General features: G+C 36.6%; 2 protein-coding genes across 2 annotated transcripts; both read right to left on the bottom strand.

Moving 5' to 3' along the window:
• Positions 1-32,079: 32,079 nt before the first annotated feature.
• On the bottom strand, positions 32,080-40,293 carry LOC120354615. Its single transcript, XM_039441976.1, has 2 exons — positions 39,263-40,293; positions 32,080-32,434 (listed from the first exon to the last, which is right to left on the bottom strand). The coding sequence occupies exons 1-2, from the start codon at positions 40,132-40,134 to the stop codon at positions 32,080-32,082; spliced, it is 1,227 nt and encodes a 408-aa protein (XP_039297910.1). The 5' UTR covers positions 40,135-40,293.
• A 12,294-nt stretch (positions 40,294-52,587) lies between these two features.
• Positions 52,588-53,205, bottom strand: LOC120354614 (loricrin-like). Its single transcript, XM_039441975.1, has one exon. The coding sequence runs from the start codon at positions 53,203-53,205 to the stop codon at positions 52,588-52,590; it is 618 nt and encodes a 205-aa protein (XP_039297909.1).
• Between the last annotated feature and the right edge of the window lie 18,884 nt (positions 53,206-72,089).

Below are 72,089 nucleotides of genomic sequence, written 5' to 3'. Positions count from 1 at the left end.
CACATAGTTAGATTTTCTCATAGTTAGTCATCCCATCGAGGTTGTTCAAGCAGGACAAATATCAGTCCCAGCTATTTCTGGACATGACCTGATTTACTGTGTGCTCTCTCATTAGCCACCAAAACCAGCACAGAAATTCATTACTTTAAGAGACTGTTCAAGCCACTTTAAGGGGAGGAAGGATATAATTCTGGCAGCCGGCCGCTGAGCGCCCAGTTAAACATGGGGTGAAAAACTTATGAATCGATTACAAGCCTCATAGTAGTGCTTTCGAGGAATGGCTACATTCAAAACACGCAGTTTTATAGAGGCTTTCATTTGATGTTAAAATCAACTATGATAAGTGGTCAAGTTTTTATTTGTAAAAGATGACTGTTAAATTCCCATAAGAAAATCGTCAATTTGTTTTTTAATGGATAATGAAATTGAAAATTGCTTAATGAAGTTCAACATTTTCTTTGTGATTCCAATGTTTGAAACACGAAGATTTTATTTTTGGAAATTGTTAAAAAATAAATTTATAAATGCCTGCAAAAACTGTATTTAGCCGGCCTGCATGGTAGTTCCGGCGTTCTCCGAGGGAGGGTAGCACTAGAGAGCAGAGAGAGGGTATGAGAGGAGGGATATCACCTTCCTTTTCTACTCAGAAGGGCTGGTAGCAGGATAACAAGTTTGTATTTCTATACCTTTCACCCAAAATAGACTGATTAGTAGAAACGACCTACTGAGAGAGAGAGAGAGAGAGAGAGAGAGAGGAAGAGAGAGAGAGAGAGAGATAGAGAGAGAGAGAGAGAGAGAAAGTGAGTGAGAGCGGGAGTGAGTTTGTGTGAGTGTGTGAGCGAGGGAGTAGAAAAACACTATTGTTCATTCACAAAACTTTGTAAGCTAGTTGAGGAATTTTGTCTTTCAAGTGACTTCGACTGTCTTCTGTCGCCTTGTCAACTAGGAATAGGAAATCATTAGTGTTTCGAATACGAGCAACAAGAAAGGAAGTGGCTACTCATCTAGGGGTCACTATTGAAAAATGTGGTCTCTTCATTGACAATGAGCATTGTTTTCTTGGAGCGAGTCCTGACGATCTTATAAATAGGCTAGTGATGCTACAGTGGAAATAAAGTGTCCATCATCTGCGAGAGAACTGACACCAGACGATGCTATTAGAAATGAGAAAGTAACATTTTGGAGGGTTGAAAAGAATGGGGAAATAGGGGTCATAAATGAAAACCATGATTTTTATTACCAATTCCAAGGGCAGCTGAGAGTTACAGGTCGGCAATTATGCTATTTTGTGCTGTGGACACCAAAAGCCATAAAAGTTGCAAATATTGCTAGAGATGCAATTTTTTGGGAAACAAAAATGTTTCCCAAATTGGAAAAATTCTTTATGAACTGCCTTCTGACAGAAATTGTAGATCCAAGGAATAGTACCCATAAGGAACCCGCCCCACATTGAAAAGGAAATTGAAAAAGCAAATCAGAATGAACTCGAAAAAATTAAAACAAAACTGAGTGAACCAGTCCGTATGGGGTTTTGTGAATATATGATAGTCTTTAAATATACATAGTCAATAAATAATATATAATAGTCAATAAATAAATGTATATTATTCAAGAAATATATATTATTTAATAATTACATGATAGCCAATAAATAAATAAGACATGCATTTTATCCATCTATTGTTGAATTAAAAGAAAACATTTTCTTCATTTCCTTTGTAAATTTTATTGAAAATAGAACTTGAAATTGTAATGATTTTTTTTTATGAGTAAACATTATTTCCCATGATCATCTTTATTATAGGTTGATGTTATAATAATTATGTGAAATCAATATTTGTGAAGTTTTTAATATAGAACAGAAATTATCTATTTTCCTTCTGGAATTCTCTTTTCATTAGATGTATTACCTTTCACTGATAATAGAAACCTTAGATAATGTATAATTTGGAAATGAATTGTTTTATTGATTTCAATAAGCATTTCAATTCACTTCAATAAGAAATCAATGTTATCACATACAGTGGTGTAATACAATAGTTCACTAGTATTATAATTCTTTGTTATTATATCAGGCTATAAATACCTTTTTCCATTGCATATATTTCCACCAATAAATTAATTGATGGAAATACCTTGTAATACATGGAAATACCATGTATTACATGGAAATGTAACTCATGGGAAAATGTATTAAATCTTTCTACATACGAGTTTTCATAAGTTTGAATATAAAAAAATTACAATTCGATGATATTCCATGATAAGATTGTCACGATGTATATCGTAACTAGTGAGGGGAATTGAGTTTAGGGCTTGTTCTAAAGATGCTTGGTTATCTCTTGATGAAATCGCGGAGTTCAACGAGCAGCCCAGCCGCTGGGCTACCGCTCAGCAGTGCTGCGCATCCTTACTCCCCTCCCTCTCGGCCACTGACGGAGGCTCGTGAAGGGCTAGTAGGAGCACAGTCTAGTGTGGGTGTCCAGTGCGAGCGGTTGGCAGAGAGAGTGAAGGAAGCAGCGCGCAGCTAGCAACTTAGTACAGCTCGAATCCTGAGTGTACTCCGACTCCTTCGACTACTAGGAGTGGTGTCTGAGGTTAACGGGGGTTGATCAAAGACACTGGAAGCTCCGAGATTCAGCACTCACTTGGGCGAGTGCTGTTTGACCATTTCGATGACTTTTGGCAGCAACCTACCTGTCTCAACCAGTGTCGACAAGTCAGGTTTCGGCTAAAACCTGACTGGACCCTGGTACATCATCGCGAGGACCAGGAAAGGTGAGAGGACCTCGAATAAAGCACAGGGAGGCCTTTCTCGACCCCGAAACACGAACCTGACCCCAGGAAATAGCCGGTGCCCAAGGATAGGGACCCGGAGACCAGCATCGATGGCGAGTGTAAGGGACTCTCCTACCTCGCTATTTCCAATAGAAAAAGCAGGAGGACCTCGACGAAGGCTTAGGAAAGCCTTTCTCGACCCCGACGCACGATCCTGACCCCAGGAAACACCTGGTGCCCGAGGTTAAGGACCCGGTGACCAGAGGTGAAGCCCGGTGCGTGGGCTCCTATAGCTTTCTATTTCGTCTTCTAATAGCAAGAGGACCTCGAGTAAGGCTTGGGAAGGCCTTTCTCGACCCCGAGACGTGATCCTGACCGCAGGAAATACCCGGTGCCCGAGGTTAGGGACCCGGTGACCAGAGGTGAAGCCCGGTGCGCGGGCTCCTATAGCTTGCTAGTTCGTCTTCTAATAGCAAGAGGACCTCGAGTAAGGCTTGGGAAGGCCTTTCTCGACCCCGAGACGTGATCCTGACTGCAGGAAATACCCTGTGCCCGAGGTTAGGGACCCGGTGACCGACTACAGCAGCCAGTTCCAAGGCTCTCAAACCCTGCTATTTCAGATCCTAATAGCAGGAGGACATCTAGTGACAATCGGGAACGTTACTCCCGTAACAGAGACCCCCCTTATGGCAGACACCAGATCGTTCCTGTTCCTCTCACTCCACGCCCAACCCTGTTAGGCAGTGCGAAAGCACGGCCCCTCTTACCTAAAAGAGGGAAGCAATTCTCCAAGGTGCTCAAGACTCTGTTTCAACCCCCGACTCGAATGTGGGTGGTTGACGGACGCCCCACCAAGTCTCCCGTCCCCTGCTGCGGCCCACCCCAGTCGCCAACTGAGTCTAGCCGGCCCAGAGCGACACTGGGAATTCTGGTAGAAGAAGGAGTGGGCAAAAATCTACTCAGAAGGTATAGTTATATACTATTCAGAACCTTACCAATTTTCAACCTTTGTTTTTCTTGTTGGTCTCAATGTTTCCAAATCAATGTAGGAATTTGCCACACTGCGTAAAATAAATATAATTTCAAACTTTGTTCATTATTCAATCAATCAAATAGTTATTTATTTATCATTGCATTTATACAATATAAAAAGTGTGAAAATAAATATAAAATAATTTGCAATAATCTGTTCAGAAAGTCTTATATTCAATAAATACATTAATTGTATTGTATTCAAATATAAGGTATAAATTTGAACTGAAATGATTAGAATTATTAGTGTATTGAGGTTTCAGCTGGATATGTGTATAAACATTTCACACTATATAATACTGCTTATAGTCGAAATATGATTTCCAGTGAAAATCATTTACAAGCTTCAAGAATGAAGACTAAATTTTTGCCGCTGTGAGAATTCAAGGAGCTCCAGGCTACTAGAGATTTTCCCACAAACACACTGAAGACTAAATTTTGGCCGCTGTGAGAATTCAAGGAGCTCCAGGCCACTAAAGATTTTTTCACAAACACACTGAGGACTAGACAAACAGTCATTCATCAGACAATAGACAGGCATTTCAACAATCAATTGGTTACGGTCAACTGCAGACTTGTGTGGAGGGTTGATGGCTTTGTACTTTCACTCCCAAACGCTCTCTCTCATAGCGCTCTCACTTCTCACTCAGAAAACTGTACTGTTTTTAGCCCTACACTGGTTCATGCGATAGACTGAAAATTTTACTTCCTTCCGGGCCTTAACTGTATGGTAGTTTTAGTTTTCCTTTATCCCCTGCATAGTGCTGATGAAGAGATTTTGTCCTGTTATCGTTTTCATTCCCACGACTTGAGCCATCTCCTCCGCTCTAGGCGTTTGCAGCCCGGAGCTGAGCTTAGTAGCAAAACAGATCCCATTGTCGACAGATCATTGATTTTCGTTTGGATAGTTGATCCGTAATCAGCAACTCCTATTCGTTTGATTTGTTATTTTTTGAATATGTCATCGTGATAATTATTATTGTAAATATAATATATATTCGTTTCATGTAATTGATTCATAACTTGTGCTTGTGTTTGTGATTGTGAAAATATATTGATTGATTGAGTACTTTATTTATGTAGATTACAATATATACTGGCTTATACACTTATATACAATAGCTTACAATACAGCAAAATTATGTATGATACGAAAACTGTATATGATATGAAAAAGCAATTTGTGATATGATAACTATGGATAATTATATTGTTATGCATCTACATAAATTGGCTGAGCTTTGGACATATCAATATCCATTCTTCGGAAAGAATATTAAAAATATCCTTCCAACTAACTCTCTACCAACACATTAATTTCATTGATTCATTTATGAATGGAAATATTGTAAAAGTTTTAATTAATATGAATATTTAATATAAAAAAAAACAAAAAAATAATAAAGTGAAATAATTATATAGGTAGATAAGATCAAATCATTGATTGAAACAATGGAGTAGGCAGGAAGTAGATCAGGGTAATCAAGTTTCAGTAATATATAGCAGTAATAGCAGTATGCAGTAGATAATCGAAATAACATTTGTTTCTATGATAATTATATATATATATAATTCATCCTATAAAAGGTGTATAGGTTCATATTTGTGGGATGAGTGAGGGATGATTGTCATGTGATCGTTCTAGGGCCGGACAGTTTCAGTCATTTGTTCCAAAAGATGTTTTTTTAAAGTCAGGATGAAGCTCGCTCGGTTCTCGATGGACCTGATAGAAACAGGAGGTGCATTCCATGCACGACAGGTACTGACTGGAAAGGATTTTGTGAAAATAGTGGTTCGATGGTTGGGTATCCTTAACATACTTTCCTCGGTTCTAGTATGTGAAGCATCTGACCTCCTACCTTCAGAAACAAATTTGAAATCATCTTTGAAATAGTTTGAATTTCTGTATTCCAAGATCTCTCTAACAAGCTTGACTATTCAAAAACGTCTTCGATCGGGAAGCTTCAATGTTGAACTGGCAATGTGGGCAGGGGTGATATGTTCATGACGTTGAAGAGAGTTGGATGAAACGTAGACAATAATTTTGGCAACGCTGTAGTTTATCATTCATAGTGACTAGCATATCGTTGAGAAGAGGATTACGATACATTAAATGTGGGAAGATAAGAGATTGAACCAATAAAAATTTAATTTTTCTAGGGACGATGTCGTGCATTTTCTTCAATGCGTGCATAGCTGAAAATACCTTTTACATGTTTTGTTCACGTGTTCTGACCAGTCAAGAGTATTATTCATAATAATTCCTAAATTTTTCACTGAGCTACAGTAAGGAATTTCATTACCATCTACACTAATTTTGTGAATCGATTCAAGGTCAGTATTGCTTATAAGACGAGAATATCCAATTATAATGGGGTGTGTTTTGATGGGATTAAGCTTAAGGCCATTTTCCTTTGTCCATTCAACTATTGAATTGATATCCTGATTCATTATTCCAACTATTCCATTAATTCTTGTTATGGGACAGCTTAAATAAATTAGAAGGTCATCTGCATAAGTATGGAAGCTGGAGAACTTGATAATGGAGGAAAGGTCATCAGCATACAAAGTGAATAGGAGATGGCCTAAAATTGAACCTTGTGGTACTCCATGCATAACATTTTCCCAATTTGACTTGTTGTCACCAACAGAAACACATTGTTTCCTACCTGAGAGATAGGATTTGAACCAAACTAGGGAGTTTTGACTAAAACCAAGAATAGCTTACTTTTTTAAAAGAACTTTATGATCAACAGTATCAGATGCTTCAGAAAAATTAAATAGGGTGAAGATGGTGCATTTTCTTTGGTCCATAGCTGACCTATATCATCAGTGATACGAGGGAGAGCTGTCTCAGTTGGATGAAATTTCCTAAAGCCTGATTGAAAGCTATGAAGCTTTCTATTGTTGTCTAGAAATTTCACAACTTGAGCATGAATATGTCTTTCTAGCATTTTTGACAATGCAGGTAAAATACTGATTGGTCTGAAATCCTCAACATTATTGGGTGATGCAACTTTATTTAGAGAGCAAACCAGAGCAAACTCCCAGTTTTCAGGGAAATTGCCTTCTGCAAGTGACTTGTTGAAAATGTATGTAATGGTTGGTAAAACAGCAAGTAGCATCTTCTTGATAAATTTGATAGGAATTTTGTCTACACCCATAGCATCACTATGAATACGTTGAATTGCTTTGAAAGTGTCTTCTTCTGAGATTGGATGAACATGACATTGATCAATAAGTGGTTTATCTGAGTTTGCAACCTGCTCTTCAAGATCATTTATATGATTACCAATGACAACTTTGTCACGTTTGTTGGAATGTGAAACGAAATGGTCATTTATATTGTCCAATGGTAAATCAGTTTTGGGATTTGATTTCTGTTTGCCAAGCCCGAATTCTCTTATTCCCTGCCAAAGTGATTGAGAGTCTTGTCTATTGTTTGTCATGAACGAATTCAAGTACTCAATCTTTGCGTTCGGTAATTTCTGTTTGAATCTATTTCTAAGGCTCCTATACTCTATCAAACTGTCCAAGTCGAATGTCTTTTTAAATTTTTTGTATGTGCTTTGTCTCTACGTCCCATCATCTTGAGTATGTCTTCAGTCATCCACGGTACTCATCATTTTCTATAATCCTCCTTGTCACATAAGGTACATGTTTGTCATACAAAGTCAAAGTCCAATTCTCGAAAGTCTTGACCATGTCATCAACTGAGGGTAACGCTTCAATTTGATGCCATGAAGTCTGAGCCGCATCATTTAGGAAGGCTGCTTCATCAAAGTTTTTGAAGTCTCTATAAGTGATAATTTTCTGTTCTGGCTTAGGTATCTTATTGTAAAGTACACAGTAGATCAAATTGTGTCCAGGAATAGCTGGGACTAGGATTTGATCAGTTTGAACAACCTCATTGGGATCACTAACAATGAGAAAGTCAATGAGTGTGTCTGATTCATAAGTATGATGAGTTGGATCGAGAGGTAAAATAGTCATGTTTGGGCATTGGAAAATTGTAGTCAGTTGAAAGTTGTCAAAGTTACGATTTGTCATGTTTAAGTCGGTGTTCATATCTCCCATAACTAGTATACGGTTATAACAAGGCATGAGAGAAAGCAAGGCATTTTCGAAATCTGTAAAATGACCTATTTTTGGTGGGCGATAACAGATACCAACGAGTAATTTATCAGAACCAGATAAGGATGATTCAAGTAGCATGAACTCTGGTCTGGAACAATACTCCTGTTTAGATGTGATTAAAACTTTTTTTTGATACCATCTTTTACATAAACTGCTACACACCCACAAGCTTTATCTAATCTATCATTTCGGAAGAGATTATATCCAGGTAATGCAACAAGATTTGATGGAATAGTAGGCTTTAAAAATGATTCGGAAATTGCAATTATATTGGAGTCCTGAAAATGGTAGATTTCTCTGAGTCCATCAATGTGACAGCTGAGGGATTGGACGTTAAGGTGAGCAGCCTTGAAAAGTTTTTTGAAAGAGTAGAGCTCATTTGATAGAAACAAATCTGCGTCATCATTACTATTATTGAAATAAGCATACCTACTTGAGGGCGAGCGAGCTGACGTGTCAGTGAGAGGCATCATGGAAGCAGCAGACCAGCCTTGAACCGACCTCAGAACGACACATGATGGGGAAAATGGATATGAAACTGATGAAACTCAACCTAAATGAAAAAGTCTCTTGATTCAAGTTCATTCTGTATGCCTTGACAGTTTGGCACCCTTCACTATTTTCAAGAACACTAGTTCAAAATTCACAACACAATAAGATGAAGATGTTGTGATCTGTGGAGTTCCGGTGATGAATAATCCGAATGGTGAATGAGATGAGGATTGCGGAAGAACTGGTAGTGGAAGATCTAGTCCAAGTGGAGATAGAGCGAGTTGGTATCCAGTAGTGGAAGAATCGAGTCCAAGTGGAGATAGAGCGAGAAGGAAATCCAGTAGTGGAAGATCGAGTCCAAGTGGAGACAGAGAGAGAATGAATCCAGTGGTGGATAATCAAGTCCATGTTCAAGGTGGAGATGGAGCGAAATGGAAGATCCAGTAAAAACTGCAAAAGAGAAGAAAAAGCCAGTTGAAAAACGAAAAATTTTTGAAGAAAGTTATCAATTGAGAAAAAATACATAATACAACTGATAATGAATAATATTCCCATAAAATGGAAGAGGAATAGTATGATTTACTGTGAGAAAGAATTGAATGTCAAGTATGGATATTAGTAGGAAGTAATCAGATAGAAAGAGAAAAGGTAGAAAGAGAAATAGAGATAGAAAGAGAAATGAACATTTGGACATGCTGGATAGCTGGTGGAAAAATCACAAGAAAATAATGATAATAATAAATAAGAAGAGAAGATAAAGAAGGAATGTGCACAATTGAGAAGAACTTTTGAAACTGAACTATAGAATGAGATATAGAACATTGTATTGTGATCTTGAATTAATCAAGGAAAGAAGAAGAAGAAGAGAAAAAGAAAGAGAAGAAGAAGAAGAAGAAGAAGACGGAGAAGTATAGAAAAGAATAATAATCATCATCGCAACAATCACAACAGTTATAATAAATGTAATAATTACAACAATATTCTAGTAATCATAATAGCTATAAGATTAAGAAGAGTAATGAGAAAGAAAAATAAGAAGTAGATGAGACGATTGAGAAAGTGCTAGATTATTAAGATGAGTTTTAAATAGGATTGGATGGTGAGGTATGAAAAATATGTAATAGTATTAGAAGTATAATTAACTATTGGGAGTTGCAATAAGGATAAAAGTAGTAAATTGAGTACTGTAATATTTCTGTGATGAATGTCTGTGATTGAGAGTGAAAGCCAATGCCCTAAATCGTTAAAAATACTTCAAGTGAAATATATATCCAGTTTGTAAAAATGTTCGAGGACTAAGGACCACAAGAGCGGATCACATACCATTGCAGAATATTATCGATTTGTTTTCACCCATATGTCTCCATATTTCTTATTCCAATTTACCACCTGAAACCCTGTTTGTAACAAATCGGTATATCATTATGTCATAGTTTGAACTGTGGGTAAGTGATTTTTCCTATTTGTTTTCCTGGGTTTAAATACTGGTGCGCTGAATTGGATATATGAATGTGTTTATTCTTATCATACAGTCCAACCCAAAAAACCAGAGGTAAAGGCAGGCCTATGGATTCGTGAAATTTGTAACAGAGACTTTAAACATTTCAATCAACCCTCTCCTTTGACTGATGTAGCTCAGACTCCATGGCATCACATTGAAGCCTCAACTTCAGTTGATGAAATGGTAGAGACTTTTGAGAATTGTACAAACAAATTGAAATAAAAAAACATAACTGGTGTAGCAAACACCCACGCAAGTAGATATAAACTAAGAGAACTGGGAAGCTTTTTTGCTCGAAATCCCCTCCCCCCTCTCCCCCATCATCCATCCCGCCACCCTTCCCCCCGCCCACAGGGTGGGGGGTGTTCTAAAAATAGATTCCCCCCCCTCTCTCTCTCTCTCTCTCTCGCCCTCTCTCTCTCTCTCTCCCCCTCTCCTTCTCCTTCTCCCTCTCCCTCTCCTTCTCCTTCTCCATCTCCCTCTCTCTCTTATCTTATCTTATCTAATCTAATCTTATCCTATCTAATCTAATCTTCCCCTCCCCCAGTGTGGACGAGGGGGATGAAGAAGGAGAGAGTAATCTCTCTCTCTCTCTCTCAGTGAGGGAAAAAATAATTTCCCTGTGAGGGGAGTGAGGGAAAAATTCTCTACTGACAGATTGAAGTGAATCCATTCTCAAATTCTCTACTGTCAAATTAAAGTGAATCCATATTCCTACATCTAATAACTTATACTGTCAAATTAAAGTGAATGCATATTTCTACATCTAATGCTTAATAATAATAATGGTTTGCTTTCCACCTGACAGTTAAGAAAACTCAATCAATTTATATTGAACCAATCAAAAGGAAAACAGTCGAAACCCCAATTGGCTTGCGGGTCTGCTTCAATTGAGAATTCATTGAAACTTGTACAATCAAAATTCTCACTCATTTTTGATCTTATTAGCTTGAGCGATTAGAGGCAAGTGACAAGTGTGTGTCTTTGTGTCCTTAATGAAAGTACATCGCATGCTATGCCCCCCACTTTCCTTATCAACATGTTGATGGTATTAACTTAATGGATACGATAAGAACGCGTGCTACGCCCCCCACTTTCCTTATCATGATGATGACAAACACTTAATGGGTAGCGCAAGCCAGCGCTCACCTCAAGGTTTTAGAGAGAGAAATTGTGATACGCCCCTCGTTTCTCTGTCTCTCACAAGCAGCAGTCGGAGATTGCGCAACTCACCCGTCTAGCCAGATCGCACATCTGCCCTCTCCTTCTTTTACTCACTCCATCTCTTACTGGCACCCTTCCTTCCAAATTACTTTTTTGCTATTCTCTATTACGAAAGGCGAGTGAAGCAAGAATACAGACAACAACTAACTAAGTTCCATTTTGATCGACCGTTCCTATACTGTCAGATTAAAGTGAAACCATATGCTTCTCTCTGTGCAGCGATCTTTGCGTTACGAAAGGCTAGAGAAGGAGAATTCAAACAACACCTTTCTAGACTCTCCTTTGATCGAGCGTACTCTACTGCCAGATTAAAGTGAAACCATGATCTGCACTCTGATCTTTGCAGCTACTCGTTACACCGCTTACCACTCTTTTTGAGATTTTATGTTTTTGGCATCAATACGACCCCTTTGTACTGTGCTAAACCCATTTTTTCTGTAATTATTTCGGCTACCTGATTTTCTGTAAGGTTGTGTTCTTTAGCCTCTATCCAGTTCATATGAAAAGAAACCCGGGCATATGAAGACACGATATCATGTGCTATCCTGTGTATGAATAAATTAAGATAATCTATGAATAGAGCCGAACACTGCAGTCTCATGACGGTGCCCTCTTCCGAATTTTTAATTGCCTCAGCTATTTCATCACGAACGCTTTTCACAACAACTTCCATCTCGTTTTTCTTAATGAAATCTCCAATATCATTTTTAGTTGCATACTTTTCTGCAATTTGATTAATCAGAATGGCAATGGCATCTTTTATAATGAATTGTTCAATACCGTCCATAATATTAGCTTTTATTGCACTCACCATTTCAGATAATTGTTTTTCAAACTCTTCCTTTGTTAATGAAGAACTAGTCAATTTCTGCAAAGTAGATTCTAAATATTGCTTATCAATTAGCGATGGCTGTGTTTCATTTACTTTAGTAAAAATTTCTGTACTAAGCTGTTTTAATTTAGTATTGAGATAGTTTCTGTCCAGCACCTCCAAATTCTTAATTTTATCTGATATGGCTTTTAATTTCTCATCTAAATAAGCTTTATCAACTCTATCGTTGTTAATACTCACCAACTGGGATGAAAAGCTGTCTGTTAAAGTTTTCACTTCTCCTAGAGCAGATTCTAAAGTTAGAGTTCTCTCTCCAATAGCTTTATCAATATTAGCACTAAAATTTTGTAATGTACTTAGAATATGTTCTTTTTCAATTATGCTCACTCCAATATTCTTTGTATTTTCCGAAACGAGTTTGGTTATTTGCGAATCTAAATAAAATTTCACAGCTTCGCTGATTCCTTGTTGATTTATCGATTCGATTATCTTCTGCGTTATCGAGTCAATATCACACGTAAGATTAGCAACAGCAGCCCCAGCACTAGGTATATCAATTCGACCGAATCGATGCAGAGTTATCATAACACGAAACAATTAGTTTTGCTTCATTTAGCTCTTCAATCATAGACGCGATCTCAACATCATGTCCAGTGTTGCCAGAAGCTTTTGAGGAATAGAGTAAATTTAATCTTTGCACTAATTCGTCAAAATTATCAAAGTATTGATAAATTCTATCATGAGAATTATTTTTTGCAAATTTCAATAAACCCCATCCCTTCTTTTTACTAATTTTTTTACTGGGAAATAACTTCTGAATCATTTGCGATTTAATTCCCTGATTTCGTTTAACATAGCCTCTTCGATCTAAATGTATGCCAGTAAGTGTTAAGATTTTTTTATACTTATCCAGATCTCTCTGATTATAAAGATTCGAATTCAGTCTTGAACTGAATAATAACTCAAGTAGACCATGTGTTAAACGAAATCTTTCATTATTAATATCTATATAACCATTGTCGAATATTACTTACTGATTTCCAATATAATACATGTCATCTTTAGAATTGTATGAAATTCCATAACTAATTGAATTATTCAATTTTTCCGCATGAAACGTTTTTAGATATTGTGACAGCACATCATCGTTTTTATTAGAACCAAGTAAACTGTTTTCAAATTTAGTCGAGCTTAAAAGATTGTCTGTTGAACTCTCATAGCTTTTATCATAACTCGACTTTTCATCACCAATCTCCATACTCTCCTCTTTTGGCTCTTCCTTTTTTACACCAGAGTGAAAACTAGATTTGTTTTCTCCCAGTTCAATTATGGGCTCTATCAACGGCGAGAGCGTTTTCCCATTGTATTCCTCCGATCGTTTTTCAAAATTAACTAAGCTTTTATGCTTGTCGCTGATTACTTTTCTCAATTTCTTAATCTTTTCGATTAAACTCTCCTTCTTGTTATTTACTTTGTTCCTTCCTCTCCTCCTCCTCCTATGTGTTTTGACAACATGACTGTACAAAGAATTAATCTCTACTGAACGGAAAGAATCGTGTCCAGTGAATCCCAATATTTTCCTTCCTTTATATCACATTCTTTCAAAATTGTAACAAAATTATGCGGTTTACGATTCCAAACTGTATGACAAAGTTTACTGAAATCTTTATAAGAAATATCTCCTCCAACATGATCTCTGTGAATTAATTTGAGACTCAATGAATCCATCTTAAAAATTATAATCATATTTGCATTGTCTCTAGTGAAATGTTTCTGTGTAGCTCCATAACTCTGAATTAAATATGCTGTGTCAATATTTCGATGACGTCCCATAGTAAAATATTCTCTTATCTGTGGCACATTGCTCAGTTGTAAGTCATCAACAATTACTAAACTATATTCGGGTATACGGTTCGGATGTGGAATTTGACTCACATCCTCTTTCATGTGAAATCCGATATTTTTCAAACCTGCAAATACCTTCTTGAGAAAAACATATTTTGGTTGATATAAGCTCTTGCTAAATAAGTAAATGTGCTTAAATCTTAAGCCATTTTCAGCAAATACTAAATTAAATAAGAGATTTGTTTTTCCTCCAGCACTGGGAGAAATAATTAACATTCTTGCATTATGAGGAAGTAAGTCTCCATTTTTACAAAATGCAGGCTTTTCTTTATCTGTAATCAATTTATCAAAGTTAACAATTGGTATTTGACTCATGATTACAAACGTACAGAACGTGATCTGATAAGCTACTGAAAATTTTTACAAAAGTTAGATCAGTGCCGCTATGAATGAGAGCAATGTCCGAGCACACATGCATTAGCATAGAGGGGCGTATCAAGAGATTGGAATGTAGACACCACTCTCCACCTCCTGTCATCATCATCAGACAGAGGATGGATGTATCTACCTTCTCTGTTCCTCAACCTCTTTTCTGCTTATCAGCTATTGAGTGTGCAAAGATTCTTATATTACGAAATGAAACTATGGATTGAAATGAGAACCAATGTTTGATAATAATACTTCTATTATATTTTCAACGAATGGACATCATGATATTTACAATAGATTATTTACAATAAATGTACATGATATTTACAATAGATTACAAAAGATTATTTTTCATCTAATAATTGATCTTTACTAATATAACTAGGTGTTGAAAATCCAATCCATTTCACTAACAATCCTTTTTTATCACGTTTTAATATTTGTTCAATCAAATACACTTGTCTCTCCGATTCGTTTAATTGTGTTTTTTTAATTTCTTCTGCATAAAACCAACCACTAATTACTTCACCGTTTAGATCTCTCAGTGAGTAGGTTATAGGTTTAGAAGGAAATATAGAGTGAATCACAAAATACTCTGCGCTCCAGTTTATGTTATAATATTTATCAAAAAATAATCGTTTCTTCGAGATTCGCACGATATCACCTAGCTTAAATTTTGGTTTTGAATTTTTCAATTTATATCGTCTATTGAATGCAGAATTCAATGACATTAAAACATAAGTACGATTTTTCTTACCAACATCCTTAGGTTTCATTCTGATGGATGAATGCATTGTTGCATTATATTCACGAACCAAACTGTCTAGCTCTGATATCCAGTTTTTGGTTCCACGCTCAGTTAAATATCTATAAATTTTTGCTTTAAGTGTTCTATTCAGCCTTTCAACTATAGATGCTTTCTTATCGGTAAAAACATGATAATGTTTAATACTGTATCTATCTAATAATGCTTTAACTTTTGAATTAAAGAATTCTGTTCCCTGATCTGTTTGGAACAGCTTAACTCCCTTATTTTTAGAAATAATTGGTTCGAGAGCATTAAATACAGATTGACTTGTCTTGTCTTTCAATGGTACACAATATGCAAATTTTGAAAAACAATTAATAACAACTAAAATATATTTATAACCCTTATTAAAACGCGATAAACTTGTCATCTCAATGGGATCGGCTTGAAGCAGGTCTTTTTCACTTTTCAGTTCATATTTGCGAGTGGCATAGTTCACACGCGGCACGCTATGAAGCTCCAAAGCTAGCTTAGATCTAATAATATTCATGATATTTACAACAGACAAATCAAAATTAGTGGTGTTGGATGATTGTCACGGAACATACTGAGCAATCAGTTAGAGTGTTGTGGGCACTCTATAATGTCCAAAAGGGAGAGTGTCAACACCATTCTCAGCAATATATCTCTTATTGTCATAAGGACTCAAACAGATTTTTGCACATTCAACCTGATACATGGTGTGATTATAGGACCTCATCATATTAAATTTTTCAATGTGTTCACAACGTTCAATCAGCGATTTCTTATATAAATTAAAATTAAGTTTTCTACATTTCACTCCGGTCTGTACACCTTTTGCTACACATTTATTCACAGGTTCTTCATTCTCATTACATACTAAATATGAGTAAACTTTGGATCGAAGCCCTACAAATCTATGGACAGGTTTTGAGGCAGTCTCATCCTTGAACTTTCCTACAACTTTATTTCTCTCCATGGAAAAGCATGGGTGGTAAGGAGAGTAATTACTAGTGTCGAAAAGGCTCAAATTTTCTTTAATCAACTGATACAAGTCTTCGACTTTCATGTTTAGAAGAAAACTGTCGGTATCAGTCATACAGAGTTCTATACGGTCCCACGGTATAATTTTTTGTAATTTGCAATAGAAAAAATCGTACATATGGAATTTACTCAACTCCAGTATGGAAAAGCCGGAATAGACAGGCTTGTTCATTTTTAGTTCCAACTTGCAAGAGAAAACCGCGATCACGTTTGGACTAATTATTTGCCAGCGTTTACATAGTGGATTTGAAATGTACTTATCTAACCGTTTTTCATCCGTGATAATTTTAACATTGATTTGCTTATGACTAGATTGAATTGTTTTCCCAAAGATTAGATTGCAACAGGCCTTAAAGAAGGATATTTCAAATTTATTTTTTGCGTTCTGTCTATTCCGGATATTGAAGTCGATGTAGCTTTTCAGCCAGGGAGATTGGAAAAAGCTAATGATGCGATGCACTTTCAATAATTGCAAGCCGAGCTGAAGGTAGAGCTTTAAATTGACGTAGTGAACAATGTACTTTTCATGGTCGAAAAGTGTGTTCATGAGCTTTTTTGGTTCCAGTTTGACCGTTCTCATTTGTTTGGTAGTTTGACAGCAATTCATGCGGCGGTGTTTGGTGGAGAGGTGCGAGTGGGAAGCTGGCGTGCTTATCATGTAACTCTTGAGGGTACTTGAGATCACATTCTATTATATATCCGGTTTCTGAATTGCTGTCCAAATTCGCGAAATCAAGCTTGGAAATTTCTTCCTCTGAGAGGAATTTGAAATTTCCAACAGGTTAGCTTCGGCTCATATCTTCCGAGTATAAACTGTTTGCATCAATATAAAGGAGATAATTACTCGGTTTTGAAGGGTCGTATGTTTCGGGTAGATGTTTGTTATTCTCTTCACAATAACGTTTACCGATGAATGACACCCCACCCCTCATCACTGCCTCGAACATAAGATGCATGTCAGGATGAGTAATCAATTCTAGTTCGACTCTAGTGTGTTTCAGCATACAATTCCAGGTAAAGTGAGAGAGGGAAAGAAAATGGGTGACATCAAGGCCGTATGAGCTAAAAAGTGTAGACCTCATGGATTCAAAAACTTCCGCTGATAGCATCACGTCCAAACATAGATAGAAATCATGATATTCACCGAGTGATTTCAGCTTGAATGTTGAGAACACTCTTTGCACATGCTCATATTCTTCGCGAGTCAGAGGTGTATCAGTTAAATCATTATGAAAACATTCGATGGGAGGAAGCGATGTTTCCACGAATTTTTCGGGACAACTCATGTATGAGTAAGGATATATTCTTTTTTTCAACAAGAGTTGTCTGTGTTCGCGTGGGGGATCATGAAATACTGAAAATAAACATTCAAATTTCTTTTCCATGTCTGTACTTTGCACCAAATTACGCACCAATACTTTCAAGGATTCAGACATAAACTTGTAGGAATCTAAAAATTTAATTTTGCCTACTGAAAGTGTCAAAAATCTCTCTGACGTATTTGCGATGCAGAAAATTTCTTTTTTACATTTACCGAGTGCTTTCAGAATAAAATGTGAATCAAACCCGGAGAAATTGTGAAAATAACTCGAAATGTACTCCGGAGTACGAGCCGATAAATTACAAGAAACGTGTGCCACGCATAGGTAATTTCCGGTTTCGTGCGCGTGGTAACGACATTTAATATCGGTGTCTAAAAACGGTTCAGCACAAAGCCCGCAGTTTACCGAATTTTGAAATTTGCGCTCTTGACTTTCGGATAAAGCTTGCATCGGAATTTCTTGTCTCATATCCTCATACAAAATGTCGCCGAGATCTGTAATTTCCTGAAGAAATTTCTCCATGATTTTCCCATCTAAACTACTCGATCTATAGAGTACAGGTCCGTAGGCGATTTCCCCATTCACATCGATAACAACAAAACAATAGCCGCAGGGAATATGTCGTGCTGTTTTCTTTGTATAGCTATGGTTGATTTCATCCCAATCGGATTCATCATCATCATTATTATCGATATTAACAACATAAGTTTCTAAATCTGCGTAAATGATGTACTTTTTCTTCAATGTTGCGCTTAGTTTCTTGGATTAAATTGTCTCTCCGCGTTTAGGATATGAAACTCGCTGTGATTGAAACTTGGAACAAAGCTGTTCATGTTTCATCAAATTTGCTTTACCGTCATAATTTTTAGATTTGGTCGATGTAAATCTATGGAAACAAAAATTGCAAACATGTACTTGCCCGTTGCATTTTGAAAGGTGGGAGAGAAGACACGATAGCCCGTTTTCCCCGTTCGCGGTATTTACTAAACAGAAATGAGTTTTTCCTGCATCGCCTTTTAGCATTAAAAGGTTAATTTGGTGCTTACGAGTGCGGAAAATGCTTGTGCGGTAGGGGAAAAACTTTTTGTTGTCATACGCGATGACATGAATTGCAATATCCGGATTTAGCATTTCAAATTTCTTAATATCGCGTGTTGTCACCGGGAAATTTACTCCTCGCGTATTAAGTGTGTGAGCAAACTTGCTCAAATACTTTACAGTCAGGTGTGAGTCCTTTGGTTTCTGATGGAAATACGCGAGCACTGACCATAAAAAGCATTTTTCGTCAGACAGATTCTTGACATTTATAATACATTTTTTGTTTTTAAGAAATTGCGGTGTTTGAATGAAACTGGATGTGAAGATTGGATTAAATTTAATCACGTTCACATCCAGTGACTCAATTTTCTTCAAAACCCAACCGCTGCCGTGTCGAACAAAGTTGTCAAATGATGACATGATTTTTCTCACGGCCAACATGAAATGATCGTTAAAATCTTCATAGTTCTCAAGCACGTTTAGCGCTATGTTGGAGTAACTATGAAGATTTATTAGAGATGAGACAGTCTCGCTAACCTCATCATTCATCACCACTAATTCATACAGCAAAACATTCAGCACGATGAACCACTTCATGTTCGCGTCATGGCGTGCTGCGTGCTCCCTAATTATATCAAAAACGCGCCGTTTCGATCTCTCGAACACGTTTTTGATACTGATTTCCTCGGGATCGTTGATGGTTATGCGATGACGCACTGCTGCGGAATTGACACTGTGTAGTCTGCGTTTCCACGGCATGATGTTAGATTCTGAAAAACAAAAGAATAACGATCAGGATGAGATAGAGTACAACAGCATGTTTAGTTGTGAATTGGCATTGGTAGAAGAAGGCTGTGTGTGAAAATGATATCTCAAGATCACATAATGTTGTATGAAAGATTAAGATTATTATCTTTTGATAAAAGATGGTCGAAATCTTCTCCGCATTTGTCCGCGGAAAACATGGCGAAAGAGGGATTTATATTCTCATCTGCACCAGACATTGTGCGATGTGCATTTTGTTCAATTTGTTTGGGAAAATGGGAAGAAAGTGACGTACCAGCAATAGAACATGCAAGCTGCAGTCCGAACTGTAGAAGGAAAGATAGTATAACAATTGAAGAGGAGAATTTCGATAATAATATTCTACGAGAATATGAAGAAAGATATTTAACTTTTAATCATGTAGAAGATTCATCCGTTCAAGGAGAGTATTTTGAAAAGCATCATCTACATTGTGACTTTTGTAAATCATTATCCAATAAAGCAGAGTATTTTGCGAGAAATGGTTATTTCTTACATAAAAATCCATTCTTTTTGCAATGTGTCTATTGCAAATATATTATGGAAAATCCATTTGAAAAAGTAATGCATTTACTGTTTTGTTTATATGAAGAGTGTGAGAAAGAAGAGCGAGGGTTGGATGTTCCAGATATAGCGTATCATAAAGATGAGGTAAAATCACATTCATGCAGTATATTGTAGAAGGTTTTTTATCCTCCGAGGACAAAAACTGTGCTCCGAGGACAAAAACTGTGCTCCGAGGACAAAAACTGTGCTCCGAGGACAAAAACTGTGCTCCGAGGACAAAAACTGTCCTCCGAGGACAAAAATTGTCCTCCGAGGACAAAAATTGTCCTCCGAGGACAAAAAAAATTGTCCTCGAAAGATAAAATTAAAGTAAAAATGAACTTACATGTGTTGATTTGACGAAATGACAGCTATCTCCTCGGCTATGCTTCTCTCGATGCAGGTATGTTTCCCTCACGAGAGCACAACTGCTTATGAGACCAGAAACCGAGTTGTGAGGTGAGAAAATGCTGTGAAAAACAATGAAATATTTAATAACTGCAACCAAATATTAGAAATCAATAAGTAAGTGTTATTCCAAAAATATCAGAATGTAACGGATTATACTTACTTACAATCAAATGTCAGCGTTGTGCTGCTGGTAAACCTCTGGGGAGTGAAGTACAGCACGCTCCAATTGCACACGCCCCCTCGTATGCTCTCTCTCACTCGTACAAGCCTGCAACAGACAGAGAAACGACTTGGTATAAAATCAGTTGCCTCAGAGAAAAATCACCATTTACGTTAGAGAAGAGTTAAGTGAACTTATATACCCTACGTGAACTTCTACCTAATCATCATCTACACAATGGATTCATCATCATCTTCAAGCTTCATCATACCAGACAGCCCACCAACAGAGCAGCAGCTCAACTACTGGCAGCAGCAGCAGCAGCAGAAGCAGCAGCAGAAAGCTTGCAGCTCGGCTGCCACCTCCGCTGCCATGGCTGCCGCCTCCGCTGTCTCCACCGCCTCCTCCTCCGCCTCACCCCTGAAACAAATAAGAGTCTAATGAAATATTTTTCAACAGAAACGTGTGCCGGAAGAGGAGGAGGACAGCTCGATCGTGCCTCTCTTGAGGGAGGAGGGGGAAGTGGAGACAGAGGACGAGGATGAGATGCAATCGGAGAACTTTCTGAGATTGTTGAATAGCCGCACCGAGAAGCCATGGACACCTCTCAGCGATTCGGAAGAGGGCTTGCCATATCCGATATGTGATGTGAGAGAGGCGTCCAACCAGCACGGGCGGCGAATTGTGCTCAAAATCCGGGTACCCGGACTACGTACAACAGATGTTTATCTTCCAGAAAGATTTACCCAGATTTTGTGCACAAATGACATTGAAAATTTTAAATTGAAGTGCAAAACCTTATCTCTGTTTGTAAAGCATGTTAATGCTTTCATGACTGACATAAAAATTGTTAAATGCTAAATTAGCATTTAGCATTTTTATGTCACTGACCATCTAGCATTAACATGCCTTACATGTTGATTTGTATATATGTATGTGTCAGTAGTGTAGTGTTCAATAAATAGTTTTTTTGTTATTCTATGAAAATTGTTCTCAATTCTCACCTGTTATACACAGTTCACTAGAAGTAGTAGTAAAACACGTACACAACCAGATGTTCAGTCACCACTATGCAGCTTGCACTTTTATTATGAGGAGTGCTGTGAAATGAATGTCTTTTTATAGCTTGTTGTACGCACGCACAAGGGCGAGCGTCAGACACAGCAGGCAGTTGCTCACTCATTCAAGGCCGACTTCCTTGTTGTGAAAGGTCGGGCATTGCTCCCTCACATCTGTTGTGGCACGCGCCCATATCTGTATGGGCTGAACACTTCCTCTCAAAATTCTTTTCAAATAGCAAATCTGAAAAGGTGAATTCGATTTGAAAGGTGAATTCATTTCTAAATTAATAGAAAATTCAATTTTCTTTTAGATTAAGTTAGTGTAATGATTAATTAATTAACTTTAGTTAATGTTCAACCATTGAGTTGAAAGGTAATGGAAAATGGTATGTAGGAGAAAGCAAACTCTAAGAAAACGAGGCAGAGGTATCTTAAGCTCTGCTGCCAGAGTACTTAAGGGGGCGGCGGGTGCTGCTACAGGTATTACTTCAACTATTGTAAAAAAATTGATCAATATTACACCTGTGGAGATCCCAATAGCCCCTGGCTACCAGTATTGTGGCCCTGGCACCAAACTTGAAAAGCGATTAGCAAGAGGTGACCCGGGAATTAACAAACTTGACCAGGCTTGTAAGACACACGATATAGCATATTCACAAAATAGTGATGATCGATCGAAATCTGACAGAGCACTAGCGAACGCGGCGTGGGAGATTTTTAAAAATCCGAAAACTCCCCTTGCTTAGAGAGGACTCAGCTACCTAGTTACAAACGTGATGAAAGCTAAAAATCACTTTGGTGGTTCTTTGAGAAAGAAGATGAAGAAGAAGAATGTGAAAAGGAAAAGTTATAGTAATGATATTAGGCGCAAAGCTATAGCTCAGTTGAAAAAGCATATTGCAGGAAAAGGGTATTTTTTGAAGCCTTTTCCTAGTATTAGTGGGGGCAGAATTTTAATTCCACCCCCACCCCCACCATCATATGGTGTGAGTTTATTCCCCCAAGTTAAGAAACGAAGAACAACAAAGAAGAGTAGGAAGAAGAAGAAGACATGAATATTGAAGGAGAATTGAGTAATTATGATTTGATTGATTGGTCAAAATTATTACAGATTCAGCTAAGAGGTATATATATGCTAGATGCATTACCCAAAAAAAAATCTAAAAAACGAGAATGCCATTGTGAATTTAGCAAGGGAAAGCGAGGATGGTACACATTGGGTTGCATATAAAAAAGTCGGTTCCAATGTTTGGTATTTTGATTCAATTGGAAATTTACAACCGCCATACGAATTTGACAAATATTGGAAAAAAGAAATTGGAGTGAATATATTTTATAATGTAGAGCACATGCAACCATTGAATAGCGATTTTTGTGGTCATCTTGCATTATTGTTTCTTGCAAATCAGTTGTAATTAAGTGTTTGTGCTGAACGCACACACACAAGTTGGTTGTTATTACATCAAGATCTTACACAAGTAACCTCTATGAACATTTACAAGAAATTATAGAATTGGATAAAAATTGTGAATGGGAAATTGGATTGATTAATTTTTGTAGTTACAATAGTATTGCAAACATTAACAAAGGAACAAATTCCAGCTTCAAATATGGCGATAGATTAATTGAGCTGGATACGGGTGCATATGAAGTTGAGGATATTATAAAATCTTTGAAGAATAAATTGAATATTGATGAGAAGAAGAATAAACTTATTATACGCCCAAACGTAAATACTATGAAGATTGAAATTCATTCTGATAAACCCATTGATTTAACACATACTGATTCGATTTTAAAGATACTTGGTTTTAATAATGTTGTTTTGCAGCCAAATAAATGGCATTATTCTCAGCATTTGGTTAACATAACAAGCATTGGTAGTATTGTACTCGAGTGTAATTTAGCATGTGGTAGTTACTCTGACTAAAAACAAAAACATATAATCTACGAATTTTTACCAAAGGTTCCTAGCAGCTATTTAATAAATGGAGTACCATCACCGATTATTTATGTACCTTTGAATATGCATCGAATTCAAACTATTAATGTAAAGGTAACGGACCAGAACGGATTGTTTATTGATTTCCGTGGAGATACAATTACAATTAGGTTACACATACGTAAAAAGTAATGGGTTATCTTGTTTTCAATCCACGTTCAAATAAGACATATACACGTGATGTTATTAGAGAGACGAACGTGAGAGCGTCAACACCTAAAAACAAACGTGCTTTGTCGGCTAAAAGCGCGAGAATATTAGAAAAGTTGGGTTTTATAGTTGATTGGCAGAATGTTAGGAGGAGGGGGAGTGGTAGCAATTAGTGAAATTCTGGACGTGGAGACAGACCTTCAGTTTCATAATGATATAACCAAATTCCAATTTCACACTCATACAGTTTATTCGGGACAGGAAATAAAAAACTCTGACGAGGCATGTATTGGTATAAATTCTTTAGATGTCTATTCTTTACCTTGCAAATCATTCATATTTATTGAGGGAACAGTTAACTGTACAAAACCGGGAACAGGACCAACCTATGCACCAGTTGCGGCAGACTATAAATTAAGCAGTAACGTAATCGGCAACCTTTTTGATGAAATACGATATGAATTAGCAGGTCAGCAAATTTCCAAATCAAGATTGATTGGATTAACATCCACAATTGAAGCTATTCTAGTGAAGAATATGCTCAATAAAAACACATATCACTTGGCTGGTTTTGACAGAGCAGGATATGAGCTAACGGATAATAAATTCACTTTCTGTGTACCGCTCAAATTAATCCTCCCGTTTTTTGAAGATTTTCAAAGAATAATTTCAAATTTGAAACAAGAACTTGTCTTATTGAGGTCGCCAACAGATCTAAATTGTGTTGAGTCGGCAAGTGGAACAAACGTTAGTGTGAAAATTACAAAACTGCAATGGAGAATGCCCTACATAACTTAAGAAGATCATGTAAGACTGAAATTTTTGAGACTGCTCGATGCTGACACTCCACTGAAATTAGGTTTCCGACATTGGGAAATTTGTGAATTACCAAATTTGCATAATTCACTTTACCATTCTTGGGCAGTTCGCACCACATCGAGTTTTGATAGTCCAAAATACGTTATAATTGCATTTCAAACTGATCATAAGAATAAAATTAAAAAATCAATATCTAATTTCGATAGCTGCGGTATTTACAATGTTAAAGTATATTTGAACAGCAAGTATTATCCATATGAAAATCTGCTAGGTAAAAAGGAGGTATTATACCGCATGTTCCTGGATTTCGCACCCTCGTATTATAATCATTCAATCAATAGCGAACTCGGAACAGAAATTGACTTTAAAATGTTTTGTGAATCAACACCGCTGATTGTTGTAGATTGTTCACACCAAGCAAGTCATTTGAAATCATCGACAGATGTTCGTTTTGAAATGGAATTTAATAGTGCAGTACCTGCAAATACTTCTGCCTATTGCATTTTAATTAGCGATCGTGTGATGGAGTACACACCTCTGATGAGCATGGTGGAAGAAGTTCAGTAATTTGCGCACTGGCTATATAAGGTGTGCACTCTGACAAATTTGGTTCATTATCAGTTTCACCTTTGAACAGGTAACATGTCCTATTCTTTGTGTTCTGATATTCTGGACAAGCCGCAAACTCGCTCTATTGGTATTCAGTGCGATCTTGATAGTTTCTATTATGAAGCAAGGTGCAGTACACCGAAGCCGCTGCAGGTGGAGGAGGAGGAGGAGAAATGAGGAGAGGTGGGGAAAGACGAAGGATTCGAGGAGCCCGCCGCTGCCGCCGCCGAAGAGAAAGAAGTGGACAAGCAAGCGAGTGCAAAAATTGCTACAGTTGATCTTCACTGGTTTAAACAAGATTGTAATCAAATTATTGTGAAAGAACTTGCCATAATTGATCAGTTTAATAATTATATTGTATTCCATTTCAAATCACCATTCGCAAAGACAGAATTGAGTGCAAAATATTGTATAATGATGTAACATGGTTAGAACGTCACTATCATAAAATAGAATGGGAAGATGGAGATTTAGAATACAGTGACTCATTAATACGTGATTACCTTGTAGGTTATGAGAAAATTTTCAGAAAAGGAACTGAGAAAGCAAAGTTTTTAAGAAGATTACATACTAACGTTCAATGTATACCTGAGGATTTTCCAAAACCCGATTTCAGCTTTTTCACTAGTTCATGGTGTTATGCTGTGTGTAACATTCATAAAAATAGACCAGATTCTTGCTGTGCTTTGTCCTCTGCGCAACATTATAATTCTTTGTTGTTTAAAAATATGTATCAAACAAATAATTTCTTGTGCGAAAACAATCGAATGCAGAGTATGAAAATGGCGCCGATGTACACGAATTCACAGAAAAGAAACTTTGCTCGTTATGGATTCTTCTACAACGGAAAAGAGATTCAGTGTGTTTATCGCATGCATGCATTGAGACTGCATAAAGCAAATACATGTTGTCTGTCGACAATTAATGAAGAAAGGCCGCTTAATTACTCTATAATAGTACCTGCCTACACATAGTTTTCTTCATTTGCTCAACAACATGGATCCGACAAAGTGGTTAGCTGCCGACAACGAGTTGGAAGTGAGGTTAATTAACTGTATTGACTGGTATGATGAATGCGAAATTGCTATTAAGAAATCATCTCGTGAAAATTATAGTTTGGCAAAACAATTAAAAGCTATTTTTCTAAGCACGGTTAATTTGAACGATATAAGAGACTATTTGTGTTATTACCGTCCTCATAATTTGTCTATAGATAAGTTAATTAAAATTGAAGATGAAGTTATGTATTGTTGTAGTGAAATGTGTAAATAAACTTTTTCTATGTTGAAAACAAATTTTTCATTCAGATATTTCCTTGTGCATTTTGGTTTAGTTTCAGTCTAGACTTGATTGAGCAAGCATGTATTGAAAAAGTTATGCCCACCTCATTTTGCTGTTAGCATGCGAGCTGCAATTAATTTTTTCAGAAGCGAGATACGCCCCCCTCACAGACATCTGTTACAGCTGAGTGCACCTCATGCCTTATCAATTATAGTTCATAGCAATCAAGGACATGCAGTGTTTCTGCTTTGCAAAATTCAAAAAATCAACTCGGCTCTTGATGTCAATTTCATTTAATGAATTTGATTCAATTGCAAAGAATATTAAATTTCCAACAGGATTCCAAGGCGATGATGTTGATTTACCGTTAACAAAAACAGAAAATGTACACTTTCCGATTTTATCTGAAATATTCGAACTGCTAGATATACTAGACAGCGGACATCTACATTATTGTAGTGCAAATGATTTGTCAACTATTGTTACAAATTCCGACGAGCTTTGGAAATGCTTGTATGACATTGCAGATAAAAAATGTAAAAGAACAACTTAGATCATTGACCTCTCTCTGTTGAGATATGTCAGACATCAATAGAGCTTGAGTATGACCCCCAAGTGAAATAGGTCTGAGGATATCTATACCTATTTTTGGATATGCTAGCTCATTCTCAATTTACTATAGATATTCTCGGAGAAACACTTAAACAATAACGCCTGCGGTTTGTACAGCACATGAAAATTCAATATAAATTGATTGAGTTTTCTTATCTGTCAGGTGGAAAGCAAACCATTATTATTATTAAGCATTAGATGTAGAAATATGCATTCACTTTAATTTGACAGCATAGATGTAAAGATAAGGATTCACTTTAATCTGTCAGCATAGCAATAGATGTAGAGAGAAGGATTCACTTTAATCTGACAGTATAGCATTAGATGTAGAGTGAAGGATTCACTTTAATCTGTCAGCAAGGGAATTTTTCCCTCCCAAAGGGATTTTTTTCCCTCATCTAGCATTCACTTCAATCTGTCAGTATAGCATTAGATGTAGAAATATGCATTCACTTTAATTTGACAGTATAAGTTATTAGATGTAGAAATATGGATTCACTTTAATTTGACAGCATTAGATTATTAGATGTAGTAATATGGATTCACTTTAATTCGACAGGATAGTTATTGGATGTAGAAATATGGATTCACTTTAATTTGACAGTAGAGAATGGATTCACTTTAATCTGTCAGTAGAGAATTTTTCCCTCAAAGGGAAATTATTTTTTCCCTCACTCCCCTCACAGGGAAATTATTTTCTCCCTCACTGAGAGAGAGAGAGAGAGATCACTCTCTCCTTCTTCATCCCCCTCGTCATCACTGGGGGAGGGGAAGATTAGATTAGATTAGATAAGATAAGATTAGATTAGATAAGATAAGATAAGAGTGAGAGGGAGAGGGAGAAGGAGAAGGAGATGGAGAGAGAGAGAGAGAGAGAGAGAGAGAAAGAGAGAGAGAGTGAGAGAGAGAGAAAGATATCTCTCTCTTTTCATCCTCCTCACCTCCACTTGGCAGGGGGAAGGGGAAATCTATTTTTAGAACACCCCCCACCCTGCGGGCGGTGGGAAGGGGTGGCGGGATGGACGAGGGGGGAGAGGGGGAGGGGATTTCGAGCAAAAAAGCTTCCCAGTTCTCTTAGTTTATATCTACTCACGCATGCACAATACATGTTTATCATCATAGTCTAAATGAATTCCCAAAGGTAATCCTGTGTGGGGCCTTTTCTTCGTATATTTAATCACAATAGAAAATGATCAAACAAAAGATAGAAAAAAATAAAAGAAGGAATATAGAGAGTCTCACATTAATAGTATACAAAATCTTAAGAAACTACAAAATTTCAAAATAGAATCAAGAGAAAAAAAATTGAAACTAAAATAATAAATCATATTGCAATTTAAACAGTTCTCCGTGCGGGCAGCACATTCCAAATGATAATTATCTATTCCTCAGTCAACAGATAAAGCCATGAAAAATATAAGTGCTATGACATAATATAATTACATAAATAATTCAAATTCCCAACCATACAAAAACTAAATCAAACATGAAAAACCAAATATCAACTTTCGAGCATGAAAACATTCATAAAAACAACTGTGTATCATCAATCGCAACAAAGAATTTTTTTAATCTGGCCTTTACTATTTGGCTATATTGACACTCCTGTAAGTTAGGTTGCAAGGCATTGTAAAGCTTACCACCTACATATCTAAAAGATCTTCTGTCATGCTCAAGCCTAGGTCTATGTAATTGAACTCTATTTCCATAGCATACATTATAATCAGCGATATGGGTTTGTGTTGTCAATTGACTTTTTTTTTTGAAAGTATCCAAAACTGTTTTAAACAAAAAGGAATATGTGACTGGTAATACATTAAGGGATTCGAACAGGGGTAGTGAGTGTTCGATCCTTGGCTTGCCACAAATCAATCTTATAAAATGCTTTTGTGCTACAATAATAGGTTTCAAATTTGTTGTATATACACTTCCATAACATATGAGTCCATAATTAATTCTTGACTCAACCAGAGTATGATACAAATGTACTAGAAAATATCTTGGACACATATTTCTTAAAAAGTAGAAGTTCCTTATGGAAATTAACATTTCTGATTTAAATTTATGTATATGATCATACCATGAAAGTTTATTATCAGCAAACCAAGGTACTTGACACAATCTGTTTCTTTTATCAAATCGCAATGGCATTCAAGCAAGGTATCCTCACAATTAAACTTATGGTATTTTAGTAATGACAAGGTATTATTCAATTTGTTATTTTTTAGCCTAAAAATGAACTAAATTCGACTTATTTGCGAATAAGTGAATACACTCAATATCTTCTTGCATTTTAGCGTGTATTGCTAATTCATTCTGGCCATTGTAAAAAATAGCCGTGTCATCCGCAAAGGATACGATTTTACCCAAAAGCTTTCCATTGCATAGGTCATTCACATAAATTAGGAAAAGAACTGCTGACAAAGACGATCCCTGCGGAATGACGTACTTAATTAACCCCAAGTGGCACAACTCACTATTTAGCCTTACTTGTTGGAATCTATTTCTAAGGTAGCTCCGAAACCATTCATTTGCCTCTCCCCTTATGCCTATTTTCTCTAGCTTCTCCAAAAGCAAATCGTGTTCAATGGAATCATATGCTTTCGAAATATCCAGGAATATTGCCGAGCATTTCAAGCCTCCATTGAAACTTTTATTTACCTTGGATAGCAAATTTTTCATTGCCTCCTCAGTACCTCTACCTTGAAGGAATCAAAATTGGTTCTTGCTAAAGAATTCCCTATAATTTAAGTAGTTCATAATCCTGTTTTTCATCACCCTCTCAAGTATTCTGACGAATATTGATAATAGTGTTATTGGTCTAAAGTTATCAATGTTAATGTTTCTGCTACTTTTGGGAATTGGGATTACAACAGATTTTTTTTATATTTCGGGGAAAACACCTTTTTGTAAGCTCAGATTGCAGAGCTCAACTGAAACGTCTAGGATGTGATCTAGAATTTCTTTAATTGTTTGAGTCAAGATACCATCCACTCCCGGTGCAGTATTCATCTTGAGATCTTTTATTATGATCTGCATCTCTTCTGCATTCACGGGCTGGATGAACATAGATCCAGCTTGATATTGTATTGGGAAAACATCAGCCAGTACTTGATCTTGCAAACAGTTTTCTAATTTAGATATATTATTCTCTACAATAGTAATGAAGTACTTATTTATACTATCAGCTATCTCTGTTGTACCCTCAATTGTTTCACCGTTTTGAAGTGTTATTTTTTCAATTGTCTTTCTTTTTCTTCCCTCCCTAACAATCTATTTACAATTTTCCATTGCTCTTAAGTATTGCTTTTGCAAGTTTCAAATAGTTTTAAGAAATACTCTTGTTTGGAAATACGTATTTCATTTCTCAATTTATCTCTATATTTTAAATATTTTCTCTTATTTATCGGATTATTTGGTTGCTCTTGATACTTTTGATACTTTTTATATAGAGAATTTTCAAATTGTATTCTATTGATTAATTTCTGTGTAATCCACTCTGACCTTGGTTTTAACCCCTTATTTTTTATAGTTTCCCTAGTTGTTACAGTTTCGTTAATTGTTTTCTGCAAGTATGTAATAAATTTTTCCCATGCTGTTTCAACATTACGATTCTCTGTTTCTCCTAGAACATTATTCCATACCGTTCCTGCTAACATGTTTTTAAGCTTTCTGTGGTCTATTCTACTTTTCCCGTTTGTTTCATTTGATGTAATTTGATTTATAATTGGTTATTCGTATTGTATTCCTACCTTTATCAATGAGTGATCGGTTATATCTAAATGTAAAATTCCAGTTTGTATATCCTTTATTTTGTATCTAATCTAGTATTAGTGAATTGAACAAAAACATGATCGATGCACGACCCTGTATTGTTAACTAGTCTTTTGGGTTCATTTATCAATGAATCAAATCCAAAAGAACTCATAATTATTCTATATTCATCTACGATATTCTCATTAGATAATAGATTTAAGTTTATGTCACCAATAACGAAGAATGGTTTGGGATATTTTTCTATCTCATTCAGTTCTATCAGGAATTCGTTTATCTCGTTTATATACAATCCCGGTGAATATAGATGTAATCTTTATACCGCCAAGAACGAAAAAGATAAGCCTTGGCATGAACACTGACAGTAAATACAGTCAGCTGATAATAAATCAACCTTTTTTGTCTCACATTTTACATCTCTACTCAAATAAACTACAGTACCTCCGGCTCGGTAATTATGATTATAACAACCTACCATTGTATACCCATCAATTTGATAACAATTAGCTTCATTTTCATCTATCCATATCTCTGCAATATTATTACAGAGGGCATAAACTGAAACCGCATAACACTGGCAAGAAAGTTATCAAAATTCTGTCGCATACTACGAATATTTTGATGAGTAATTACAATTTCACTTACAGTACTCTCCATTAGATTTTATTGTTATATTAGAATAGATAATTTATGAGAAACGATTATTTATACAACCAGAAAAATCATCATTATCAGTTCGTAAGTCATACCTTAAATAAGTTCCGTAGCTGCTCACTCGATTTTAATTCTATCACAGAACAACCCTCCTCCTTCCTTATCAGTATTTTACAGTTTCTGATCCACAGATATTTGATTGTTTCGCTTTCCAAGCATTCCTTGCAGCGGCGAAGACCTTTTTCCGGCTTGGTGACAAACATTCATTTATGTATATGCTGTTGTCCATCTGGAGATTCATATGTCTAGTAGAGATATCCCTCTTCACTCTCCGCTTGTTGAGAATCGCCTCCTCATCCGTCCGCTTGACGAATTTGACGAGAATAGGCGCCGGTCCCTCACGTGATGATACGTTGCCCTCCTCCGACGTCATCCTCCTTCCCGATCGGTGGCAGACATCGATAGCATCCGTACTCAACTTGTGACCCAGGACTTCACTCATCTTGCTTATTATTGACCCCAGATTTTCATTGGGTTCTTGAGGAATTCCCTTCACTTTAAGCATGTTAATCCGGGAATATTGCTCGAGATCTTCAACCTGCTCTCTTAGAGTAGAATTTTCGTTTCTCAACTGAACAATTTCCCCCTTAAGTGATTCAACAGCCCCCAGACACTTGTTCAATCTTTCACTTTGGAGTTTGTAGTCCTTTGCTAATTGACCTACTGCTTGATGACACGCCTCAATCGAGTTACCTAGATCGGTTTCAAGTCTCTCATGATCCTCACGTACTCACGTATTCTGTTCAACAACCTAACAACGTCCTGCAAGCTTAACTCACCCTCAGCCGCTGTAGTTTCCAACGCTATGCTTCTACGCCGCTCTTTGGAGCAATCCTCGTACCGCCAGATTTTCTTATTCTGTTGCATATACTTGAGATCGTCCATCGTGAGATTCACGCACTTGGCATGAACACTCGCATGACAGTCATTGCAGGTGGTCGAATCGTTATTAGCATCACGCACCGATTTTGAACATATTTTACAAGACATTTTCGATAGAGCAGTTACAGCCTCCAACACACTATTGAACATATGCTGTGATATTACACTAATAACAGCTTTGAAATTAAACGAATGTAAAGTCGAAGTATAATAAGCACAATACAATTTAAAACAAGCACTGTTCACTGTAAACGAAATTTTCAAGCTATTATCTGCCAGTTGCTAGATAAGAGAGCGCCCGCATATAAACAATCATTTCATTTCACATTCAAATCAGCGTGATGAGTCAGGAATGATAAGGAATCATTCCAATGACCACAATGATCGAGTAACAAATCTTAACATAGGATTAGAAGATCAATTCCAATTTCAGAATTAGAAGCTTTCAAAGCAATCCAGCATATTCATAGCAATGCCACTGGGACTGACAAAATTCCAACCAAATATATCAAGAAAATGCTCTTTGCTGTTCTACCAACTATCACATTTATTCCCAATAAGTCTCTTGAGAACGGATCTTTTCCTGAAAGTTGGAAGGCTGCTTAAGTTGTTTGTCCTTTGAATAAAGTTGCATCTCCAAATAGAGTTAAAGAACTCAGAACTATCAGTATTTTATCCGCACTATCAAAATCAAAATCTTTATTGCCGAAAACATTGGACAATGTTATAACAACGTCAGTAGCTGAAAAATTACAACAGAGCATAAATAATAGGCTACAAATTACACATACAACACAAATAATACAAGTAAACAATTACACAAATAATGTACAGGAGGTATTGGAATGTACAGAGGTAATGTACAGAGGTGTACATTGGAATTAAATAAATATCACAGCAACTAAAACCAAGTTCGCACACAAATATCAAAAATCTAACAACACACTACCTGTTCAGTGTGAACTACCTGTTCAACACACTATCTGAGTTGAAGTGATCCTCAATAGAATAGAAACACTTTTGAATGAGTATTTTTCTTATATGGGACTTAAAATGATTCTCATCCATTGCTCGAACCTCGAGTGGTAATTTATCAAAAGTACTTGAAAGACTTGTACATGCACAAGTTACTGAGTTCCTCGAGCAGAAAAAGAAGCTTCATAACTTTCATAAATCTGGTTTTCATAAATCTCATTCAATAGAAACTGCTCTTCTACGTGTCACTGATGATATTAGGTTGGCAATATCAAGGAAAATGTTGGCTGGATCAAAGAAAATGTACAATATTGACTCTTTTTGACTTTTCTAAAGCATTTTATACAGTTGATCACAAATTTCTTCTGAAAAAATGATCTATTCTTGGTTTTAGTCATCAATCTATAGTTTGGTTTAATTCATATCTCACAGATAGGAAACAATGTGCTTCTCTTGAAGAGGACAGGTCGAATTGGTTGAATGTTTCACATGATGTTCCTCAAGGTTCAATTTTAGGCCCTCTTCTTTTTACTCTGTATGTGAATGACCTCTTCTGTTCTATAAAATTTTCCAGTTTCCATACATATGCAGATGACCTTCAAATTTATGCATGTTGTCTCATCACTAGACTAAATGAATACGTGCAAAAAATGAATCATGACATAAGTTCGATAATGGAATGGACAAGGCGAAACTACCTCAGTCTCAACCCAACCAAAAGACACCCATAATTATTGGTTACTCACGTTTAGGAAACAATATCGACTTCATCTGGATACATAAAATAACGGTTTAATAATTCTAAGATTCAAATCAACTAGTTTTTAACTTATTAAGTAGAGTTTCTTATTTGAACATTACTCCGAGTTATAATTCCCAACAGCTCTAATTCATCACAACCCGGTCGTGTGTTAATCGGAAGGATATTTTATATCCTTCTAAGAGAATCGACAATTATTCGTTGAAACACCGCCGATTTATGAAGTTACATCACATTATTATATCGTTATTCCAATTGCATTTCTATATTTATTCTCATTGATTAATTATTCATACTTTGTGAAATTCGTTCAATAACTAGCATTATCGTCATTTAATGTAAATTGGTGTATAAGACAGTAAATATTGTGACATACATAAATGAAGGAATCTAATCTAATCTAATCTAATCTAATCTGATCACGTAGTTTACCTCAGTTGGATCAGTGGGTGAAAGGAAGAGAATTTTTTTTTAAAGAAACCTTTATCATTGTTAGCTGTGTTAATTTGTTTCAATCCACTATCACTTCTATTTTTGGATCCTATGAGAGCAAAGAATTCGTTGTAAGCGCAAGCTGTTTCATAATCATTCTCGGTTAATTTACCATTATAATTCAATTTGTTAATACTCTCAGTTACACCATTGCATTTACCTCTAAAATGATATATAATTTTCCAACTAGTTTTCGATTTGTTACTGGATGTAGAAACCAAATTTCCAAAATATTCCTTTTTTACCTAATATCATCTATTACCTTAATATCATACAAACTCTTGACTCTATTGATTAAATCATAGTTTACATCTAGTCCATTTTTACATCCAATTGTTGCTAACCCAATCATTATTATTATCTGCTTCAGTTCTTTAGTATCCCAGTTGAACCTTTTTTCGGATTGATATAATAATAATAATAATAATTTATTCTTTGCATGTACATATTTTACAATGTTTGGCAGTTCGTCAAAACAATAAAAACAACAATAAAAACAATAAATTGTTCATAAATATAAACAACAACAAAAAATACAAGAAGAAGAACAAGTCAATCAATCAATCAATAAATTAAAAACAACCTGTATGAAATGAAAATTCAGGTGGAATGCTGTAAATTTAGATATGTAAGTTAGTTAAGAATAATATCATTATTAAATAGAGTCCAAAACAAATGCTGTACATTTCCTCATTGCTGTAAATTAGTTGAGATTTATGATATGACAGATATGGCAGAACCCCCCAAGAACTCTTCCAAACTATAAAATTCCCTGTTCATCAGCCAGTTTCCCAGGCATTCCTTGAATTCCCTTTTATTCTTCAAATTTGTGATTTCTTTAGGGAGAGCATTTAAAATCTTTTTAATCATATACTGAGGGCTTGTCTCAAAAAATTTAGTTCTATGGGCCTGAATTCTCAATTCTCTATTATTTCTCGTATTGTGTCTGTGGATAGATGCCCCAGTGAGCCAGGACTCTCGCAATTTGAATCCATACATTGCACATTCTTGAATATAGAGGCTAGGAAGAGTAAGCATTTTTAAACTTTTAAATGACCCTCTACAGGAGGTTCTTGGAGATTTCTTCAAAATCATCCTGACAACTCTCTTCTGCATCCTGAATACCCTTATTGAGTCCTGTGAAATCCCCCAAAACATTAAGCCATAGGTCAGGAGAGGCTGGAAGTATCCATAGTAGGCAGTCAAGCTCACTTTCTGACTCATTATTTTTGCTAGCCTTGATATTGCAAAGACAGCTTTACTCAGCTTTTTGATGAGGCATTCAATGTGCATCTTCCATTTAAGCCCAGAATCCACTTTTATGCCCAGAAACCCACACACCACCGTAGACAAAACCTCTTCAGCCTCAATCCGAAAATTCATACATGGAGGAGTGCTTTGGCGTTGCAAGGAGAAATCGATGTAACAGGTCTTTCTCACATTAACTGACAAACGATTTGCCGTGCACCAATCCTGGATATTACCAATAACTATCTCTCCTTGAGTCTGCAGTTCTCTTATGTCCCCTCCCACGAGTAAAAAGTTCGCATCATCTGCAAAAAGGACAGTGCTAGCCTGTGTTATATTCTTTGGCAAATCATTGATGTACAAGGAGAATAGTATTGGCCCTAAAACTGTACCTTGAGGTACTCCTCTGGTCAGTTGCCTGTCTTGGGATCTGTATTTATAGTTCTTCACGTGACCATTTTCTGCTACAATTTCAACAACCTGTGATCTGTTACTGATGAACGACTTTAGCCATTTCAGAACTGGTCCCCTGAATCCATAGTATACCAATTTCTCAAAGAGCACATCATGATCCAAACTCTCAAATGCTTTTCTCAGATCCACAAACAACCCCAAAGCCTTCTTGCCTTCATCCAATGCATCATATACTTTGGATATGAAACTATTCATGGCATCTGTTGTTGACCTCTCAGACCGAAATCCAAACTGGCAGGGTGAGAGTAGCTTATTCTCACTCAGGTATTCTGTAATCGCCTTCTGGGCTAGCAGCTCATGTATCTTTGAGAATGAGTTCTGAACCGATATTGGTCTGAAATTGGCCAGCTCATTACATTTACCCTTTTTATACACAGGAATGACTCTACCCTGCTTCAATTTGTTTGGGTAAATGCCGGTGCTGAATGAAAGATTCACAAGTTCGGTCAGTATCCTCCTGATTGGTTCAAAACACTCCTTCAGGATGCAGGTAGGAATATCGTCCAATCCACTTGTCATTTTGCTTTTGATCTTTCCTACAACAACTGACACCTGGTTTTCGGTGAAGACAGGGAACTTTTCTAAGGTAGTAGTAGTCTCTCCATTTTTCATAGTCATATCTCTAAAAGAGTTTGACTTATCAAAATTTCCATCACAGCAACTCACGAAGTATTCATTAAAGGCATCCGCCATCTCTTCAAAAGTACCAAATGGAGATCCATTCACTTCAGTTGGATAAGTCCTTGTAGGCATGCTGGGGACAGTTTCCTTTCTTATCAATTTCCATATCAGCTTCGATTTATTGTCAGATGATGACATTACATTTTCTGCATGAGCACACCTTAATGGAGCTATTTGATGTCTGATCAATCTCTTCAAAGCTTTCAGCTCATTTTTGTTGGCATCATCCCTAGGGAAATACTTTGCAAAGAGGTAAAGATCTCTTCTAGCTTGGCAGAGGTCTCTGAGCAATGGTGATGGCCACCTCAATCTACCATTGGTCTTGATTTTCTTATTAACAATAGTAAATGAGTCATTGAATGCCTTGCAATATAATCTCAGGAATATGTTGAATTTATCATCCAATGAACCTTCAACTTGAAGAGCTCTCGACCAATCAATACTCATTAGTCTTCCCTTAAATACTCTTTTTTTGTGCTCCGAAAAGACTCTTACAGAATTAAATTTATCACACGTGACATCTGACATATTGAAAGAATATCTTATCAACTGTGCATAATGATCAGAAAGACCGAGCTTTATGACTTTGGCCCTTGAACTCTCAATCGAATCCGATATGAAACATAAGTCTATAAGCGTTGAAGATGATCCAGTTACTCTCGTGTGATCTTTGATTATGCTTTTTAGACCATATGACTCAAAGACAGATTCCAATTCGTTTTTTCTGGACGATTCCACTGAGAAGTCCACATTAAGATCTCCCACTAACATATATGCTGCGAACCTATTCACGACTACAGACAATACTTCTTCCAGGTGGTCAACAAAACGTTTGAAGTCATTATTTGGTGCTCTATAAAGGCATATTATCGCACATTTCATGTGAGCCACTACAGCCACCTCGAAATCTACCTCACATGCCTGTTCAATATCCAATCTAGTGGCCGAGACCCCCTCTCTCGCATAAATTGCAACACCGCCTCCTTCTTTGCTACTTCTATTGAAGAATGAGATTAGGTTGAAGTTTTGTATTCTAACTGTATTACAACCATGAAGCCATGTCTCTGACAGACATAAGAAGTGCATGTTGGTCAGTTTCTCATTTCTCTCGACACTCTCCAGCTGCATGACTAGTTCCTCAGTTTTATTCCTCAGGCTTCGTATGTTGTAATGGACCAGGTTGAATTCGATTTTTGACTTGTCTTGCCTGCGAGTCACTCGAGTATAGCAATTTTTAGTGGAGGTTTTATTAGTACCATAATTGGAAATTATCTTATCAGGCGGATTAATTAGGTTTGTTTTCTTGTGGCTCGTCAAGTCTATTAGATTGTTAATGTTTCTCCCTTGCTGACCTCTGAAGGAGTTATCCAATCTGAAGAATTTCAACGTCTCAACAACGGGAATGCTATGATTACTGCCGGATAATTCATTACCTGTCACAAAGGATTTGGAGCTTCCCTTCCCACACTCAATTTCGCTCCTAAAAAACTGCCATCATGGAGAGGGATTGCTTGATCCATATTACCTGGCTTACTTATAGTATCTTTCTTATTAATCATTTCGAGAATTCTATCAGCTATGTAGTATTTCGCAAACATATTCAAGTGAAAACCATGGCGAGTGTGAAAACGCCTGCCAAGTTTACTAATCTCAATGACAGTAACATTTTTGAAATATTTACAAATCTTACGAATCTCAGTATTCACCTTTATTACAGCGTCATTAACACAAGACCATCTTGGTAGATCGTACCCAAAAGGAACATCAGTTATAAAAACTCTCGTGTGTCTCATTTGATAAAGTCTCTGACGAAGTGCTAACAAATATTTATCCATATCATTACATGCTATATCATTAGATCCAGATATAATTACTGCCGCATCCTGCATTACCAAATCTGAACATTCCTTGATACAATCCTTAGTAACATCCTGAAATTTAGCTCCTGGCTTGAGTATTGTTCTGATGTCATGATCAGCTAATAAGTTACCTACCATTCTCCCTTGGCTACTTACAAAAAGTCTTATCTTATTCCTATATTTGGGTTTGGAGGTGTTCATATCTATTTCATTTGAAAGGCTCTTTTCATTAATTTTAGTCGGTATTTTTAATTTATTATTTTCTTTACGCTTTAGTCGACTATCAGGAAGAATACTGTTTGCAATGTGAGAATCAAATTCATTTCTTATCTTAAATGGATCTTCTAATTGACTGATACATTCTACACCCTTGAATGTTTTTTGTTTCAAATACTGAGCAATCGTGCTAAGCACTCTCCATCTAAACAATTTTGTGTCAAACTTTGTGAATTTAAGATTCAGAGCAGCACCTTTATCTTTATTTTCCATCCTCATTCTTACATACTTTTCTAGATGGAAAAGAACAAAAATTCCACAATCATGTGAATTTTCTTGCTTCAAACAGTCCATACCTGTTGCTTTTTCTACTTTTAAAGCTTGTTTCAATCTATCCAACAAAATTGACATGGGTTTTCCATTGAAGTTATTCAAAGAATCAAAATGGTAAACAGAAGAATCGGTAAAATCGTAGATAACAAGACTCCAGTGGGAGCCATTCCAACCAGAGTGCAAATTACTTTTACAGTTTAGATTATCATTGAGAATGAACGCTATATTTTTCTTTGCATATTTATCGGAATTCAGAAAAGAAGAATCAAAGTTACTATCATTAATTAAGAGTGATGTTACTACCGGATCAACAATCACAAGATCCTTGATATGAGCAAACATTTCAGAACAATAGGCATTTATGTCATTATCAGATAGAAGTTCATCATTCACAAAAGCACTCAATCTATCAATTAATGTGGACACCTGACTCTGAGCGACAGGTGAGTAGTTCCGCACAGCCGACTCCTCACTAGCAGCACCAGAAGAAGCGTTGCGACGCCGAGGCGAAAGTGGATCAGTGCCAAGAGAATTGTAAGCTGAACTGTTGTTGACTACATAGGTATTAATTGGGTCATATTCAGTTTGAGACGCCTTGTCAGCCACATTTTTTTCAGTAATACTCATTATCAGCAAATCATTTTGGATGGAGCGATCGACTGCTGCCTGCCACTCGACTCTTGAGCGTGTCAGTTGTTCCCTCAAAGAATCGTTTTCCCGCCGAAGCTCAGCAACCTCTTCACCATATTCCATATTAGGAAACTCAATGGAAGCTGGAGAACTGTGAGAGTAATATAAGCTACTATCAATATTAGACATGTTATGCATCTTTTGATCCCTAGTGGGGGTAGAAAAAGGATCCGTATCCTCTCTAGCGCTGCTATCATGTGAAACGAAATTCGAGACCTCAGATAATAATTTTTCTGTTTCATTGCTGTCTAAAGGATTGGATTTGGGAATAATTGACGATAAATGGTTGTGATGATGTGATCCTACTTTCAAAATTTTTGTTATTTGCTTATCTGTTTTCAAGGTAGCTTTACAATCTTTGTTTATACATCTCCAAGACAGATCACCTGAGACTAGAAGACGATCTTTCCTGTATGAAAACCCGTCATATTCAATTTTTTTATTACCTTTTGTAGTGTTCTTTATTTCAAATTCTATCACACTGACCGAACTTGTAATCGACCCAAATGAAAAAAACTGCCGGTAATTAAACGCTAATAGTGTTCAATAGTATTGGAAGTGAAGCATAGAGAGGCAATCACAGGATAAAGCAGAATAACAACAGTTATTTATTATTGTGAATGCGGAGCTGATTATAGCATTTCAAGCCTCCCGCCATGTCCAATCAGAACTACATATAAACAATTCTACCAGTTGCTAGGATACTAGCTTTCCCGCCAAAATATTCGAAAGTACGTACAGCTGATTACACTTACTAACAGTAGAAATACAATCCAAATTCAGAAACAAACAGTCTTATCTTATCACTCGATAATGCCGAAAAGTCAATAGAATTGTCTCACCAGTGTTAAGATGGACTCACTAAGATAAGCACTCTGAAGAAATATACACTTTAATACTTTGAAGAATAACGTGCCCCGACAAACGACCGTCTACGCAGTTGAGCCGGCCAAAAACTTAGGTTAGGAAGATAGTCAGAAATGAAATCGTCCACCACCAACAATCACACACTGAGCACAGGGAATTCACTTAACAGTACAGCAGACCACCACTTGGTGATTTGTAATTTCGTAAGTAAAACTTATACATTCACAAGTAAAACTCAAATTTAACGTTTATCTACAGAGATACATGGAAGCCTGTTCACTCATCCTGCGCATGCGCAGTTCCATCTCACCTTTCAGTTCCATCATGATACCTTTTGCTCTTGAAGTCATAATGTAGTAGTCATAATGAAGTCAGTATTTATTGAAGTTTTCTCTTAAAGTCGCATAAAATAAGTAAAATTGCTTATGAGCATCGTTTTCTCTCAGTAATAAGTTAGACCAGTTTACATTTTTCAATGCATTATACAATTTTGTCATATTAGTCTCACTACAATATTGTGAAGTCGGGGTTCATTCTTAATTCTATTATCATTATTATCAGATTTATTGATACAATTTCGATGATCAAGCTTAAACTTGAAGCTTTGAGCCGTATGATCTGAGATAAATGTATGGATAACTTCAGTTTTATATTCAATTGGAGATATATTAGTAACTATGTTGTTTATACAAGTATTGCTTGCCTGCCGGGTGACCTGCTTGATAGTGTGGTGTAGATCGAATTCATTCAATAAACTTCTGAAATGTTCGGTCTGAGAAACATCCGACAAGAAATCTACATTTAAATCACCTAAGATAACGATTTTTTGCTTCAAATTTGATAATTGATTATATATCATAAGAGAGATATTGTCTATAAAAAAGTTGAAATCTTCATTAGGAGGTCTATACATGCCAATTACAATAACTGTTTCATTTTGTGAAATCAATCTTACAGCTGTAAGTTCTATATGTCCTTCTAGATTATATTGATCTGTGTCAATAGGGATACATTTCACTTTATCGTAATTTATCAATTTTATACTCGCAAACAAAGGAACTCCTCATTTATTATTTTTTCCCCATAGAAAAAATCAAGAAGTTTCATATTCTTTAAATTCATGAGATCCTTAACTTCTATTCTTATTCCAAATTTACTGAGTGCTCTGATTTCTGGTTCTTCATCTCCAATCAAATTATCAATTCTATCAAATTTATTAAGAATTTTGATGCATAAATGTAATGCTGATATAATCCTCTCTCCTTAAACTTTAGTTTGTCCTTCTTTCTATTGAGTCTTGACAAGAAATGGCAATCAGATTATTAAGATCAACTCCATGACTAAAATAATTATTGGGTGACTGAAACCTTTGATAATAATTTATTCTTATTGGTATGCAATTTTCTCATTGTTCACTGGAACTAGATTCCTGAAAAAATTCTAGAAGAAGGTACCGGTACAAAAGAACCAGAAGTCAAACCTTCACTGACACTGTCCACAGAGTTTCGAAGCAGCTGATCCACAATCTGGACGTCTCGAAAGCTATCAAAAGTCCTATCAGCAATGATGTTTTTTCCAACGAAATTGAGATGTAGACAATGACGGGTGTAAAAACGCCTGCCAAGTCCATGCACATCAAATAACTCAACATTATTGTAGCACCCGGCAAGCAGCTTCAATCTCCCATTAGCCTGAGATATCGCTTTATTAATGGGCGAGGACATAACGGCACGGTACATTCACAACACACACACGAGTATGTGTTAACTTTTAAGTTTAATCTCCATACTTTCGAGGTAGCCTCCTCCAGAGTTGTTTGAAGATTTATTTGTTTCCCCAATAAGAACAGTGAGGTCGCGGGAGTCATGGGTTCGCAATCACTGAATTGAAACATGCTCCTGGTTTTAGTACACTAGTGACTCGAGCATCAGTCAAATCATTATCTAGATTATTATTATGATCTAGCATCTCTCACTTCTCTTTCCTTGGCTGGCGGAAAACAACTTGATTACACCATCCACATTTTGTCTCCTTTTCGCAATATGCGCCGACTTGCGGACAGCCGTCTTATCACTGTCACTAGCAGTGCAAGAAGCCACTTCCTCCGTACTCCTATTTAAATTCGCAGTCTTTACATGCTTGGAAAATTGGGTTTCACGTTCTCTTGATGACGCTGATTTGTAAGACTGTGGTTTCACGAGAGTTGTGTGCTCTATTGTGGGTGATTCACACACTGACAGTATAGAAAATCTATTTCGCAACTCAATATAGCTACCTGTACGTTCATTTGACGCCGTATACAAATTGTCATAGAGTGACCTCCATTTATTAGCTTCATTTCTATGTTCCATAATTTCATTTCTCAAGGCATCATTTTCCGCCTCCATTGTCTCAATTGTGATGGTCATGGTCCTGACTGTCTCAGTCAAAGTTCTCGCCTGTAAAAGTGTAAATCCACCTAACGGTTCACTATTGTCCAACCGAACAGAGACATGCCGAAGAATGAGGTCAACGCTCCGAAGCCAGGGCCTTTGCCAGCTATTTCTGTATCATTGACTGAAGAGACCCTCTGCATTATTTGACAGCAAATTGAAGAATCTGTACAAAACGCCGTCTCAATGGCTGTGGAGTCTATCTTCGAGGAGCTTCAGGCTTTGAAGGAGGAGATCAAGCAGCTGCATGATAGAATTCGTGAGCTAGAGGTGTCTTGTCACCTGAAGGTCGACGACTTCGAGCAATACGGGCGCCGACATTCAATACGTATTTTTGGAATCCTGGAGAGCGACAAAGAAGACATGGACCTTGATGTTTTCAACAAGAAGCTGAACGTGCCCGTGACTCTGGCGGATGTCAACCACTCGCATCGAGTTGGAAGGCGTCAATCACCTCAACAAGAGCAAGCGAAGCTGAAGGATCTATGGAGCATATCAAGATCCTCAATGCTGTGGCCGACCGTCATGAGCACAGGAATGTCTGGTCATCTGATGGGAGGATCAAGATCTCCATTGGCGAGAGAGGATCCAAGAGGGTCCACACAGTCGAGAGGATGACCGACCTTCTAAAAATAAAGGTAAATTGAATCATTTCAGCATTCGATGACTAAGGTGCCCTTCACTACAATAATAGGAAATTCGTATTGATAAATTTCACAGTAGATATACCTTGGCATTTTTCATGAGCTGGCTTTCTGTTGTATAAATGAATCTTTCCACTGTTATTTATGATTATATATAGGGCAATTATTTCAAACTGAGGAAATCCACATTTTTGTTAATACCGATTAATAATTTATCTTGATATTATTACTCAAAACTACATTCTATGAATCAACTGTTATACTCCAGAAGGTAGGTACTGAGAAAATTATTGTCTCTATTCTTACTAATTACATCTCTTACCAAAATTATTTCCATGATTAATAATTTTCTAAATGCTGCATTTCAAATAGATTGGATGATTAACATACGTTATGGATATATAGATGTAATCTATAGGTATAGATAGTAATCTCTTCTATATTAGGTGTACATAATGATATCATCTACCATAGTCACAGCTCGAACAATAGAAGCTCATGTGTGAAGAATTATTGATAGAACAGAAAGGTAGGTGGTCTGTTCATATGCTTATGTTGAGGCTGTGTTTTATTTAACATTATCTCAGACATTTATCACTAAAATATTAAAGTACTCAATTTGCTGCTTTTATCGTTATTGCAACTTCCAATAACTGTTTGCCCTTGTTCTCATACTTTATCGTTCAATCATATTTAAAACGCATCTAAAATAATCTTTAGCACTTTCTCAATAGTCTCCTTTACTTCTCATTTTCCTTCTTCATCTTATAGTTATTATAATTACTAGAATATTGTTGTAGTCATTACATTTATTATAACTGTTGGGATTGTAGTGATTGTTGCGAAGTTGATTATTATTGTTTTCCATTCTTCTTCTTCTTCTTCTTTATCTTCTCCTACTTCTTCTTGTTCTTCTTCTTCTTCTTCTTCTTCTTCTTCTTCTTCTTCTTCTTCTTCTTCTTCTTCTTCTTCTTCTTCTTCTTCTTCTTCTTCTTCTTCTCTTTCTTTTCCTTCTCTTCTTCTCCTTCCTTGATTAATTCCATCACAATAAGATCTTCTATTTCTTACTATATAGTTCAGTTTCAAAAGTTCTTCACAATTGTGCACATTTCTTCTTTCTCTTCTCTCTTTCCCTATTATAATTTTTTCCACTAGCTATCCAGCATGTTCTAATGTTTATTTGCTTTGTCACAGTAGATTACCTTCTCTTTCTTTATCTGAGTACTTTCCACTAATATCCTTATTTGATATTCGATTCTTTCTCACAGTAAATCATACATTTATGAAAATATTATTCTTGTATAATGTATCACTTCTCAAGTGATAACTTTCTTCGAAATTTTTTTGTTTTTCTGCTGGCTTTTTCTTCTCTTTTGCAGTTTTTACTGGATTCCATTTCGCTCTATCTCCACCTTGTACACGATCTTCCACCACTGGATTGAATCTCCCTCTATAACTACTTTGACTCGATTTTCCACCACTGGATTCCACCTCTCTCTGTCTCCACTTGGACTCGATCTTCCACTACTGGATTCCTTCTCGCTATACCTCCACTTGGACTCGATTTTCCACTACTGGATTCCTTCTCGCTTTATCTCCACTTGAACTAGATCTTCCACTACCTAGATCAGTTCTTCCACAATCTTCATCTTATTTACCATTCGGATTATTCATCACTGGAACTCCACAGATCACAACATCTACATCTTATTGTGTTTAGTGAATTTTTGAACTAGTGTTTTTAAACAGTGAAGGGAGCCGAACTGTCAAGTCATACAGAATGCAATCGAATCAAGAGATTTTTTATTTAAGTTAAGTTTTATCAGTTTTATACTCATTTTCCCCATCATGTGTCGTTCTGAAGTCGGTTCAAGGCTGGTCTGCTGCTTCCATGAAGCCTCTCACAGACACGTCAGCTCACTCGCCCTCAAGTAGGTATGCTTATTTCAATAATAGTAATAATGACGCAGGCTTGTTTCTATCAAATAAGCTCCACTCTTTCAAAAAACGTTTCAATGCTGCTCACCTTAACGTCCAATCCCTCAGCTGTCACATTGATGAACTCAGAGCAATCTTCCGTTTTCAGGACATCAATATAATTGGAATTTCCGAATCATTTTTGAAGCCTACTATTCCATCGAATCTTGTTGCATTACCTGGATATAATCTTCTCTGAAATGATACATTAAATGAAGCTTGTGGGGGTGTAGCAGTTTATGTGAAAGATGGAATCAAAACAAAAGTTCTAATCACATCTAAACAGGATTATTGTTCCAGACCAGAGCAGAGTTCATGCTACTTGAATTATCCTTATCCAGTTCTGATAAACTACTCGTTGGTATCTGTTATCACCCACCAAAAATAGGTCATTTTACAGATTTGGAAAATGCCTTGCTTTTTCTTATGCCTTGTTATAAACGTATACTAGTTATGAGGGATATGAACACCGACTTAAATATGACAAATCGTAACTTTGACGACTTTCAACTGACTACAATTTTCCAATGCCTAAACATGACTATTTCACCTTTATCATCATACTAATGAATCAGACACACTCATTGACCTTCTCATTGTTAGTGATCCCAACGAGGTTGTTCAAACAGGTCAAATCCCAGTCCCAGCTTTTTCTGGACCCGATTTGATCTACTGTGTACTTTCCAATAAGATACCTAAGCCAAAACAGAAGATTATCACTTATAGAGACTTCAAAAACTTTGATGAAGCAGCCTTCCTAAATGATGTGGCTCAGACTCCATGGCATCAAATTGAAGCGTTCTTTTAAATAAGTTAGCTATTCTTGGTTTTAGTCACAATTCCCTAGTTTGGTTCAAATCCTATTTCTTAGGTAGGAGACAATGTGTTTCTGTTGGTGACAACAAGTCAAATTGGAAAAACGTTATGCATGGAGTATCACAAAGTTCAATTTTAGGCCCTCTCCTATTCACTTTGTATGCTAATAACCTTCCTCCCATTATCAAGTTCTTCAGCTTCCATACTTATGCAGATGACCTTCAAATTTATTTAAGCTGTCCGATAACAAAAATTGATGGAACAGTTGGAATGATGAATCAGGATATTAATTCGATAGTTGGATGGACAAAGAAAATGGCCTTAATCTCAATCCCATCAAAACACAACCCATTATAACAGAATATTCTTGTTTTATTATCAATATTGACCTTGAATCAATTCACAAAATTAGTGTAGATGATAATGACATTCCTTACTGTAGCTCAGTTAGAAATTTAGGCATTATTATGAATAATACTCTTGACTGGTCAGAACAAGTGAACAAAACTTGTAAAAAGGTATTCTCAGCTATGCACGCATTGAAGAAAATGCAGGATATCCTCCCTAGATACATCAAATTATTATTGGTTCAATCTCTCATCTTCCCACATTTGATGTATTGTAATTCTGTTCTCAACGATATGCAAGTCACTCTGAATAATAAACTACAGCGTTGCCAAAATTATTGTCTACGTTTCGTCTACTCTCTTCAACGTCATAAACATATCACCCCTGCCCACATTGCCAGTTCAACATTGAAGCTTCTCGATCAAAGACGTTTTCGAATAGTCAAGCTTGTTAGAGATATTTGATTTCAAATTTGTCTCTGAAGGTAGGAGGATAGTTGCTTCACATACTAGAACCGGAAAAAGTACTTTAAGGATACCCAACCATCGGACAACTATTTTCACAAAATCATTTTTAGTCAGTGCCTGTCGTGCATGGAATGCACTTCCTGTTTCTATCAGGTCCATCGAGAACCGAACGAGCTTCATCTTGTCTTTAAAAAAACATCTTTTGGAACAAATGACTGAAACTGTCCAGCCCTAGAACGATCACATGACAACCATCCCTCACAAATCCCACCAATACAAATCTATAAACCTTTTATAGAATAAATTGTATATTAAAATATTATATAAACTCATGCTATTTCAACTCATTCACTGCATACTGCTGTATATTACTAAAAGTTGATTACCCCCCCGATCTACTTCTGTTTTTCTCGCTCTTGAATATTCATATAAATTAAAACTTTTACAATATTTCTATTTATGGATAAATCCTTAGTTGAATTAATGAAATTAACGTTTTGGTAGAGAGTTAGTGGGAAGGATATTTTTAATATTCTTTCCAAAGAATGGAAATTGATATGTTCAAATCTTCGCCAATTCATGTAGATTCATAACAATATTATCTTTAATTATTACAAATTGTTTTTGCTACAGTTCAATAATTATTCTCTTAGTCTATATTATGTAAATTCATCTATAATTTTGCTCTATTGTAAGCTATTTTATATAAGTGTAAAAGCCAGTATATATTATAATCTTCATAAATAGAGTAAATAATCTGAATTTAAGTATCCAATGAAATATTAATTGTCCCTTGAAAACTTGGAGGCACCCAACCGGCAGAGCAGGCTTGCCAACTCCCAACTCCCTTTCAACTATGGTACTACCATATACCTACTGTAGTGACGTTTCTATTGGGTACTTCAACACTTGGGAGCTAGGTTAAAATCGAGTAATAATCGATTATCCGGATCATCAGTCATCCGAAAACGCTCATGCATCAATTAGTCCCTATAATCGGTGCTCTTCTGTACCTATCATTTATCACATTGCAACTCCGGTAGTTGCTTACTGCCAGGTCAGGTAGGAGGAGCACGGGTGAATTCAAAACTATCATTATGAAAAAACCATTGACATTTCATTGTTCATTTGCCAGTTTATCTAACAATGTTTTAGTGCACTAACCTAGGTTACAAAAACAATTGCTTTTGTTACTGAATTGGCAGTTCATAGGCTCTAGCGCTTCACCACATTGGTCAACTCAGTGTTATTGGAGAAGAGTCCTTGAATGTGTAAAAAAATCATTCGTTCTCATCAATTTGAGAATTGTTTTTGAAGCTGTTCCACTTTCATGGTCTGAATTTGATTAAGTAGAAACAATGAAATTCACTGAGCGACTCTCACGCTCTTTATCGACATGTTCAGTTGGTTTATTGCTTTGCAAGATACAGTATTATTCCATGCAACAGGGTTCGATTAATCAGGTATTATTCCATGCAACAGGGTTCAATTCATCAGGGCTACATTACCACAAGAATCTCTTACAATTTCCTCACTTTAAAATCATCGTTCTTAGATGAATAGTATTTCAATTTTAATTGACTTGATAACTGAAATGTTTCGAAGCCCAGGGGAATAACTAAAGCAGTCGCCATAATCGTACAAAAATGAGTCAGTGGTTGAATGTACAATGGAAATGTTACAAATGGAGTTTACTATGATCATCCTGAAGGATTGGAAGAAGAAATGAAGTATTGAAGTTGGAGGGCCTACATAATGTCCGGAGTTGAAAATATTACCCAATTTGTTGTCGTCCACTGGCAGAATTCGAGTTGGATTACAAACTGTTTTTCAATCAGGAGAGAGAAAGCGTTGACAGAAACTCTCGTGAATATGTAATCCAGAAAGTATTGACAGGATTTAGAGTTGAGTTTATTACAATTTATAACTTGAGGTGCGTCTCTATGCTTTTGAGAATAAATATTTTAGATAATAAATGAATTATCTTATCTGGACAATATGTTATTTCCCCCCCCCCCCCCGCTATAGAACACCAGGAGGTAGCTCCCACTCATAATATCTACTGTATTACATGAATATAAAACGCTGAATGTTTTTGCTGCGGGCTCACATTATTTATTTATTGTTATGGCTTTTTTCGGCAGAGAGATCCTTTCGGATGTTCGGCCTTGACGTATTACCCAACGTCATTTCCTATCAACACTCAAGTTAATAGGTTATGTATTCGGTTCTGTAAGCAGGCTGAGGAACGGCGCTCCACCAATTAGGCTATGTAAGCAATATGTGGAACGGCGGGAGAAGCCTCCACCAAATATGTAAGCACGATCTGCCTTCACCAATTATGTGAGGGGAATACTATTATAACAAAAGGGAACAGAATAACTAGGACTTGAATGAGTTTTTTACATATATACATGTAACCGCCCTTGATGGGGGTTGAAGAAATCTTATTACTACTTCAAGGGAGTCATAGGAACTGGATAGACAATACTATTGCGGTTGTTTAACGACTGGAGGTTTTCCGTCCGGAAAACTTCCCCCTCTCTACGTCAGTGTGCCAGAAGACCTAACTGCTGCTATTGGAAGAGTCGGTTCTCACGAGATTCGGCAAGCGGGTACTTGCCAGGTTTGCAGTATTCCTCTGGGAAAATATCTACAGGCTACCAAACATCCGCCTTGTCCTTGCCTCGTGGAGCCACCTCATAAGTGAGAACTAGCAAATATCCCTGAATTTGCTGGTTCTCAAAGTAGTTTAGACATAAGTTAGCAGAATCTTATTGTCGCTGCAAAAATACCACTTACTCACTAAATTATATATTTTCTCACTGAAGTCCAACTACGAAATTATTATTCTAATATCAGAGTCTCTTCTCCTGAGAAAAATTTAATCTAAAACACGAAAAAATCAATCAATAAATAAGTAATCAAATACTACCCATGTCACACTACCCCCTTCTTCGCAAAAGGGTGACTATCCCTCCCGATTGCTTCTCACTTCATACTTTTGATTGCTTTTCACTTCACACTTGCCACAATAACACTTTGCTGTACTGCACTGGTTGAGCGGTGTCGATCAAAGGAATGGAGTTGCTTGCTGGTGGAATCGCTGTTGGGGACGCTGAGTTGAGCGGCTTGTCTGCTACAGGTACTGTTGCCGGTTCCGGGCGTGCTGGACAGAGCGCGCGCCTCCATCGTGGTAGTGAAGTTGGCGTGCGACCACACACCTGGAAGTAGCACCTCTCGTACAAGCATTAGGCTTTCAACAGCCCCAGAAAAAGGAGTGTCAGTCCTCCACAGATGAACTCCATGGTGTTGTCCTCGGCCGACCTAAAAGTCTGGTGTAACAGTCAGTTAAGTTCTATCACAACAGTCACAGTTATCACACAGATACGGGAAGTACCAGTCCCAAATAATATTGTTCGTGTCTAGCTCTCTGGGGAAAAGGTCAAAGGATAACCGACCGAGCCCTTCACACTTTTTACTGATCTAACTTTAACAAATCTATACCTAATCATTAATCCAATTAAACTTAAATATAAACTCAAACTCCAGTATAAACTCAATCCTAGAATAATTATCATTTCAAACAAAATCTATATTTAAGTACTAATAGCCTAATTCATTTCCTAAGTCTTACTAGTCAACCTTTATGTAATAGCAATATCATTTTGAACTCCAATACTCAAGTTCTATAAAAATTACTCTCAAGTACTTCTGCACCTAATTAACAATAAGAACACATAATTATCTATTAACTATCATCTATAATAAATTCCATTCAATCAAGTAAATATCATCAATATTTTCCCCCCTACAGTATCAAAGTATCTTACTCCTAATTCATTCAAACTATTTTACAAGAAAAATAGTCTAATTTTTGTATACGTCTGCTTTTTAACATCTCATCAGTAGATATATATTGCCAATCCTGGAGCAAAGGTCCCAGAACCGCCATTAACGTCAAGGTCACCCAAGACGATCCCAACCTAACCTCAAGGTCACCCAAGATGACCAAACCTAACCTCAAGGTCACCCAAGACGACCCAACCTAACCTCAAGGTCACCCAACCTAACCTAAAGGTCACCCAAGATGACCAAACCTAACCAAGGTCACCCAAGATGACCAAACCTAACCTCAAGGTCACCCAAGACGACCAAACCTAACCTCAAGGTCATCCAAATGAGAAAAAAAAAATTAAAAACTCATAAAATTGGGAATAAATGGAAAACAAATCAAAAAAATTAAAAAAAAAATTTAAAGAAAATAATAAAAAAATAAAAACTCATAGAATCAGGAATAAATGGAAAATAAATCAAGAAATTAAAAAAAAAATAAAAGATAAAAAATGAAAAAAATAAAATGAAAATAAAAAAATGAACTCGGGGCTCTGAACTCTGAACTTGGGGCTCTGAACTCTGAACTCGGGGCTCTGAACTCTGAACTTGGGCTCTGAACTCTGAACTCGGGGCTCTGACTCTGAACTTGGGGCTCTGAACACGGGGCTCTGAACTCTGGACTCTGGACTCAGGCTCTGAAATCTGGACTTCTGGACTCTGGACTCGGGGCTCTGAACTCTGGACTTCTGGACTCTGGACCCTAAACTCTGAACTCAAATGTCCTGCATTGTTGAAAATGTCTGTCAACGAGATAATACCATGATTATGTAGTTCCTCCTCCTCAAGCTCAATCACTGCATCCCGCAGACATAGCTCACTGTTTGACAACATGTTGCAGTAGACGGAATACCTCTCAGTGCTGACAAGCCGTCTTATACCAAACAGAGAAAAGTGGTGGTGGTGGTGGGGATAACCTTCCTTGTCAATAGGTCTATGACAATGCCACCCCATCATGACTCACTTCTCAATTCTCCGTTATTATATTTTTTTTTGTATGTAGTGGGTAGAGAGAAGAAAACCATATTTTTATTATTCCCATATACATTTATTTTCCATTATAAAACAGAATATATATATATTAGTCATTGAAAATCCTCTTCTATATTTTGTGGTCTCCTGATAGACCTCTGCTGACCTTTCCTCTCATTCTGAAATGCTGCATACTCCATCAGTATGTACAGTATCCCGAAAAGCAGCACTGTAGATAGATATTAGTAGAGCAGAGTCTCCTCTGGTCGCCCCACCACTGCTAGTCACCCCACCGCCGGGTGTCCGGCCACCACCGGTCGCCCCACCACTGCCAGTCACCCTGCCGCCGGTCGTCTGGCTGCCACCGGTCACCCCACCACAGCCAGTCACCCCGCCCCCGGTCATCCCACCACTGCCAGTCACCCCGCCGCCGGTCATCCAGCCGCCGCCGGTCGCCCCACTGCCGCCAGTCGTCCGGCCACCACTGGTCGCCCCACCACTGCCAGTCACCCCGCCGCCGGTCGTCCGGCTGCCGCCGGTCACCCCACTGCCGCCAGTTGTCCGGCCACCACCAGTTGCCCCACCACTGCCAGTCACCCCACCGCCGGTCGTCCGGCCGTCGCTGGTCGCCCTACCGCCGCCAGTCGTCCAGCCACCACTGCCGGTCGCCCCACCTCCACCAGTCACCCCACTGTCGGTGACCATCCCACTGCCAACAGTTGTCCTGCCAAGGCTGGCAATCATCCAGCTGGCTGAGGTCAGGACGGCTTCAATTTGGTAGTGACTCTTCATATAGGTGAAAAATCACCTTACTTTACTTTCGGCGATGCAATTTCAGTGACCCCCACTCCACCTCCCTCTGTCACATGACCAATGGCCACGCCCACCAGCATTGGGGGCATAAATGGGGACCTATCACCCTAGCTCAGGTTGGTCATGCAGGACCTGTCACTCTATACTAAGATGGTCATGGAGACCTATCACACCAGATCAATATGTCCATGGTAGTCCTACTAGATCATGATGTCCATGGAATACCCGTCACTCTAGATCAACATGACCATGCTGCTCTAGAGATCAAAATAGCATTGAAGATAGACATGGCTTATTTAACATGGACATTTTCAATGACCCTCACTCCTCCTGTCACATGTCTGTATGGGCATGGTTGGGGGGTCGTCCACTCAGTGGTCAGTCAGTCAGTTCAATTACTGATCAGTCCTAACCTAACCTAACCTAACCTAACCTAACCTAACCTATCCTAACCTAACCTAACCTAACCTATCCTAAGTTTTTAGCCTCTAACCCAAATCCCCCCTCCCCCACCCAAGGTCATTGTCCCCCGTCGAAGGTCACATCAATTTCAAGGTCACCCATGACGATCAAACCTAACCTAACCGGCCGGACGACCGGCGGCGGGGTGACTGGCAGTGGTGGGGCGACCAGAGGGCTGTTCAGGAGACCCTGCTCTACTAATATCTATCTACAGTGCTGCTTTTCGGGATACTGTACAAACTGATGGAGTATGCAGCATTTCAGAACGAGAGGAAAGGTCAGCAGAGGTCTATCAGGAGACCACAAAATATAGAAGAGGATTTTCAATGACTAATATATATATTCTGTTTTATAATGGAAAATAAATGTATATGGGAAGAATAAAAATATGGTTTTCTTTCCTCTACCCACTACATACAAAAAAAAATATATATCCTCTGGTTCTGTTGATACTGACCTTTAATACTTACCTTTACCACCTTGGATTGGAGCCTGGAACCTCCAACTTGGGAAGCTGACTTGCTAACCACTACACCATAGAGGATTTATGTTTAAAGACCTAAATTATATAGAATATGATACTTCTTCATACTAATGATAACGAAGAATTGAGAAGTGAGTCATGATGGGGTGGCATTGTCATAGACCTGTTGACAAGGAAGGTTATCCCCACCACCACCACCACTTTTCTCTGTTTGGTATAAGATGGCTTGTCAGCACTGAGAGGTATTCCGTCTACTGCAACATGTTGTCAAACAGTGAGCTATGTCTGCGGGATGCAGTGATTGAGCTTGAGAAGGAGGAACTACATAATGCATCGAAACTGTTTTGTTGCATACATAACAGCCAGCAGTTCACGTTCTGTAGTATTATAATTTTTCTCGGCGTCATTCAATTGTCGACTGGCGAATGCTACAGGCCTCTCTCCGTTATCCGTTTGCTGTTAAAGTATCGCGCCAATCGATGTGCTCGACGCATCTGTTGCAACAATCACGGAGAGAAATCTTGCCCTGATGCTGGTTGAAAAATGATTGGTAATTTTTTTCTTACCAAGTTTTTATCAGTTTACTGAAAATACAACAGTTTCAACCAACTAAGCTTCAGTTGGTTGTTGATAAGTTGGAAATATCGATTCATCTAACTGATAATATCTTGATAAAAACAAAATTGAGGAGAATGATGTCACAAATTTCAAGGATTGATAAGGGGACTGAAGTTAACTTTGTCTAGATCTAATCTATCCTAGTTACAACGTTTTATTTATTGGTAATTTTCTCTCCCAATATGTTTATGGTTCACTCTTCAATGAATAAAACTCAGTCATAGGTTGACTTTTCCTTATTTTCATTAATGAATTGAATCTATAACGAGAAGTTTGTTTCTCAAAGTAGAAATAAGCCTTGAAACTAAAGTATGTTTGGTGAGCGGTACTAAATTTTCAAGAAAATTGGTCCACCGGAAGCCGTTCATGACGTCATACTACATTTCAGTTCTCTACCGAGAATAATAGGATTCCAAATCAAATATATTCCATCACAGGACTAATAATGTTCACGCCCAGTACCGATTATCTCGTAATATCAGTTTGAACCAAAGATACTTCAGTTAGAACTGTAATCCAGTGAAATTTAGTTCAATTACTTTCAAATAGATAGTCTTGATCAATGAATTATCAGTTTATGAACCAGGTTATTTTCAGTACCTAACCGCAAGTCGTTCATGACGTCACACCACATTTTAATTATTCACGGAAAATAATATAATTCCAAATCAAATATATTACAATACACGACTAATCAACTCCATGTTCAGTAGGTCTACTGGTTATCTTGTAATATCAGTTTGAACCAAAGATACTTCAATTAGAACTGTAATCCAGTGAAATTCAGTTCACTTATTTTCAAATAGATAGTCTTGAATGATGAATAATCAGTTTATGAACCAGGTTATTCTCAGTAACCGCAAATCGTTCATGACGTCACACCACATTTTAGTTCTTTACGGAAATTAATATAATTCTAAATCAAATATACTCCATTACAGACTAATAATGTCCATGTTCAGAACCGATTATGTTGTAATACTAGTTCAAACCAAAGTTACTTCAGTTAGAACTGCAATCTATTGAAATTCAGTTCTCTTACTTTCAAATAGATAGTTTTGAACAATGAATAATTCGTTTATAGACCAGGTTATTTATTATAAGTAAGTAACAAACGGCAATGACCTTTCCTGGAACAAACAACACGTTATGCCATCATTGCTTCAGCATTATTCAGTTGCTCACTTGCTTCCTTGATGTCAGAGAGAACCTTCCATCATGTGGAAATACACAGTAGATCACCTTAAATCTTGGAGCTTCTAAGATTTAGTTGTGAAATTCCAAGGTAAGATTAAATATTATTCCGTAATCTAGTTATTAATCTAAGTTGACATTATGTATCTCCAATTACATAGGCTACGGTACCTCAAGAGCTTCTTGAAAAGACCATGTGCAGAATAGGAATGGGAATTGAAACAATTGATGATCAGAATAGAAATATTATGATCAGAATAGAAATAATACCTCAATTTTTATTGCTAGACTCTTTTAAAGAAGATTATGACCAAAATCAGTGATCTAAATCTTCATCATCATCCATCCTGGTACTCTCTAAATAATTCAATTTACACCCATCACATTCCATTTTAAAGTATCTTGGCTCATTATTTTTTTGTGAATAAAATGATATTTTTAACAGAATTTGTTTATTAAAAGATGAACTATGACTCCTTTTTCTTCAAAAAGAGCAATCATATTACATACAGTATGTCTCTTCTGTTGGAATTTGAATTTTCCAATTTAAATTTATTTCTCTCCAATTTTGATATAGGCAACCACATATGATTGAAAAATCAGTATATTGATGACATGAGAAATCATTCTTGGGAACATAAACATAAACAAAATCATACATAACCTTAATAAGTGAAAAAATGTAATTTTACTATTTATACTAGGTTAAAATGCAAATTGAGAGATGAATTATTGTTGATCCAAGTCAGACAAAATATCTTCTGATAGGCCTAATCTAATCTTAAAGTTTTATAAGGAATAGAGTGAGTATTTCTTACCTAACATTTTTTTAATACCTGATGCGTCCGTTCTGTACCAGTACATTTGAGTCATCTAAATTCAAAATGTATGGTTCCATGTTTATTTTGGGATAAAATTGTATAGAAATTGTACACGTGGAAGAATAAATTTGAATCACCCAAATTTGAAAGAAAAATAGCACAAGGTCTATCTTATTATTCTGTCTACCAATGTTATTACATCAGTGTTACTTGTATCATAAATAAATAAAATAGAAATATCCATTTTCATAAACTCTCAGGAAATGCAAAAACAAAGTTTGTACTTTGAAGGAAAAGTTTACTGAAATTGTTAAAATTCTTTAATAAAATAAATTGATTTGTGTATCATAAATTTAATATAGGCCGATAGTAAAATAAAATTGAATTTTATTGAAATTGATTGATCAACGACTAACAACGTTACAAGTTCAAGTTGAAAAGAGTACTGTATGCACAAAAAGTTGTACAGATCTGTTTGTAGTTGGTATAGGAAACATCAAATTTGAAAGTGAAAATTAGATTTGAATAAAATTGAACAAGTATTATAACCTCCTTATATCTGCCATTTTGTTTTTTTTCACTTAGGAGTTTTCATCTCAAGAATTAAATGTTGTATTGATCTGAAATTTGGCATGAATATTTATGCTATGAAGACTCAGCTTTAAAAAATTTTCGAAATGACGGCTATTTTAAATTTTTGATGGCAAATTTCACTAAAACCGTTCACTTTACAGAAAATTTACAAGAGACAAAAAAGTTGGCAAATTTTATCAAGATTCACCTCATTTATTAAGATTGGTCAAAGAATAACAGAGAAATTAATTATTCTCATAGAATCATATTTCTACAAGACAAACAAGATCATCTGAAAAACATTGTGAAATCAGTTGTATGTCCATATGGAGCCATATAGAGTTTTAAAGCTTCATCTTAAATACAATTGGAATTAAAAATTTAATATTGATGTCTAAATGGTGGGAAGTGGTCATGCATGCAGTACGATAGGAATAAATTTCTCTGTAATTCTTCGATCTTGATGAATAAGATATAATTAGAATCGTTATAAAATTTGCCAACGTTTTTGTCTCTTGTAACTTTTCTGTAAAATGAACGGTTTTAGTGAGATTTGTCATCAAAAATTTAAAATAGCCGCCATTTTGAAAATTTACATAGAAAATTTTTACTTTTATTTTTTAAAGTTGAGTCTTCATAGCATAAATATTTATGCGGAATTTCAGATCAATACAACATTTCGTTCTTGAGATAAAAATTCCTAAGTGAAAAAACCAAAATGGCAGCTATAAGGATAACTGCTGAGTTTTGCACACTACTTGAAATACGACATTTGTAGTCTCCTATCATCCGGGAACAATACCCTAAAATGTTCGACACTACTTCTGAAACATTCTGTATGATTAATATTTTTCATTCTTTGAATTAATTGAAACTTTATTGTGAACAAAATATCATATCTGTTTCTTACTTGAAATAAACGTTTTGAACCAGGTCTCTCCTGTCGTCCTGGGCTATGGGATGTGCACGTTCAATATTCTTAATTCCAGCTGAAGTAAAACAGCTGTATGGTTCATTGATGGCTTGAATCATTCAGGCTGAGTGGAATCTTCCAACCAACAAAATCCATACAAATTTGCTCTACTTTTTACATTAAATTATACATTTTAGTCCAACTAAGAACTGTTGAGATTTTGAAGTCTAAATGTCCCACCCGTTTTGATAGAATAAGAATAAGAATATTTTTATTGCCGTTAAACAAACTTAATTGTAATAGGCTACGTCAAAATACAGTCAGTTTTTTAAAAATACTATGTATACATATAATTAAATATTCTTAATAATACAATAAATAATATAATACTACTATAATAATACCTATAAAGAAATACAATCTAGTAGATAACATTTAGGATTTAAGACTGACTTTTTTGGGCAATCTCCCCCCTCCCCACTCCCCCACCCACCTGAAACTCCCCCTCCCCCCTCCCCCTTCCCCCCTCTCGCTCTTCCTCTCCCTCTCCCTCTCCCTCTCCCTCTCCCTCTCTCTCTTATCTTATCTTAGCCAATATAAAGTCTTTATATTTGGCTAAATCCATTTTTTCTGTAATAATTTGCACTACCTGATTTTCGGAAAGGTTATGTTGTTTGGCCTCAATCCAGTTCATGTGAAAACTTACCTGGGCATATTTGGATACAATGTCGAGGGCGATTCTGTGAATGAATAAATTTAGATAGTCAATGAATGGAGCCGAACATTGCAGTCTCATGACAGTACCCTCTTCCGAATTTTTAATTGCCTCAGCTATTTCATCACGAACGCTTTTCACAGCGACTCCCATCTCGTTTTTCTTGATAAAATCTCCTATATCATTTTTAGTTGCATACTTTTCTGCAATTTGCTTAATTAGAATAGCAATAGCATCTTTTGTAATGAACTGTTCAATACCTTCCATAATATTAGCTTTTATTGCACTTGCCATTTCAGATAATCGTTTTTCAAACTCTTCCTTTGTTAATGAAGAACTAATCAATTTCTGCAAAGCAGATTCTAAATATTGCTTATCAATTCCCGATGGCTGTGTTTCATTTACTTTAGTAAAAATTTCTGTACTAAGTTGTTTTAATTTAGTATTGAGATAGTTTCTGTCCAGCACCTCCAAATTCTTAATTTTATCTGATACGGCTTCTAATTTCTCATCTAAACAAGCTTTATCAACTTTATCATTGTTAATACTGAGCAACTGAGATGAAAAGCTGTCTGTTAAAGTTTTCACTTCTCCTAGAGCAGATTCTAAATTTAGAGTTCTCTCTGCAATAGCTTTATCGATATTAGCACTGAAGTTTTGTAATGTACTTAGAATATGTTCTCTTTCAATTATGCTCACTCCAATATTCTTTGTATTTTCCGAAACGAGTTTGGTTATTTGCAAATCTTTATAAGACATATCTCCTCCAACATGATCTCTGTGAATCAATTTCAGACTCAATAAATCCATCTTAAAAATTATTATCATATTTGCATTATCTCTAGTGAAATGTTTCTGTGTAGCTCCATAACTCTGAATTAAATATGCAGTGTCAATATTTCGATGTCGTCCCATAGTGAAATATTCTCTTATCTGTGGGACATTACTAAGTTGCAAGTCATCAAAAATTACCAAGCTATATTCAGGGATACGGTTTGGATGGGGAATTTGGCTCACATCCTCTTTCATGTGAAATCCGATATTTTTCAAACCTGCAAATACCTTGCTGAGAAAAACATATTTTGGTTGATATAAACTTTTGCTAAATAAGTAAATGTGATTAAATTTTAAACCATTTTCAGCAAATACTAAATTAAAAAAGAGATTTGTTTTTCCCCCAGCACTGGGTGATATTATTAACATTCTTGCATTGTGAGGTAGTAGCTCTCCATTTTTACAAAATGCAGGCTTTTCTTTATTTGTAATTAATTTATCAAAGTTAACAATTGGTAATTGACTCATGATTACAAACGTACAGAACGTGATCTGATAAGGTACTGAAAATTTTTACAATAGTTAGAACAATGCGGCTAGTATTTAGAGCAAAGACCGAGCGCATGTTGGCGCTACATGTATAGAGAGGCGTTTCCCAGAGATTGGTATGCAGGCAACACTCTCCACCTCCTCTCCTCATCATCATCATCATCATCATCATCATCAGACAGATTATGGATGTTCAAAAGATTCTTATATTATGAAATGAGAACCAATGTTTGATGATAATAATACTTCTAATATATTTTCAACGAATGTACATCATGATATTTACAATAAATGTACATGTTATTTACAATAGATTATTTACAATAAATGTACATGTTATTTATAATAGATTATTTACAATAAATGTACATGTTATTTACAATTGATTACAAAATATTATTTTTCATCTAATAATTGATCTTTACTAATATAGCTAGGTTTAGAATATCCAATCCATTTCACTAACAATCCTTTCTTATCACGTTTTAATATTTTTTCAATCAAATACACTTGTCTCTCCATTTCGTTTAATTGTGTTTTTTTAATTTCTTCTGCATAAAACCTACCACTAATTACTTCTCCATTTAGATCTCTCAGTGAGTAGGTTATAGGTTTAGAAGGGAATATAGAATGAATCACAAAATACTCTGCGCTTCAGTTTATGTTATAAGATTTATCGAAAAGAACCCTTTTCTTTGAGATTCATACAACATCTCCTAGCTTAAATTTCGGTTTTGAATTTTTCAATTTATATCGTCTATTGAATGCAGAATTCAAATACATTAAAACATGATTACGATTTTTTTTCCCCACATCTTTAGGTTTCATTCTTATGGATGAATGCATTGTTGCATTATAATCACGAACTAAACTGTCCAGTTGCGATATCCAGTTTTTGGTTCCATGTTCAGTTAAATATCTATAAATTTTTGCTTTAAGTGTTCTATTAAACCTTTCAACTATGGAGGCTTTCTTATCGGTAAAAACATGATAATGTTCAATACTATATCTATCTAATAACGCTTTAACTTTTGAATTGAAGAATTCTGTTCCCTGATCTGTTTGGAACAGCTTAACTCCCTTATTTTTAGAAATAATTGGTTCAACAGCGTTGAATACAGATTGGCTTGCCTTGTCTTTTAATGGTACACAATATGCAAATTTTGAAAAACAATTAATAACAGCTAAGATATATTTGTAACCCTTATTAAAACGCGATAAACTTGTCATCTCAATGAGATCTGCTTGAAGCAAGTCTTTTTCACTTTTCAACTCATATTTGCGAGTGGGATAGTTCACACGCGGCATGCTATGAAGCTCTAAAGCTAGCTTAGATCTAATAATTTTCATGATATTTACAACAGTCAAATCAGTGGTGTTGGATGATTGTCATGGGACATACTGAGCAATCAGTTCACAGTTGGCACTCTATAATGTCCAAATGGGAGAGTATCAACACCATTCTCAGCAATGTACCTCTTATCATCATAAGGGCTCGAACAGATTTTTGCACATTCAACCTGATACATGGTGTGATTATAGGATCTTAACATATTAAATTTTTCAATGTGTTCACTACGTTCAAACAATGATTTCTTATATAAATTAAAATTAAGTTTTCCACATTTCACTCCGCTCTGTACACCCTTTGCTATACATTTATTTACAGGTTCTTCATTCTCGTTACATACTAAAAATGAGTAAAGTTTCGATCTAAGGCCTACAAATCTATGGACAGGTTTTGAGGCTGTCTCATCCTTGAACTTTCCTACAACTTTATTTCTCTCCATGGAAAAGCAAGGGTGGGAAGGTGGATAGTTAGAAGTATCAAAAAGGGTCAAATTTTCTCTAATCAACTGATACACATCTTCGACTTTTAGGTTTAGAAGAAAACTGTCGGTGTCAGTCATACACAGTTCTATACGATCCCACGGTATAATTTTTTGTAATTTGCAATAGAAAAAATCGTACATATGGAATTTACTCAACTCCAGTACGGAAAAGCTGGGATAGACATGCTTGTTCATTTTGAGTTCCTACTTGCGAGGGAAAACCGCGATCACGTACGGACTAATTATTTGCCAGCGTTTACATAGTGGATTTGAAATGTACTTATCTAACTGTTTTTCATCTGTGATAATTTTAACATTCATTTGCTTACGACTACTCTGTATCGTCTTGCCAAATATTAGGTTACAACAGGCCTTAAAGGAGGATATTTCAAATTTATTTTTCGCGTTCTGTCTATTCCGGATATTGAAGTCGATGTAGCTTTTCAGCCAGGGAGATTGAGAAAAGCTAATGATGCGATGCACTTTCAATACTTTCAAACCGAGCTGAAGGTAGAGCTTTAAATTGACATAGTGAACAATGTACTTTTCACGGTCAAAAAGTGTGTTCATGAGCTTTTTGGTTCCAGTTTGACCGTTCTCATTTGTTTGGTAGTTCGACAGCAATTCGTGCGGCGGTGTTTGGTGGAGAGGTGCGAGTGGGAAGCTGGCATGCTTATCATGTAACTCTTGAGGGTACTTGAGATCACATTCTATTATATATCCGGTTTCTGAATTGCTGTCCGAATTCGCGAAATCAAGGCTGGAAATTTCTTCCTCTGAGAGGAATTTGAAATTTCCAACAGGTAAGCTTCGGCTCATAGCTTCTGAGTACAAACTGTTTGCATCGATATAAAGCAGATAATTAGACGGTTTTGAAGGATTGTATGTTTCGGGTAGATGTTTGTTATTTGCTTCGCAATAACGTTTACCGATAAATGACACCCCACCCCTCATCCCTGCCTCAAACATAAGATGCATGTCAGGATGAGTAATCAATTCTAGTTCGACTTTAGTGTGTTTCAGCATGCAATTCCAGGTGAAGTGCGCGAGAGAAAGAAAATGGGTCACATCAAGCCCAGATTCAAAAACTACCGCTAATAGCATTACGTCCAAACATAAATAAAAATTGTGATATTCACCCAGATTTTTCAGCTTGAATGTTGAGAACACTCTTTGCGCATGCTCATATTCTTCACGAGACAGAGGTGTATCAGTTAAATTGTTATGAAAACATTCAATGGGAGGGAGCGATGTTTCCGCGAATTTTTCGGGACAGCTCATGTACGAGTAGGGATATACTCCTTTTTCCAACAAGAGCTGTCTGTGTTCGCGAGGTGGATCATGAAACACCAAAAATAATCGTTTGAACTTCTTTTCCATGTCTGTACTTTCTACCAAATTACGCACCAATACTTCCAAGGATTCAGACATAAACTTGTAGGAATCTAAAAATTTAATTTTGCCTACTGAAAGTGTCAAAAATCTCTCTGACGTATTTGCGATGCAGGAAATTTCTTTTTTACATTTACCGAGCGATTTCAGAATAAAATGCGAATCAAAACCGGAGAAATTATGAAAATAACATGATATGTACTCCGGAGTACGAGCTGTTAAATTACAAGAAACATGTGCCGCACACAAGTAATTACCGGTTTCATGCGTGTGGTGATAACATTTAATATCGCTGTCTAAAAACGGTTCAGCACAAAGCCCGCAGTTTACTGAATTTTGAAATTCGCGCTCTTGACTTTCGGATAAAGCTTGCATCGGAATTTCTCATTTCATATCCTCATACAAAATGTCGCCGAGATCTGTAATTTCCTGAAGAAATTTCTCCATGATTTTTTCGTCTAAACTACTCGATCTATGGAGTACAGGCCCGTAGGCGATTTCCCCGTTAACATCTATAACAACGAAACTATAGCCACAGGGAATATGCCGCGCCGTTTTCTTTGTGTAACTACGAGTAACTTCATCAGAATCGGAATCATCATCATCTGTGATATTAACAACATAAGTTTCTAAATCCGCGTAAATGGTGTACTTTTCTCCAACGTCGCGCCTAGTTTCTTGAATTTAATTGTCTCTCCGCGTTTAGGATATGAAACGCGCTGAGATTCAAACTTGGAACAAAGTTCCACATGTTTCAACAAATTTGCTTTACCATCACAATTCTTAGTCTTGTTCGATGTAAATCTATGGAAACAAAAATTGCAAATGTGTACTTGAGCGTAGGATTTTGAAAGGTGGGAGAGAAGACGTGATAGCCAGTTTTTCCCGTTCGCGGTATTTACTAAACAGAAATGAGTTTTTCCTGCATCTTTTAGCATTAAAAGATTAATTTGGTGTTTACGCGTGTGGAAAATGCTTGTATGGAAGGGGAAAAACTTTTTGTTGTCATACGCGATGACGTGAATTGCAATATCGGGATTGAGTATTTCAAATTTCTTAATATTACGTGTCGTCACTGGGAAATTTACACCTCGCGTATTAAGTGTGTGAGCAAACTTGCTCAAATACTTTACACTCAAGTTGGAGTTCCTTGGCTTCTGATGGAAATACGCGAGCACTGACCATAAAAAGCATTCTTTGTCAGAGAGATTTTTGACATTTATAATGCAATGTTTGTTTTTCAAAAACTGGGGTGTTTGAATGAAACTGGATGTGTATATAGGATTAAATTTAATCACATTCACATCCAGTGATTCAATTTTCTTTAGCACCCATCCACTCCCATGTCTTACGAAATTTTCGAAAGATCAGAGGATTTTTTTCACAGCCAAGAAAAAATGCTCATTAAAATCTTCATAGTTCTCAAGCACATTTAGCGCTATGTTGGAGTAACTATGTAGATTTATTAGAGATGAGACAGTCTCACCAACCTGCTTGTCATCCATCACCACTAATTTATACAGCAAAACATTTAAGACTATAAACCATTTAACATTCCCATCATGGCGTGCCGCATGTTTCCTAATTATATCGAAAACTCAACGTTTCGAGCTCTCAAGCACGTTGGTAATGTCGATATCCTCATCCTCGTCATCGAGGGTGATGCGATGGCGGACTGCGCTTGAATTGATGCCATGAGGTCTGCATTCCCTCGGCATGATGCTGAAAAACAAAAGAATAATGATCAGGATGGCATAGGCAATAGTGTGTGTGTAAAGGAGTACAACTACAATTCACAATCAGTTGTGAATTAGCATTCACGATGTTATCACAAGGACAGATAATGTTGCATAAAAGATTGAGATTATTAACATTCGATAAAAGATGGACAAAAACTAGTCAGAATTTGTCGGCAGAAAATATGGCAAAAGAAGGTTTTATATTCACGTGTGAACCGGACATTGTGCGATGTGTATTTTGTTCAATTTATTTAGGTGATTGGGAACAAAATGATGTAGCAGCCATAGAACATGCAAAGTTCAGCCCAGATTGTGCATTGAGAAGGAAAGGAAATATAACAATTGAAGATGAGAATTACGATAATAATATTCTGCGAGAATATGAAGAAAGATATTTATCATTCACCAATATGCCAGAAGATTTATCTGTTCAAGGAGAGTACTTTGAAAAACTACCTCCACACCATCTACATTGTTACATTTGCAAACCATTAACTGATAGAGCAGACTATCTTGCAAGAAATGGCTATTTCTTACATAACTATCACTATCTGCAATGTGTATTTTGTAAATATATTATCGTTGAACCATTTGAAAAAGTAATGCATTTACCGTTTTGTTTATATGCTGATGAGTGTAAGAAGAAAGAAGAAGAAGAAGAAGAAGCACATCATACAGATGAGCCGAAAAAATCACAAGCATGCAGTATGATGTAGAAGGTCAATTTTGTCCTCGGAGGAGAAAAATTGTCCTCGGAGGAGAACAATTGTCCTCGGAGGAGAAAAATTTAAGTAAAAATGAACTTACATGTGTTGATTTGACGAAATGAAATAATCGGATATGCTTCTCTCAGCTCAGTTAGCTCCTCGACTCGGTTCAGGTATCGTCTCAGCTCAGGTAGCTCCTCGTTCCAGCTTAGCTCCTCGGCTATGCTTTTCTCGATGCAGGTATGTTTCCCTCACGAGAGCACAACTGTTTATGACACCGAGGAAACCCCAAGTTGTGAGGTGAGAAAATGCTGTGAAAAACAATGAAATATTCAATAACTGTAACCAAATATATATAAGTAGAGTGCTATAAAGTACAATAAATTATTGCTAGAGTGTGCTTTTCATAATAATGATAATAAGCTAGAGCAAGGTAATCTGTTAGTAGTGATCTTGTCTTTGCTGATACAACATCAAGCTACTGTACTGAGATGGATAATGTGTTTGGTGCGGCATCAGTGGAGTCTGAGTTAAAGTCTTCAGATTTGTGCGTTCAATTCATTATAGATAGACATTTTAATCAATTAAGTGAATACCATTCTGTTCCTTTAGAAAAAATGAGATATCAATATAAATTAAGTGAACTCTTGGACACGCACCTAGATATATTGCAGCGATTAGCAGAAAAAGGATGGACAAATCTACAATATTTAACTTTTGTGAGAGATTATGAAAAATTAGGTTCTTGCTTCAGTGATGGATATGATCATATTCTTGTTTGTGATTTATATGGTACATCATATGATAAATTCTGGGGGAATGGCGATATCCCAGGCTCATGGAAATGTGAGTGTGCAATCCTTAAACAGTCCATCAATAGAATTAAGAAGGTTATAATAGAAAACAATGCTCATTTAACAGAAGAACAATTAAATCAACTTATCTGGAATTTTTTACGAGATTCTGCAGATGAGACAGGCTTAGAACAGGATTGACAAAGAAAGATCAAAACATATAAGTGTATGTGTGCAATATTGTAAATAAATGAAATGCATCAACTTTGCTACTGTAATACATTAGGTTGGTTAAATATTAAAAAGCGTTATCTCATTGATGATAGAAAACACTGACAAGATAAGATTCATGTTTGAAAAATGAGGTCCTCTTACTTCCATGTTGAAGGATCTAACATTGATTTGAATTATAAAATTAGAATCAAGCTAGATGTTTTTAAATATACACCCAGTAGGAATAAGGAAAGAGTTACTTTCTGTATTTGATTTGTCCATAGATATGGTTTGATGTATGTATAATAATTTAAAAATAAAGAAAATTATTGTGACAATGACTGTTGACATTTACCTCTCACCCCTTCTCCTGATTCCTCTCTCATTTTTTCTTTCCTGCTAAACGAGTGGAGGACAGAGGAGGAGAACAAAGGACAATTTTTGTCCTCGGAGAAGAGGAAAATTGTGCTCGGAGGAGAGGTTTTGTCCTCGGAGGACAAAATTGTCCTCGGTGGAGAGGTTTTGTCCTCGGAGGAGAACAATTGTCCTCGGAGGAGAAAAATTTAAGTAAAAATGAACTTACATGTGTTGATTTGACAAAATGAAATAATCGGATATGCTTCTCTCAGCTCAGTTAGCTCCTCGACTCGGTTCAGGTATCGTCTCAGCTCAGGTAGCTCCTCGTTCCAGCTTAGCTCCTTGGCTATGCTTTTCACGATGCAGGTATGTTTCCCTCACGAGAGCACTACTGTTTATGACACCGAGGAAACCCCGAGTTGTGAGGTGAGAAAATGCTGTGAAAAACAATGAAATATTTAATAACTGTAACCAAATATATATATATATTATAAATCAATTTAGTGTTATTTCACAAAAATATGAGAATGTAACAAATTTTACTTACAATCAATAATGTTAGCGTTGAGCTTGTGCTAAACCTCTGGGGAGTACGCAGTGCTCACCAATTGTGATACGCCTCCTATGTGTTTCTCTCTCACTCGTACAAGCCTGCAACACTTATTAGTTCGCTAGTACGTGTAGACAAGTGCACTCAATCACTCTCCACTATGCAAGTTGCATTGAGCGATAAGAAATGAAAATGTGTTTTTATAGCTTGTTGTACGCACACACGCACAAGCAGGCCTACTGCTGACATCAGTTGGTCGCTCACTCAGTCAAGGCGGGCAACGCTCGACCTTCACAAGGCCGGCCGCCTTCCTTGTTGTGAAGCTCGGGGGGCGTTGCCCTCACACATCTGGTTCGGCTCGCGTTCATATCTGTATGAGCGGAACACTTTCAATATTATTGTGTTTGTCTTTTTCAGATCAGCTATTTGAAAAATTCATTTCAAATAGCTGATCTGAATAGGTGAATTCGATTTGAAAGGTGAATTCATTTCCAAATAATAGAAAATTCAATTTTCTTTTAGATTAAGTTAGTGTAATGATTAATTAATTAACTTTAGTTAATGTTCAACCATTGAGTTGAAAGGTAATGAAAAATGGTATGTAGGAGAAAAAAGCAGAGTTCGAGGAAACAGGGTAGAGGAATCTTGAGTTCAGCGGCAAGAGTTTTTAAAGGTGTGTCAGGTTTGGCAGGTAATGTGACATCAACTATTTTAAATACGGTAATTGATAACCTGGGAGAAGAATATCATATTCCGGGATACGAGTGGTGTGGCCCAGGCACCAAGGTTAATGAAAGGTTAAACAGAGATGATCAAGGTATAAATTCATTAGATAGAGCTTGCAAGATACATGATATAGCCTATACTCAAAATAGCGATAATGAAACTCGAGCGGTAGCTGACAGAGCTCTAGCAAACGCTGCATGGGACATTTTCAAAAATCCTCAAACACCCCTTGCCGAGAAAGCACTTAGCTATCTTGTTACAAACGTTATGAAAGCTAAAGCGGCGTTTGGTGGGTCTTTGAGAAAGAAGAAAACGAAGAAGAATGAGAGGAGAAGTTATACTAATGATATTAGACGCAAAGCTATAGCTCAGTTGAAACAACATATTGCAGGAAAAGGATATTATTTGAAGCCTTACCCACCGCTTAGTGGTGGCAGACTTTTAATACCACCTGCAGCCCCACCACCATCATATGGTGTGAGTTTATTCCCTCAAAAACAAGTTAAGAAACGTAGAACAACAAAGAAGGGTAGTAGGAAGAAGACGAAGGAGAAGAAGACATGAATATTGAAGAAGAATTGAGTAATTATGATTTGATTGATTGGTCAAAATTATTACAGATACGTTTAAGAGGAATATATATGCTAGATGCATTACCCAAAAACATTCTAAAAAACGAAAATGGCATCGTGAATTTGGACAGACAAAGCGAACCGGGGACACATTGGGTGGGATATAAGAAGATGGGAAGTAATGTATGGTATTTTGACCCAATTGGAAATTTACAACCGCCATACGAATTGGACAAATATTAGAAAAAAGAAAATGGGGTAAATATATTTTATAATGTTGATCACTTGCAACCATTAAATAGTGATATTTGTGGACATCTCACGTTATTGTTTCTTGCAAATCAGTTGTAATTAAGTGTTTGTGCTGAACACAAATTTCAAGATGGTCGTTATTACCTTAAGATCAAAGTCAAGTAACCTCTATGAACATTTACAAGAAACTATAGAATTGGACAAAAATTGTGAATGGGGAATTGGACTGATTAATTTTTGTAGTTACAATAGCATTGCAAACGTAAACAAAGGAACAAATTCTAGCTTCAAATATGGCGATAAGTTAATCATGTTGGATACCGGCGCATATGAACTTGAAGATATTATAAAGTCTATAAAGGATAAATTGAACTATGATGAGAAGAAGAATAAACTTATTATACGTGCAAATGCAAATACTATGAAGATTGAAATTTATTCTGATAAGCCTATTGATTTAACACGTTCTGATTCGATTGCTAAGATACTTGGTTTTGATAATGTTGTTTTGCAAGCAAATAAATGGTATTATTCCAAACATTTGGTTAACATAACAAGCATTGACAGTATTCTTGTTGAGTGTAATTTAGCATGTGGCAGTTACTCTAACGGAAAAGAAAAACATATAATCTATAAATTTTTGCCAAAGATTCCTAGCGGTTATTCAATAAATGAAGTACCCTCTCCAATTATTTATGTACCTTTGAATACACGTCGAATTCAAACTATTAATGTAAAGGTAACAGACCAGAACGGATCGTTTATTGATTTCCGCGGAGATACAATTACAATTAGTAGCTATAAATTGTGGGGACTGAGAAGAATTTTTGCGCAATTTCCCCCCCTCCCCCCTCCACCACCCCCCTGAGTTTGCGCAAATTCCCCCTCCCCCTCTCCCCCCCTCTCACTCTCCCTCTCCTTCTCCCTCTCCCTCTCCTTCTCCCTCTCCCTCTCCCTCTCCCTCTCACTCTCCTTATCTTATCTCCCCTCTCCCAGTGAGGACGAGGGGGATGAAGAGAGAGAGAGATTGATATTTCTCTCTCTCTCAGTGAGGGAAAAAAAATTTCCCCTGAGGGAAAAAAAATTTCCCTTGTGAGGGAAAAAATAATTTCCCCTGAGGAAAAAATAATTTCCCTTTCTACTGTCAGATTGAAGTGAATCCATCTAATAACTTATACTGACAGATTAAAGTGAATCCATCTAATAACTTATACTGTAAAATTGCAAATAATTGGTTTGCTTCCCGCCCGACAGTTAAGAAAAATGTTCAATCAATAATATTTATATTGAAATTTTCTATGTGCTGTACAAACCTGCGGGCGTTACTTTTTTCGGTAAGTGTGTTCTCCGAGAATATCTATAGTAAATTTAGTATGAACAAGCATTCCAAAAATGGCTATAGATATCCTCAGACCTATATCACTTGGAGGGAACATACTCAAGCTCTATTGATGTCTGACATATTTTAACAGAGAGAGGTCAATGATCTAAGTTGATCTTTTACATTTTTTATCTGCAATGTCATACAAGCATTTCCAAAGTTCATCGGTATTTGTAACAATAGTAGAGAAATCATTTGCACTACAATAATGTAGATGGCCAGTATCTAGTATGTCGAGTAATTCGAAAATCTCAGATAAAATTGGAAAGTGTACATTTTCTGTTTTTGTTAACACTAGATCAACATCATCGCCTTGGAATCCTGTTGGAAATTTAATATTTTTTGCAATAGAATCAAATTCATTGAATGAAATTGACATCAAGAGGCGAGTTAATTTTTTGAATTTTGCAAAGCTAAAACACTGCATGACCTCGATTAAGTTATGAACAATAAAATTGATAAGGTAGGAATGATGTACATGTGTTGATTTGACGAAATGAAATAATCGGATATGCTTCTCTCAGCTCAGTTAGCTCCTCGACTCGGTTCAGGTATCGTCTCAGCTCAGGTAGCTCCTCGTTCCAGCTTAGCTCCTTGGCTATGCTTTTCACGATGCAGGTATGTTTCCCTCACGAGAGCACTACTGTTTATGACACCGAGGAAACCCCGAGTTGTGAGGTGAGAAAATGCTGTGAAAAACAATGAAATATTTAATAACTGTAACCAAATATATATATATATATTATAAATCAATTTAGTGTTATTTCACAAAAATATGAGAATGTAACAAATTTTACTTACAATCAATAATGTTAGCGTTGAGCTTGTGCTAAACCTCTGGGGAGTACGCAGTGCTCACCAATTGTGATACGCCTCCTATGTGTTTCTCTCTCACTCGTACAAGCCTGCAACACTTATTAGTTCGCTAGCACGTGTAGACAAGTGCACTCAATCACTCTCTACTATGCAAGTTGCATTGAGCGATAAGAAATGAAAATGTGTTTTTATAGCTTGTTGTACGCACACACGCACAAGCAGGCCTACTGCTGACATCAGTTGGTCGCTCACTCAGTCAAGGCCGGGCAACGCTCGACCTTCACAAGGCCGGCCGCCTTCCTTGTTGTGAAGCTCGGGGGGCGTTGCCCTCACACATCTGGTTCGGCTCGCGTTCATATCTGTATGAGCGGAACACTTTCAATATTATTGTGTTTGTCTTTTTCAGATCAGCTATTTGAAAAATTCATT

Source organism: Nilaparvata lugens, chromosome X (assembly GCF_014356525.2).
Source record: "Nilaparvata lugens isolate BPH chromosome X, ASM1435652v1, whole genome shotgun sequence".
NCBI classification, from domain to species: domain Eukaryota; kingdom Metazoa; phylum Arthropoda; class Insecta; order Hemiptera; family Delphacidae; genus Nilaparvata; species Nilaparvata lugens.
The sequence above is the reverse complement of the archived record's forward strand: the minus strand, read 5'-3'. Positions and strand labels throughout refer to the sequence as shown.

Excerpts from the sequence above, each read along its gene's own strand:
- LOC120354614 (XM_039441975.1), bottom strand. The coding sequence starts at position 53,205 with ATGAAGAGTCACTACCAAATTGAAGCCGTCCTGACCTCAGCCAGCTGG.
- LOC120354615 (XM_039441976.1), bottom strand. The coding sequence starts at position 40,134 with ATGCATAACATGTCTAATATTGATAGTAGCTTATATTACTCTCACAGT. Across the intron at positions 32,435-39,262 it reads GTTCTTTTCCATCTAGAAAA|TGTAATATCACAGCATATGT; the intron begins GTATGTAAGAAT and ends AGCTGTTATTAG.